At 49.8% G+C, this 72,089-nt stretch overlaps 3 protein-coding genes across 5 annotated transcripts in view; 2 read left to right on the top strand and 1 right to left on the bottom strand.

Annotated features, from left to right (window-relative positions):
- SLC9A8 (solute carrier family 9 member A8) overlaps positions 1-11,537 on the bottom strand; it is a 15,501-nt gene extending 3,964 nt beyond the window's left edge. Inside the window, exons 1-13 of one of the 2 annotated variants that reach the window (XM_069952806.1) lie at positions 11,430-11,537; positions 9,443-9,618; positions 9,180-9,260; positions 8,729-8,787; positions 7,989-8,072; positions 7,277-7,378; positions 6,952-6,986; positions 5,060-5,203; positions 4,530-4,668; positions 1,035-1,140; positions 310-426; positions 129-211; positions 1-40 (exon numbers count right to left, since the gene is read on the bottom strand). The exon at positions 1-40 is cut by the window's left edge and continues 72 nt beyond it. In XM_069952806.1, coding sequence (XP_069808907.1) covers positions 1-40; positions 129-211; positions 310-426; positions 1,035-1,140; positions 4,530-4,668; positions 5,060-5,203; positions 6,952-6,986; positions 7,277-7,378; positions 7,989-8,072; positions 8,729-8,787; positions 9,180-9,260; positions 9,443-9,618; positions 11,430-11,443 — 1,180 coding nt within the window. In that variant the 5' untranslated portion in view covers positions 11,444-11,537. Of the gene's footprint in view, positions 41-128; positions 212-309; positions 427-1,034; positions 1,141-4,529; positions 4,669-5,059; positions 5,204-6,951; positions 6,987-7,276; positions 7,379-7,988; positions 8,073-8,728; positions 8,788-9,179; positions 9,261-9,442; positions 9,619-11,389; positions 11,408-11,429 lie in introns of those variants that run through there. The other variant, XM_069952807.1, reaches the window with a different exon arrangement.
- An 18,709-nt stretch (positions 11,538-30,246) lies between these two features.
- On the top strand, positions 30,247-69,367 carry PTGIS (prostaglandin I2 synthase). Of its 2 annotated transcripts, XM_069953961.1 has the most exons (11): positions 35,032-35,088; positions 38,360-38,401; positions 40,114-40,237; positions 45,740-45,918; positions 47,974-48,108; positions 48,192-48,331; positions 50,933-51,114; positions 55,341-55,497; positions 56,867-57,048; positions 58,617-58,768; positions 69,146-69,367. In XM_069953961.1, exons 3-11 carry the CDS (start codon positions 40,208-40,210, stop codon positions 69,306-69,308), a joined length of 1,320 nt encoding a protein of 439 aa, XP_069810062.1. In that variant the 5' UTR covers positions 35,032-35,088; positions 38,360-38,401; positions 40,114-40,207; the 3' UTR covers positions 69,309-69,367. The 2 variants fall into 2 exon arrangements, with proteins under 2 accessions (XP_069810061.1, XP_069810062.1); XM_069953960.1 differs by lacking the exons at positions 35,032-35,088; positions 38,360-38,401 and adding an exon at positions 30,247-30,656.
- Positions 69,368-69,417: 50 nt separating this feature from the next.
- On the top strand, positions 69,418-70,498 carry LOC138773053 (uncharacterized). Its single transcript, XM_069953962.1, has 2 exons — positions 69,418-69,769; positions 69,801-70,498. Exons 1-2 carry the CDS (start codon positions 69,418-69,420, stop codon positions 70,496-70,498), a joined length of 1,050 nt encoding a protein of 349 aa, XP_069810063.1.
- The last annotated feature ends 1,591 nt before the right edge of the window (positions 70,499-72,089 follow it).

Below are 72,089 nucleotides of genomic sequence, written 5' to 3'. Positions count from 1 at the left end.
AGGGGAAAATGTTCACGGCCCGTCCCAGCAGCACTAGCACCTGTGGCACCATAAGGAAGCAGCATGTGATTCCACAGAACATACAGACACACACACACACACACACACATTATGGCAGATTTGCTTACTATACACCAGATCACAAAGGAGATCTCAAACTTGTGCGGGAAACTGAATATCGATAGGCCGAGAAAAGCAAAAACGCAGGTTTCTGAAAATAAAAAGAAAAGACTCAGTTATACTGTAAAACGCTGCACCAAAACACACCAGTGTAGAGAGTACACCAGACGGCCGCCATCGCTCACTTACCGCATAGGAACGCCACTGTCCTCAGTGTCTGCTGCATGAGAATCTGAGTGACCGGAGATAAGTTGTGGTGAGTGTAATGTGACATCACAATCCCCGAAAACAGGATAGCCATGATACCTGGAGAAAATAACACTGACATGTGGGGCTCTGTATCCATCTCATTATACGGATATATCATGAACATAGCTGTACCTGGGCCACTATACTGACCCATCATACAGACTATACTGCCCTCAGGCTATAATACACCCCATCATACAGACTATACTGCTCCCAGGCTATAATACACCCCATCATACAGACTATACTGCCCCCAGGCTATAATACACCCCATCATACAGACTATACTGCCCCCAGGCTATAATACACCCCATCATACAGAATATCCTGCCCCCAGGCTATCATACAGACTACACTGCCCCCAGGCTATAATACACCCCATCATACAGAATACACTGCCCCCAGGCTATAATACACCCCATCATACAGAATATCCTGCCCCCAGGCTATAATACACCCCATCATACAGAATATACTGCCCCCAGGCTATAATACACCCCATCATACAGAATATCCTGCCCCCAGGCTATAATACACCCCATCATACAGAATACACTGCCCCCAGGCTATAATACACCCCATCATACAGAATATACTACCCCCAGACAATAATACACCCCATCATACAGAATATACTGCCCCCAGGCTATAATACTAGTACAAACCTGATAGAGAAATGCCCTCAGACAATCCATAGGGAAGATAAGCAAAAATTATCATCATCCCAAACTCCAGGGACGGCGTCTTCCGTAGATCAAGATGCTTCAATACCTAATGGGAAGTCAAGGAGATCTAACTCCAAAAATGGACAGCAAAGCACTGATTCACCATTCTTTACCTGCCAAGACAGGAGGGGGACACCTGGGGCATCTGTCTGATCATGTCTACAGGGGTAAATAAAAAAACCTGCTCTGCCTGAGGCTATACCTGCTGCTATAACTCCTGACCTCTAAGGGGTCTGGGTTTATAGAACTACCAGGAAGGGTTGACGGAGATGTCTGCAGGGGGAATATGGCAAGGGAGGGGGCAACAAACCAATAAGCATCCCCCAAATATTATATTATAACAAATATTATGAAAAGCCAAAGGAGTGACCACATCTGGAATACTCTGGTTGCCTCCTGCAGGTCATGCCACCTGTGACCTCCATCCACACGTGCAGCTATAACACTGAACACCTTACTGGAGAGGACCATCTGCATTACCACCACACCATCCTGGACCAAACCATGTGCATCTCCATAACACCTTCCCCGGGCCAATCATGTGCACCACACCCTCCTGGACAGGATTATCACCAAAACACTTTTACGCGGCCAACCATGTGAACAACACCTTCCTGGAGAGGACCATCTGCATCACCACCACACCATCCTGGAGAGGACCATCTGCATCACCACCACACCTTCCTGGAGAGAACCATCTGCATCACCACCACACCTTCCTGGAGAGGACCATCTGCATCACGACCAAGCCATCCTGGAGAGAATCATCTGCATCACGACCAAGCCATCCTGGAGAGGACCATCTGCATCACCACCACACCATCCTGGAGAGAACCATCTGCATCACCACCACACCATCCTGGAGAGAACCATCTGCATCTGCACCACACCATCCCGGAGAGAACCATCTGCATTACAACCACACTATCCCGGAGAGAACCATCTGCATCACCACTACACCATCCCGGAGAGAACCATCTGCATCACCACCACACCATCCTGGAGAGAACCATCTGCATCTGCACCACACCATCCCGGAGAGAACCATCTGCATCACCACCACACCATCCCGGAGAGAACCATCTGCATCACCACCACACCATCCCGGAGAGAACCATCTGCATCACCACCACACCATCCTGGAGAGAACCATCTGCATCACCACCACACCATCCTGGAGAGGACCATCTGCATCACCACCACACCATCCTAGAGAGGACCATCTGCACCACCACCACACCTTCCTGGAGAGGACCATCTGCATCACCACCACACCTTCCTGGAGAGAACCATCTGCATCACCACCACACCATCCTGGAGAGGACCATCTGCATCACCACCACACCATCCTGGAGAGAACCATCTGCATCACCACCACACCATCCTGGAGAGGACCATCTGCATTACAACCACACTATCCAGGAGAGAACCATCTGCATCACAACCACACTATCCGGGAGAGAACCATCTGCATCACCACCACACTATCCGGGAGAGAACCATCTGCATCACCACCACACCTTCCTGGAGAGGACCATCTGCATCTGCACCACACCATCCTGGAGAGGACCATCTGCATCACCACCCCACCATCCTGGAGAGAATCATCTGCATCTGCACCACATTCCAGGAGCAGACCATCTGCATCACAACCACACTATCCGGGAGAGAACCATCTGCATCACCACCACACTATCCGGGAGAGAACCATCTGCATCACCACCACACCTTCCTGGAGAGGACCATCTGCATCTGCACCACACCATCCTGGAGAGGACCATCTGCATCACCACCACACTATCCAGGAGAGAACCATCTGCATCACCACCACACCTTCCTGGAGAGGACAATCTGCATCACCACCACACCTTCCTGGAGAGGACCATCTGCATCACCACCACACTATCCAGGAGAGAACCATCTGCATCACCACCACACCTTCCTGGAGAGGACCATCTGCATCACCACACCTTCCTGGAGAGGATTATCTGCATCACCACCACACCATCCTGGAGAGAACCATCTGCATCACCACCACACCATCCTGGAGAGAACCATCTGCATCACCACCACACCTTCCTGGAGAGGATTATCTGCATCATAACCACACCATCCTGGAGAGGACCATCTGCATCACAACCACACTATCCAGGAGAGAACCATCTGCATCACCACCACACCATCCTGGAGAGAACCATCTGCATCACCACCACACCTTCCTGGAGAGGACCATCTGCATCACCACCACACCATCCTGGAGAGGATTATCTGCATCACCACCACACCTTCCTGGAGAGAATTATCTGCATCACCACCACACCTTCCTGGAGAGGATTATCTGCATCACCACCACACCATCCTGGACCCCTGAGCCTCATCCTGGGCCACTGAAGTTCCCCCCCGAGCCTCATCCTCTGCACATGGATTTCAAGAATGCAGCCTCCAGATTGTAACACTGGTCACCAGATTTATCACTGATCCAGCATTTATGGTGAGCAGCGTCACATCCTACAGTGTGCAGGATCTACAGGATCAGCTATAACATCTGGGGCAACTGTACTGCAGGACATTATATGGGAAGGTCTAATTTTCTCTAATACAGTGATCCCCCAACTTACAATGGCCTCAAGATACAATATTTTCAACATACAATGTTCCTTTTTGGACCATCGAAGCTTGAGACCAAACTCACATACAATGCTACAGACAGGATCTGCGGCACACGTGAACTACTAGATAAAAGACCAATGAAAGTGGCCATTTTACTGGTAAATCCCCAGTATTACTGAAATGTATGCACTGGTTGGCTGTCTAGTAGTGATTCTGTACAGTACAGTGTGATACTACATGTCCTGTACTGCTGTGTGTATCTGGTATCTCCTCTACAGTAAAGTGTGATACTACATGTCCTGTGCTGCTCTTTACCTAGGCCTGGATAAGCTGCTGCTTTGGGCACCAGATGAGGGCGACTTCATGTTATTTTTCTTGGAGCCTGTGTGATCTGTACAGGACCCTGAAAATGTTCCAGTCCTCTACATAGAAAGTAATATACAGTCTCCAGTCGCTCTCACTGTTATATGTAAGGACTGTCTTTATCCATATTGGTTATCTGCTTATTTTCCTTTAAATATTCATGTATTTCTCATTTTGGGGATTCAGAACCAATTACTAGTTTTCCATAGAGTTTTGGTTTCAACATACAATGGTCGTCCTGGAACCAATTAATATCGTATGTTGATGCATCACTGTACTGTAATCACTTCCATATGTGATGGTTACAGCACACACGGAGCACCATTAGGGCACACACCTTCCTGTTACATCATTGAGTATACTCTGTATACAGGTGGATACTATGTATCTGAGCAGGAGGTAACACCATGGACTGAGATATGTGCTAGAAGATGCATTGTGCTGGGGGTAGTGGAAGGATACTAATGCAGAAATAAGGCCGGTCAGTGTCCCGAGAGCTGCAGAACCAAAGAACATCTTCAGAAAGTATGCCAAGGCCTGGAGGAAGGTCTGCCACCCATTCACATCCGAAACATGGCCTCTGTTCAGACCTTCTGCTGTGCTGCAATGAAACAGGGCATGAAAAAATTGCAGAAAACAAGGAGGGCAGAACAGACGGGAGAAGACTCAATGCCGGGGAGGGGGCGGGACAGGCAGGAGCAGACTGGGTGCTGAGGCGGGAAGGGCGGGGACAGACTGAGCGCCCGGGGAGGGGGCGCGACGGGCAAGGACAGACTGAGCGCCCGGGGAGGGGGCGGGACGGGCGGGGACAGACTGAGCGCCCGGGGAGGGGCGGGAGCAGACTGGGCGCTGCAGAAGGGAGGGGGCGGAAGCAGACTGGGCGCTGCAGAGGGGAGGGGGCAGAAGCAGACTGGGCGCTGCAGAGGGGAGGACGGGAGCAGACTGGGTGCCAGGGAGGGGGCACAGACTGGGTAAGAAGGAAGGTAGCCTACTTGGTCAGGACGATGGAAACTGCGTCATTCAGGATGCTCTCCCCAAACACCAGCATGTTAAGCACCGGATCCACATTCAGGGCATTAAAAATGGCAATGGTGGCAACAGGATCCACAGCAGAGATCAGCGACCCAAAGGCAAAGCTAGAAGAGAAATAAATAGTGTACACACCTCATATCCGCCCTGACAGCACCACAATCACAGCTGCCCCAGACAGCATCGCCCTCAATCACAGTACCAAGCAGAGCTGTGGAGTCAGTAAGCCGCAGCTCCAACTCCGACTCCGACTCCTTCATAAGTGGCCAGTCATATACCAGGAGAGTTATCTATCACACTGGCTCAGCAGCTTCTCCCTAATGTCCTACATGATCCTGGGCGACTTCTGAGGGAATAAAGGAATACTGTATATACAGCAGCTTCTCCTGTGTGTGCAGTGGATGCAGCCAGTCTCCAGCCTCCATGTCCTGAACTACTCACAGCTTGCTGCAGCCATAGCGCACACCACACACACACACACACACACAGCCTGCAGCAGCCATAGTGCACACACACACACACACGGCTTGCTGCAGCCATAGCACACATACACACAGCCTGCTGAAGCCATAGCACACACACAACCTACTGCAGCTATAGCACGCACACACACACACACACACACACACACACACAAACACACACACACACAGCTGCAGCCATAGAACACTGAAGAAAAACACACAATCTTCTCCCAGAGAGAAAACACCACACTGAGGATAGAGGTTACTGCTACACTACTTATGTCTCCTCCTCCTCTATATTACACAGGATATCTTTATATTACACTGCTGCTCATATACAATCATCCAGCATGAGAACAGCACAGATCTCCCCCCACACAATGGACTCTTCCAGCTCAAAAACAAACTGCGAAATAGTGACCGACAACTTTTCTATGACCACCCTTATGTATAGGACCAGTGTCCTATTAGAATGTTGCTTATAATATATATTCATGAGTAAATTTCATATTAAAATTCAATTCTACATTTTTTAAAAAAATTTTTTAAAGCTGGAGTTGGAGTCGGTACATTTTTTTCGACTCAGACTCCAAACAAAACTAGCTCTGACTCAGACTCCACAGCCCTGGTGCCAAGGACCCTGGGGCTGCACCCATTGGTACATGGGGCCATAGGCTGCAACCATCAGCATGGCTTCCCTTGTCCATGCTCCAAAACAGGAGCTAGGAACACTGGGGCCCTTTGCTTGGTCCTGTGCACACCAGGAGACAAGTAGAAGTAGAAGCCCTGGAGTCCAGGCATGAGGATCTCAAACGTTTAGTGTACACATGAAAAGGTCAGTGCCCACTGCCACCAGGTCTATGATACAGGTGAAGGCGCCCTCCTCCTGCCACATCCTGTAGCCAGTGTGTTTCCAGCTTTGTCTCTATGAACATTCTGAACATTTCTTATCTTTCCTTGATTGTGGAACACAAAGATCTCTTAAGCGGCACATACACCTTCAATAACTGATGGCGAACCATCATCCAACCATCGGTTATCTCTTTCATCCTCCCCATACACAGCAGGGCATTCAGGTCTTCTCTATGGGGAGGGGAGCCAGAGAGCTCGGACTGCGGCTTATCTCTTCCAGAGCAAAGGGGTGATTTTCTGTGACATCCTCTGTTGATGGACAGTTGGTAGAGCCCCATAACCTTATACCAACTGCTAAACCCATCGTGAGTGGCGGGTACTGACGAAAAACATGAGCTATGGTGACCTTTAGCCTTGTGGACCTCTTTCCTGTCATAGCTCTAACAGGTCACCAAATGGCAGCAGTGGCACCACCGGCATACGTATTTTGCATGCACGCACAGTATATATTATGTCCCATACTCGGCACACACCATTACCTGTCCGTCATCGTCAGCTTGTAAATCACATCGGCCTGCAGAGGAGACAAGAGCACAAAACATTCATGGCCTCTGGCCTATTACATTACCTACAGGGGTCCTGGGCCCCAGGAGGACTCCTAGGAGCGATACGCCCGTATCCGAGCATATAGGGCCAAGGAGGATTCCTAGGAGTGATACACCCATATCTGAGCATATAGGGCCCAGGTGGTCAGGGTGGCCCCTGGCTAAGGGGTCTAAAGGAGACATATACGACATAGCCCCTTGATCCGTACACAGGAGGAGACTCCTGGTGTCCATCCTACAGGCCAGGTACCAAACTCACCTGTCCCAGGAAGAAGATGCCTCCGCCCACAATGAAGGCCGATATCACTGTCCCAAATACAGCAAAGAGGGTGATGGAGCCAATATTCTGGAAAAAATTCCCCTGAGATGGAGAGACACGGGACATATCAACTATCAGGAGCCAGATACGTTGCGTCAGAAGGGGGGAGGATCCGCCGCAACAGAAGAGGGTGGGGGATGAGGATACACAGCACCAGAGAAGCAAGGGGGGGGGGGATGATGATACACAGTGCTGGGGGGAGGGGAGAAAACAGCGCCAGAGGAGGGGTTACGAGGAGGAACTGGAGAGAGGAGGATGATCAGCAGCGCCAGAGGAGGGGGAGGGATACACAGCACAGAGAAGGAAGGGGGAGATATTGATACACAGCGCTGGAGGGAGGGGGGAAAACAGCGCCAGAGGAAGGGTGAGGGATAGGAGTAGGAACTGGAGAGAGGAGGAGGAGGATCAGCAGCGTCAGAGGAGGGGGGGGGGGGATACAAAGCACAGAGAAGGAAGGGGGGGGGGGGATGATGATACACAGCGGTGGAGGGAGGGGGGAAAACAGCGCCAAAGGAGGGGTGAGGGTTAGTAGTAGGAACTGCGGAGAGGAGGAGGATCAACAGCAGATCCGAGAGCAGAGAAAGGAAGGGATATAAGCTGGTGTTGTTATGGGGACACAGAGCGGCAACCAGATGTTGTACACAGCGTTTACCTTATGTAAGGAATATCCAGACTCAAAGATGATTGGCGGCAGCAACAGCAAGAAGAACATGTTGGGCCGAAACATCTCCTCCTCCTGTGTGACACCAAGACAAGGCAGTGTCAGGAAGTAGGCTGCCACATGACTCTCCACATCATGAGACAGGACTAATCTAATGGAATCCTGGGTGCAGAGTACTTATTCATCTAGAGAATACTAGAAAATTGTTCCCCCATAACACAAGCCCACACATCTCAGCATAGGGAAAACACTGGTTATGACTTCAGGGAATATGAAAGTAAAGGTTGTGTAAGGAGAAGGTACTAAGTAGATTGGCCTTTTCCTCGTCCTCCTCCTGCACCAATACTCCTGGATTACTCCGACAAGCGGTTCTTGTTATTGCTGCAGGTGAAGAATATTTGGTTTTCCATTTGAATATATATATATATATATATATATATATATATATATATCTCGAGATATAGTGCCCGAGTTACGATAGAGAGATTATATATATATATATATCTCTATCTCGTAACTCGGGCACTTGTGGCACTAGCTCTCGGCTGCTGAGACTCTTACACCACCAGGCAGCTTATTATAATCCTTCTGACAGTGCTGTATGCTGTAATACTCCAGTCACCTGTGACCCCAAGCACTGCACACGATGGCGGTAAATGAGGAAAATCTGCACAACTAGTCGCTTGCTCTGGAGGGGACTGAAGTAACTTGCTGGTGTCGCTTGCTCTTACCTTCCAGTTTGCTAGTTTCTGAGACTCAATGATTTTAATCACGGCTCCCATCAAGATTCCTGCAAACATACATAATGATGGGGGTTATACCACACCTTAAACTGCAGACATGCCGATGGGGGTTGCACCCCCCCCCCCACACACACACCACAATGGGGGTTATACCCCCCCCCCCAACTGCAGACACCATGATGGGGGGGGGTTACATCTCCCTCCCCCACTACGGACACCACGATGGGGGTTATACCGCCAAACTGCAGACACCACGATGGGGGTTATACCGCCAAACTGCAGACACCACGATGGGGGTTATACCGCCAAACTGCAGACACCACGATGGGGGTTATACCTCCACCCCTCACACTACAGACACCACAATGGGGGTTATACCGCCAAACTGCAGACACCACTATGGGGATTATTTCACTATGTCCAGTGGGTCGTCACTCACCCAGAGACACCACAGCAACGCTCTCGGGCATGAAGTGCAGTCTGTACCTGATGAGGAGATGAACCAACACAATGCAAATGGCTAAGAGAGAAAAGAGAAGGGATTAATGGAGGAAGCATCATGTGACCCCTGGCGCCCTGTCCCAGCATGGAAGGACCCGACCCTGGAGGACAAGTACAGGACTGACCAGTCCCAACATAGAAGGACCCGACCCTGAAAGATATGTACAAAACGGACCTGCACCTGTACATGGAAGGACTCACCGAGGACGAGGAGACTGAAGAAGATGGACATGCCGCTAGACTGCTCCTCCTGCTGCGCCTGCACGCCGGTCTGCACCGGAATGATGGGTTTGGCAGGGGTGGGAAGTACCATCTTTGTGATTGCCAGCGTGGTGATGAGCGTGGTATTAAAGTCTCCATGACTGTCATTCCTTATGCTGCAGAAAAGAGCAAGATGCCTCAGGCCTCTCCCTGTTTATGTCCCCTATCACAGGTCCCCTTCACGCTCTACATCTCTTCCCCTATCCTGACACTATCCTTCCCCTATTCCCTATCCTTACGCCTGACACTCCCTGCTTGGTGTCCCCCTTATGCCTGCCCCTCCCACCTCCGCATCCCCTTACGACTGCCCCTCCCGCCTCCGCGTCCCCTTATGCCTGCTCCTCCCCGCCCCGCCTCCCCCTGCCCTTCCCCGCTCCGCATTCCCTTGCGCCTGCCCCTCCTTGCACCGCCTGCCCCCCTCCCCGCTCCGCCTCCCCTTGCGCTAGCCCTTACACCTGCCCCCCTCCCCTTGCGCGAGCCCTTACACCTGCCCCTTCCCCGCCTCCCCTTGCACCTGCCCCTCTCTGCTCCGACTTCCCTTGCACCTGTCCCTCCCCGCTCCTCCCCTTACACCTGTCCCTTCCCTTCCCCTCCCCGCCTCCCTTGTGCGTGCCCTTACACCTGTCCACTCCCCGCTCCACCTCCCCTTGCGCCTGCCCCTCCTCGCTCCGCCTCCCCTTGCGCCTGCCCCTCCCCGCTCCGCCTCCCCTTGTGCGAGCCCTTACACCTGTCCCTTCCCCGCTCCGCCTCCCCTTGCGCCTGTCCCTTCCCTGGTCCGCCTCCCCTTGCGCCTGTCCCTTCCCCGCTCCGCCTCCCCTCGCGCCTGTCCCTTCCCCGCTCGCCTCACCTCGCGCCTGTCCCTTCCCCGCTCCGCCTCCCCTCGCGCCTGTCCCTTCCCCGCTCCGCCTCCCCTCGCGCCTGTCCCTTCCCGCCTCCCCTCGCGCCTGTCCCTTCCCCGCTCCGCCTCCCCTCGCGCCTGTCCCTTCCCCGCTCCGCCTCCCCTCGCGCCTGTCCCTTCCCCGCTCCGCCTCCCCTCGCGCCTGTCCCTTCCCCGCTCCGCCTCCCCTCGCGCCTGTCCCTTCCCCGCTCCGCCTCCCCTCGCGCCTGTCCCTTCCCCGCTCGCCTCACCTCGCGCCTGTCCCTTCCCGCCTCCCCTCGCGCCTGTCCCTTCCCCGCTCCGCCTCCCCTCGCGCCTGTCCCTTCCCCGCTCCGCCTCCCCTCGCGCCTGTCCCTTCCCCGCTCCGCCTCCCCTCGCGCCTGTCCCTTCCCCGCTCCGCCTCCCCTTACGCCTGGCCCTTCCCCGCTCCGCCTCCCTTTACGCCTGGCCCTTCCCCGCTCCGCCTCCCTTTACGCCTGGCCCTTCCCCGCTCCGCCTCCCCTTACGCCTGTCCCTTCCTCGCTCCGCCTTCCCTTACGCCTGTCCCTTCCCCACAAGGCTGTCCCTTCCCAGCTCCGCCTCCCCTTGCGCCTCTCTCTTCCCCGCTCCGCCTCCCCTTGCACCTGTCCCGTCCCAGCTCCGCCTCCCCTTGCGCCTCTCTCTTCCCCGCTCTGCCTCCCCTTGCACCTGTCCCTTCCCCGCTCCACCTCCCCTTGCACCTGTCCCTTCCCCGCTCCGCCTCCCCTTGCACCTGTCCCTTCCCCGCTCCGCCTCCCCTTGCACCTGTCCCTTCCCCGCTCCGCCTCCCCTTACACCCACCCCTCCCTGCTCTGGTGCCCCATCCCTGCTCCACCGTCCCTGCCTGCCCTCCACGTCCACTACCTCACACTGCATCTACTCAGGAGGATACAATGCACTGTGTCTCCGCTATGATGGCAGATACAGGCGGCTCCGTGTGTAGGGGACACACAGACATAACAGTCTCCTCCTCTTCTTCCCCACTACTACACCTGCTGTCGAATCACCCGACACCTCAGGATAAACACTCACTCCGTCTCCACCATATTGGCACACCTTTATGAGGGTGTAAGGAACCATAGAGCAGAGGATAGAGCGCCTCCTCCCTGTGACGTCACACGGCGGACTGCACTGCCTCCCGCTATCAGCTCCCGCTTACACCATAGAGACGTGAAGATGACGTCAGTGATGGTGTCGGAAGTGGGGAGGTCTGCCTGTTACCATAGAGACTGGGCGCGTTGTCAAATCCGTGTTCGTGCGATTTGTGTCCTGGTGGGAGGGGTTGGAGTGTGTGTGTGTGTGTGTGTGTGTGTGTCACTGCTCCGTGTGTGTGTGTGTGTCACTGCCGGGTCCCTGTGTGTGTGTGTGTGTGTGTGTATGTGTGTGTCACTGTGCTGAGTCCCTGTGTGTGTATATGTGTGTGTCACTGTGCCGGTCCCTGTGTGTGTTACTGCTCCCTGGTCCCTGTGTGTGTGTGCCACTGTGCTGAGTCCCTGTGTGTGTGTGTGTGTGTGTGTGTGTGTGTATATGTGTGTGTCACTGTGTCGGTCCCTGTGTGTGTGTATGTGTGTGTCACTGTGCCGGGTCCCTGTGTGTGTGTGTGTGTGTGTGTGTGTATATGTGTGTGTCACTGTGCCGGTCCCTGTGTGTGTGTCACTGGTCCCTGTGTGTGTGTGTGTGTCACTGATCCCTGGTCCCTGTGTGTGTGTGTCACTGTGCCGAGTCCCTGTGTGTGTGTATGTGTGTGTCACTGTGCCGGGTCCCTGTGTGTGTGTGTATATGTGTGTGTCACTGTGTCGGTCCCTGTGTGTGTGTATGTGTGTGTCACTGTGCCGGGTCCCTGTGTGTGTGTATATGTGTGTGTCACTGTGCCGGTCCCTGTGTGTGTGTATATGTGTGTGTCACTGTGCCGGTCCCTGTGTGTGTGTCACTGGTCCCTGTGTGTGTGTATATGTGTGTGTCACTGTGCCGGTCCCTGTGTGTGTGTCACTGGTCCCTGTGTGTGTGTGTGTGTCACTGATCCCTGGTCCCTGTGTGTGTCACTGATCCCTGGTCCCTGTGTGTGTTACTGCTCCCTGGTCCCTGTGTGTGTGTGTCACAGTGCTGAGTCCCTGTGTGTGTGTATGTGTGTGTCACCGTGCCGGGTCCCTGTGTGTGTGTGTGTGTGTGTGTGTGTGTCACCGTGCCGGGTCCCTGTGTGTGTGTGTGTGTGTCACTGTGCCGGTCCCTGTGTGTGTGTCACTGCTTTGGCTCTGTGTGTGTGTGTGTGTGTGTCACTGCTCTGGGCCCTGTGTGTGTCACTGCTTTGGCTCTGTGTGTGTGTGTGTGTGTCACTACTTCGGCTCCCTGTGTGTGTCACTGCTTAGGCGCCCTGTGTGTGTGTGTCACTGCTTCGGCTCCCTGTGTGTGTCACTGCACTGGGTCCCTGTGTGTGTTTCTCTGCGTTGGCTCCGTGTGTGTGTGTGTGTGTCACTGCTCTGGGTTCCTGTGTGTGTGTGTGTCACTGTGCCGGGTTCCTGTGTGTGTCACTGCTCTGGGTTCCTGTGTGTGTCACTGCTCCGGGTTCCTGTGTGTGTGTGTGTGTGTGTGTGTGTGTGTGTGTGTGTGTGTGTCACTGCTCCGGGTTCCTGTGTGTGTGTGTGTGTGTGTCACTGCTCCGGGTTCCTGTGTGTGTCACTGTTCTGGGTTCCTGTGTGTGTGTCACTGCTCCGGGTTCCTGTGTGTGTGTGTGTCACTGCTCCGGGTTCCTGTGTGTGTGTGTGTCACTGCTCTGGGTTCCTGTGTGTGTGTGTGTCACTGCTCCGGGTTCCTGTGTGTGTGTCACTGCTCTGGGTTCCTGTGTGTGTCACTGTTCTGGGTTCCTGTGTGTGTGTGTGTGTGTGTGTGTGTGTGTGTGTGTGTGTCACTGCTCCGGGTTCCTGTGTGTGTGTCACTGCTCCGGGTTCCTGTGTGTGTGTCACTGCTCCGGGTTCCTGTGTGTGTCACTGTTCTGGGTTCCTGTGTGTGTATGTGTGTGTGTCTGTCACTGCTCTGGGTTCCTGTGTGTGTATGTGTGTGTGTGTGTCACTGCTCTGGGTTCCTGTGTGTGTGTCACTGCTCTGGGTTCCTGTGTGTGTATGTGTGTGTGTGTGTCACTGCTCTGGGTTCCTGTGTGTGTATGTGTGTGTGTGTGTCACTGCTCTGGGTTCCTGTGTGTGTGTCACTGCTTTGGGGCCCTGTGTGTGTGCGTGTGTGTTTGTCACTGCTCTGGGTTTCTGTGTGTGTCACTGTTCTGGGTTCCTGTGTATGTGTGTGTGTGTGTCACTGCTCCGGGTTCCTGTGTGTGTGTCACTGCTTTGGGGCCCTGTGTGTGTGCGTGTGTGTTTGTCACTGCTCTGGGTTTCTGTGTGTGTCACTGCTCCGGGTTCCTGTGTGTGTATGTGTGTCTGTCTGTCTGTCACTGCTCTGGGTTCCTGTGTATGTGTGTGTGTGTGTCACTGCTGTGGGTTCCTGTGTGTGTGTCACTGCTTTGGGGCCCTGTGTGTGTGTGTGTGTGTTTGTCACTGCTACAGGGCTGATTGCCTTACTAGCAGTGTAGTGGATTCCACATCCTCTAACTCAGGGATAGGGAAACCTTTGTCCCTCCAGCTGTTGCAAAACTACAATTCCCATTATGCCCGGAGAGCCAAAGTGAAAGCTCCTGATACCTCTGTGCAGGGAGCATAGAACATAGGGTTAAACAAATCAGGACATGCAGGAGTTTGTGGTGTATACTGTTTTCTGCCCTTGCTGCATGTTCTATTTTGATAAAACTATAAGATGTCCAGGCAAGCGATGTGCATCAGCAAAGCGCCCGGAGTTTCGGCACACCCATAGACTTCTATAGGGGGGCGTCTGTGCTGGGTTTATGGACAAAGTAGGACAGGATCTAAAAAAAAATAAATCCTGACCTATTTTCCGGAACGGGCACCCTGAAAATCCTGAAGGGTGTCCGTCACTAATGCACCCCTATGGGTGCGGAAATCCATCCGGACAGGCACGGGTGTCCGTGACTAATGTAACTCAAGAAATTCATCCGGATTTCCTGATAAATTCTTATGGAGGTATTGACACGTTTGTGACATGGAGCAATGACAGTAACCCACTAAAGGACATGCTCAAAGTGCTGCACATTGTGTTGAATTGTCAACATGATTCTCTTCTCCCACTCTTGACACCGAGAGCAATACTGCAGAAGAAATGCTAAAAGCAGCTGTCTGAAGGTACAAGTGGTTTGGTGGGGTCAGATTGTGGGTACAGAGTCACTTTAATGTGGTGGTGCACCATCTCGCTGGAAGAACTGAGGGAATGTGCCAGCTTCAGTGCAAACAGAGGGAAACACATCATCAAGGAGCAATTGCAGATACCCAGTAGAATTTAGGTTTCCATTGATGAAGAATGGCCCCACTATCTTCATACCCCATATACCACACCATCAGTTTTTGTGTTCCAACACTTTTGCAGGGATCTGTCCAGTGTGGGTTACTGTTGGACCGGTTGCGATGGTTTTGTTTTGTTAACTTCACCGTTTACGTAAAAGTTTGCCTCATCACTAAACAGAACCTTATGTGTAAACTGTGGGTCCTGCTCCAGTTGTTGTGTCGCCCACTCTCCGAATGCAACGCGTCGGTCCGTATCATCCTCAGTGAGATGTAGCAGTTGGATCTTGTAAGGGTGTCATCTGTGTGTAGCCAGTATCCATCGCATGGACGTTCGGCTGATCCTTCATGACAGCACCACGTGAGTTCCCGCCCTAGGGTAGGTAATTTGGTTTAATTTGGGTGCACCTTTTACTTATAATTTGGAATCACTGGGGGGGGTGCCCGGGGAGGGGCCTTTTAAACTTGCCTGTGTCCTGTCTCTATAAAGGTGAAGGGAGCATCCTCCAATCATGGTGCTGTCATGAAGGATTCGTGGAAAGTGAATTACCAGTAAGAGTAATTATGTATATAATGGTGTGCCGGGCTGTATATATAATAATATGCCACTATATATATATATGTGTATGTTATAGGAGGAAGAAGGGAAAGGGGGGACAAGATGGAAACTTTTATATATGTTAAAGGAGGAAGAAGGGAAAGAAGGACATGATGGAAACCTTTATATATGTTACAGGAGGAAGAAGGGAAAGGGAGGACATGATGGAAACCTTCATATATATTACAGGAGGAAGAAGGGAAAGGGGGGACAAGATGGAAACTTTTATATATGTTAAAGGAGGAAGAAGGGAAAGAAGGACATGATGGAAACCTTTTATATGTTACAGGAGGAAGAAGGGAAAGGGAGGACATGATGGAAACCTTTATATATATATATGTTACAGGAGGAAGAAGGGAAAGGGAGGACATGATGGAAACCTTTATATATGTTACAGGAGGAAGAAGGGAAAGGGAGGACATGATGCAAACCTTTATATATGTTACAGGAGGAAGAAGGGAAAGGGAGGACATGATGCAAACCTTTATATATGTTACAGGAGGAAGAAGGGAAAGGGAGGACATGATGCAAACCTTCATATATGTTACAGGAGGGAAGAAGGGAAAGGGAGGACATGATGGAAACCGTTATATATGTTACAGGAGGGAAGAAGGGAAAGGGAGGACATGATGGAAACCGTTATATATGTTACAGGAGTGAGGAGGACATGATGGAAACCTTTTATATGTTACAGGAGGAAGAAGGGAAAGAAGGACATGATGGAAACCTTTTATATGTTACAGGAGGAAGAAGGGAAAGGGAGGACATGATGGAAACCTTTATATATATGTTACAGGAGGAAGAAGGGAAAGGGAGGACATGATGGAAACCTTTATAAATGTTACAGGAGGAAGAAGGAAAAGGAGGACATGATGGAAACATTTTATATGTTAAAGGTATACATGGCTTCTTTCTTCCAGAAACAGCACCATCCATGTCCTCAGTTTGGTTGTGGTGAAGTGAATGGAGCTGAACTGCATTACCACTAACAACCTGAGGACAGAGGGTGGCCAAGAATATAGCAGTTTTTTTTTCTAATTATGGATAATGACTAAATAAAGAGTTTTTAATACGAAACTGAATTCAGGACCAAAGGGGACAATCTGAGTGTAGTTAGGAGGAAGGGGCAGAAATAAGAAAGAGTAGTAGATGCTTACAAAAAACTTACAGGAGATGTGGTAGGTAAATCTGCAATAACTGAATTTAAAGAGTACCTGTCACTACAAATAACTGTTGACTTGTCAAAATGTAATAATCACGGTGGGTCTCACTGCAGAGACCCACCCTGATGAAGACATATAGCCATAGATAGATGGTGGCAGTACTATGCACTCCCCAGCCAGCCACTCATTCCGTCAATGTAAGTCTATGGGAAAACACTGACTGAATTAGTAGTTGGCCAGGGAATGGATCACGATCTCTCCAAAGCTATATCTCTTGATCACAGTGGATGAGACCCGCTGTGATCAATAACTTTTGTCTAATGACATCAAAAGTTATTTGTAGTGGCAATGCCCCTTTAAACTTCTATGTCTCTATTCTATGCGCAAAGTCACAATCACAGTTCACCAGTAGAGGGCAGTATATACAGAGATGTTATGTAACATTGCACATTCATATAGATAATGATGGATGTAATGGACACTAAATGAGGACCTCTTATCTGTAGTATTATGTTGTATTGAGAGCACTGAGTTTATCGATATAATACGTCATAACGTAACGCTGGAGAAATCACAGTCATGTTTAAAGTGTACCTGTCGTTATAACTTTCAAAATCTAAACCAACAGTGGATGTGATAAAAAGCAAGTTTGTAATTTACATTCATTTTTTTTTTTTTTTTTTATAGTTATCATGGAAAACATGGCACTTCCTGTTTCTCTCAAAAAACAGAAGACTGGAAGTCCTGCGTATCCTAGGCCATCAGAGCGCTTACAGAGAGAAGGCAGTCATGTGATTGATACATTGAGCCGTGACTCTCTGTACTGGCCGGAATTCCCGTGTTTAGTCTGTTTTTTTTTCCAACCAGCACAAGTCAGAAAATCTGCATTCCGGAGACTGGACCTGGATACAGTAAGCATAGCTGTTATATAGCTTCCTTCAGGAGACTGGACCTGGATACAGTAAGTAAAGCTGTTATATAGCTGCCTTCAGGAGACTGGACCTGGATACAGTAAGTATAGCTGTTATATAGCAGCCTTCAGGAGACTGGACCTGGATACAGTAAGTATAGCTGTTATATAGCTGCCTTCAGGAGACTGGACCTGGATACAGTAAGTAAAGCTGTTATATAGCTGCATTCTGGAGACTGGACCTGGATACAGTAAGCATAGCTGTTATATAGCTTCCTTCAGGAGACTGGACCTGGATACAGTAAGTAAAGCTGTTATATAGCTGCCTTCAGGAGACTGTACCTGGATACAGTAAGCATAGCTGTTATATAGCTGCCTTCAGGAGACTAGACCTGGATACAATAAATATAGCTGCTTTCAGGAGTCTGGACCCAGATACAGTAGGTATAGCTGTTATATAACTGCCTTCAGGAGACTGGACCTGCATACTGTAAGTACAGCTGTTATATAGCTGCCTTAAGGAGACTGGACCTGAAAACAGTAAGTATAGCTGTTATATAGCTGCCTTCAGGAGACTGGACCTGGATACAATAAGTATTGTATTGAGAGCACTGAGTTTATCGATATAATACGTCATAACGTAATGCTGGAGAAATCACAGTCATGTTTAAAGTGTACCTGTCGTTATAACTTTCAAAATCTAAACCAACAGTGGATGTGATAAAAAGCAAGTTTGTAATTTACATTCATTTTTTTTTTTTTTTTTATAGTTATCATGGAAAACATGGCACTTCCTGTTTCTCTCAAAAAACAGAAGACTGGAAGTCCTGCGTATCCTAGGCCATCAGAGCGCTTACAGAGAGAAGGCAGTCATGTGATTGATACATTGAGCCGTGACTCTCTGTACTGGCCGGAATTCCCGTGTTTAGTCTGTTTTTTTTTCCAACCAGCACAAGTCAGAAAATCTGCATTCCGGAGACTGGACCTGGATACAGTAAGCATAGCTGTTATATAGCTTCCTTCAGGAGACTGGACCTGGATACAGTAAGTAAAGCTGTTATATAGCTGCCTTCAGGAGACTGGACCTGGATACAGTAAGTATAGCTGTTATATAGCAGCCTTCAGGAGACTGGACCTGGATACAGTAAGTATAGCTGTTATATAGCTGCCTTCAGGAGACTGGACCTGGATACAGTAAGTATAGCTGTTATATAGCAGCCTTCAGGAGACTGGACCTGGATACAGTAAGTAAAGCTGTTATATAGCTGCATTCTGGAGACTGGACCTGGATACAGTAAGCATAGCTGTTATATAGCTTCCTTCAGGAGACTGGACCTGGATACAGTAAGTAAAGCTGTTATATAGCTGCCTTCAGGAGACTGTACCTGGATACAGTAAGCATAGCTGTTATATAGCTGCCTTCAGGAGACTAGACCTGGATACAATAAATATAGCTGCTTTCAGGAGTCTGGACCCAGATACAGTAGGTATAGCTGTTATATAACTGCCTTCAGGAGACTGGACCTGCATACTGTAAGTACAGCTGTTATATAGCTGCCTTAAGGAGACTGGACCTGAAAACAGTAAGTATAGCTGTTATATAGCTGCCTTCAGGAGACTGGACCTGGATACAATAAGTATAGCTGTTATATAGCTGCCTTCAGGAGACTGGACCTGGATACAGTAAGTTTAGCTGTTATATAGCAGCCTTCAGGAGATTGTACCTGGATACAGTAAGTATAGCTGTTATATAGCTGCCTTCAGGAGATTGGACCTGGATACAGTAAGTTTAGCTGTTATATAGCTGCCTTCAGGAGACTGGACCTGGATACAGTAAGTATAGCTGTTATATAGCTGCCTTCAGGAGATTGGACCTGGATACAGTAAGTTTAGCTGTTATATAGCTGCCTTCAGGAGACTGGACCTGGATACAGTAAGTATAGCTGCCCCTTCAGGAGACTGGACCTGGATACAGTAAGTACAGCTGTTATATAGCTGCCTTCAGGAGATTGGACCTGGATACAGAACGTATACCTGTTATATATCAGCCTTTAAGAGACTGGACCTGGATACAATAAATATAGCTGCTTTCAGGAGACTGGACTTGGATACAGTAAGTACATCTGTTATATAGCAGCCTTCAGTAGATTGGACCTGGATACAGTAAGTACATCTGTTATATAGCAGCCTTCAGTAGATTGGACCTGGATACAGTAAGTGTAGTTGTTATATAGCAGCCTTCTGGAGACTGGACCTGGATACAGTAAGTATAGCTGTTATATACGGAAACTGGAGAGAAAGGAACGGCTGCACATCCCATCTATGGCTGATACTAATGCCGCTTGGCCTATATTAAAAATCAACACCACAGTGTCTGTATATGATTTGATCAAGCCATAATAGCCCCCTGTACCAACGTGCAGGTCCTCTGGTTCACACGGATCCCTACGCTAACTCCACACCGCGTCGGTCAGTGACCGCCGTCCCCGCAAAGCGTGCACGTGCAGGGAAGGGGGGCCATGGAACGGCCCTTCAACCCCCATGTCATAGGACCAGACCCAAAAAGCCCCACCCGGCCAGCACCACCTGGATACAGTAAGTACAGCTGTTATATAGCTGCTTTTTGGAGACTGGACCTGGATAAAGTAATTACAACTGTTATAAAGCAGCCTTCAGGAGACTGGACCTGGATACAGTAAGTATAGCTGTTATATAGCTCCCTTCAGGAGACTGGACCTGGATACAGTAAGTAAAGCTGTTATATAGCGGCATGCAGGAGACTGGAGCGGGATACAGTAAGTATAGCTGTTATATAGCAGCCTTTAGGAGACTGGACCTGGATACAGTAAGTAAAGCTGTTATATAGCGGCATGCAGGAGACTGGACCTGGATACAGTAAGTATAGCTGTTATATAGCCACCTTCAGGAGACTGGAGCTGGCTACAGTAAGTATAGCTGTTACATAGTCTCCTTCAGGAGACTGGACCTGGATTTCTGGTATGTTCTGCTTTGTTTTATAACATAAGAAAACAAAAATAATTAATTTATATGGCAAACTTTCTTTTTTACATCTACTGTTGATTTAGACTTTGAAAGTTATAATGACAGGAACACTATAAGGGTAATGTGTTAGGATACACTCTGTGTCACGTCAGGGAGGTCCGTGGAGGGGGAAAGAGCAACAGACAGACCAGTGGTTTTTGCCTCTGAACCTGAGGGGGACACTCTTATCTGTGCAGACACTGGAGGGCAGGAGGACACTCTCATCCGTGTAGACTCTGTAGGTCTGGGGGCGCTCTCATCCTTGCAGACACTGGAGGGCAGGGGGCGCTCTCATCCGTGTAGACTCTGTAGGCCTGGGGGCGCTCTCATCCGTGTAGACTCTGTAGGTCTGGGGGCGCTCTCATCCTTGCAGACACTGGAGGGCAGGGGGCGCTCTCATTGGTGACATCCAATGTAATTTATGAATCAGCAGAGTAATGGGATCCTGGTACGGGCACAGATCCTGGTAATGCAGAACACATGTGATGTCTGTGGTGTCTGCCCCCTCCCCCATATACGGGAATGCTGCTGGGGTGATGGGCAGGTGACCCCCTCACATACCTGAGCTGCTGATAAGGAATAATGAGGCCACACACCGGGTGCTGTCTCCTCTGCTCCCTCCTCACTGCGTACATAGACTCTGTGTACAGAACCCCCATAAACACTGGGGGGGGGGGGGGGCTTCTCACACTCTTTATTCTCATGACGGACCCCCATCATTGACCTATAGTTGACAGAATTACGTCCACCATGCATCTCCTTGATCTGTAGCCAAGAGCGTGAAAAGCATCACAAGGAATGTGGCGCAGTCCTCCACAAAACCCTGGGGTACTATGTGCGCAGTGACATCACAGTACAGGGACTATGTGCGCAGTGACATCACAGTACAGGGACTATGTGCGCAGTGACATCACAGTACGGGGACTATGTGCGCAGTGACATCACAGTACGGGGACTATGTGCGCGGTGACATCACAGTACAGAGACAATGTGCACAGTGACATCACAGTACAGAGATAATGCGCGCGGTGACATCACAGTACAGAGACAATGTGCGCGGTGACATCACAGTACAGAGACAATGTGCACAGTGACATCACAGTACAGAGATAATGCGTGCGGTGACATCACAGTACAGAGATAATGCGTGCGGTGACATCACAGTACAGAGACAATGCGCGCGGTGACATCACAGTACAGAGACAATGCGCGGTGACATCACAGTACAGAGACAATGTACACTGACATCACAGTACAGGAACAATGCACGGTGACATCACAGTACAGAGACAATGCACTCTGACATCACAGTACAGGGACAATGTGCACTGTGACATTACAGTACAGGGACAATGTGCGCGGTGACATCACAGTACAGAGACAATGTGCACAGTGACATCACAGTACAGAGACAATGTACACTGTGACATCACAGTACAGGGAAAATGTACACTGTGACATCACAGTACAGGGACAATGTACACGGTGACATCACAGTACAGGGACAATGCGCACAGTGACATCACAGTACAGGGACAATGTGCACGGTGACATCACAGTACAGGGACAATGCGCACAGTGACATCACAGTACAGACAATGTACACTGTGACATCACAGTACAGGGACAATGCGCATAGTGACGTCACTGTGCGCATTGTCCCTGTACTGTGATGTCACTGTGCGCATTGTCCCTGTACTGTGATATCACAGTACAGGGACAATGCGCACGGTGACATCATAGTACAGAGACAATGTGCACAGTGACGTCACAGTACAGAGACAATGTGCACAGTGACATCACAGTACAGAGACCATGTGCACAGTGACATCACAGTACAGAGACCATGTGCACAGTGACATCACAGTACAGAGACCATGTGCACAGTGACATCACAGTACAGAGACCATGTGCACAGTGACATCACAGTACAAGGAAAGCACCAGAAACTAAACACGGGCATCATGGTCCTGATGAAGGAGTGACGACAAGGTCATCCAGGGTTATCACCTGAAAGCTGCCCCAGAAACATGAGCCCCAGCCCCGCCCCCTGGATGACATCACTAATGTAATTACATGTGATTAGACATGAGATCCACACACCTTAAACAACCAGCCTGTATATCATGTCTGTATAGAGAGGTAGTCACAGCCCCACCTCCTGTATATCATGTGATAGAGGTGTGTGGTGGAAGGCAGATGGGGTCGGCTGCTGTGATGTCACTGCGCACGGTGGGAGGCAGGTGGGGTGGGCTGCGGTGGGAGGCAGATGGGGAGCAGTGGTGTACGGCTGCGGTCGGAGGCAGGTAGGGTGGGAGGCAGATGGTGCAGCTGCGGTGGGAGGCAGGTGGGGGGGGCTGCGGTGGGAGGCAGGTGGGGGGGGCTGCGGTGGGAGGCAGATGGTGCGGCTGCGGTGGGAGGCAGGTGGGGGGGGGGGGCTGCGGTGGGAGGCAGATGGTGCGGCTGTGGTGGGAGGCAGATGGGGTCGACTGTGGTGGGAGGCAGATGGGGTCGGCTGCAGTAGTGGATTATAATAGGGGCATTCGGGGCGCAGCCCGGGGCCCTGAGATCCTGGGGGGCCCATGACCACCCAAAAAGACTTATACTTTCAGTGGTGTACTGTCTCCTGGCTACACTTCCGCCATGATTTGCAAAAAATCACAGTTTTTTTAATGGCAATTTTGCACAAATCAGGACATCATGACATTATCTGTCCTGTACTATGAACGCCAGGCTAGTGCCGCCATAGTTACAGTGGGGAGGGGGGGCCCAGGCTTGGTGAACAGCCCGGGGCCTATGGTAAAGTTAATCCGCCCCTGGTCGGCTGTGGTGGGAGGCAGATGGGGAGCTGTGGTGTATGGCTGCGGTGGGAGGCAGATGGAGTTGGCTGCAGTGGGAGGCAGATGGGGTCGGCTGCGGTGGGAGGCAGATGGGGGGGCTCATTTGGGAGGCAGATGGGGTCGGCTGCGGTGGGAGGCAGATGGGGGGCTGCGGTGGGAGGCAGATGGAGTTGGCTGCAGTGGGAGGCAGATGGGGGGGCTCATTTGGGAGGCAGATGGGGTCGGCTGCGGTGGGAGGCAGATGGGGGGGCTCATTTGGGAGGCAGATGGGGTCGGCTGCGGTGGGAGGCAGATGGGGGGCTGTGGTGGGAGGCAGATGGGGGGGCTGCGGTGGGAGGCAGATGGGGGCTGTGGTGGGAGGTAGATGGTGCGGCTGTGGTGGGAGGCAGATGGGGGGGCTGTGGTGGGAGGCAGATGGGGGGGCTGTGGTGGGAGGCAGATGGGGGGGCTGTGGTGGGAGGCAGTTGGGGGGGCTGTGGTGAGAGGTAGATGGGGGGGCTGTGGTGGGAGGCAGATCATCGCCTTGTTGTATTTTTAGATCTGAACTTTAGGTTAATCCTTCCCCTTTGGTGACATCAGGAGATCAGACGCTTTTTCAGTCCACAGTTTATTCCCTCTGTAAACTGTTACTAGAAAAGAAGCTGCGACATTCTGATGAAATCCCATGAGTGTGGGCAGACCCCCAGATAACATGTGCCGGAATCTTATACCAGACACATGGAACGTGAGTGCGGGCAGACCCCCGGATAACCAGTGCCAGAATGTTATACCAGACACATGGAACCTGAGTGCGGGCAGACCCCCGGATAACATGTGCCGGAATCTTATACCAGACACATGGAACGTGAGTGCGGGCAGACCCCCGGATAACATGTGCCGGAATCTTATACCAGACACATGGAACGTGAGTGCAGGCAGACCCCCAGATAACGTGTGCCGGAATCTTATACCAGACACATGGAACGTGAGTGCGGGCAGACCCCCGGATAACGTGTGCCGGAATCTTATACCATACACATGGAACGTGTGTGCGGGCAGACCCCCGGATTACGTGTGCCGGAATGTTATACAGGACACATGGATAGTGAGTGCGGCCAGACCCCCGGATAACGTGTGCCGGAATGTTATACCGGACACATGGAACGTGAGTGGGGGCAGACCCTCGGATAACGTGTGTTGGAATGTTATACCGGACACATGGAACATGAGTGCGGGCAGACCCCCGGATAACGTGTGCCGGAATGTTATACCGGACACATGGAACGTGAGTGCGGGCAGACGCCCAGATAACGTGTGCCAGAATGTTATACCGGACACATGGAACGTGATGGCGGGCAGACCCCCGGAAAACTTGTGCCGGAATGTTATACCGGACACATGGAATGTGAGTGCGGGCAGACCCCTGGATAACTTGCGCCGGAATGTTATACCGGACACATGGAGCGTGAGTGTGGGCAGACCCCTGGATAACGTGTGCTGGAATGTTATATCGGACACATGGAACGTGAGTGCGGGCAGACCCCTGGATAACTTGCGCCGGAATGTTATACCGGACACATGGAGCGTGAGTGTGGGCAGACCCCTGGATAACGTGTGCTGGAATGTTATATCGGACACATGGAACGTGAGTGCGGGCAGACCCCTGGATAACATGCCGGAATGTTATACCTGACACATGGAACGTGAGTGCGGGCAGACCCCCGGATAACGTGTTCCGGAATGTTATACCGGACACATGGAACGTGAGTGTGGGCAGACCCCCGGATAACGTGTGCCGGAATGTTATACCAGACACATGGAACGTGAGTGTGGGCAGACCCCAGGATATTGTGTGCCGAATGTTATACCGGACACATGGAACGTGTGTGCGGGCAGACCCCCGGAAAACTTGTGCCGGAATGTTATTACGGACACATGGATAGTGAGTTCGGCCAGACCCCCGGATAACGTGTGCCGGAATGTTATACCGGACACATGGAACGTGAGTGCGGGCAGACCCCCAGATAACGTGTGCCGGAATGTTATTACGGACACATGGATAGTGAGTTCGGCCAGACCCCCGGATAACGTGTGCCGGAATGTTATACCGGACACATGGAACGTGAGTGCGGGCAGACCCCCGGATAATGTGTGCCGGAATGTTATACCGGACACATGGAACGTGAGTGCGGGCAGACCCCCGGATAACTTGTGCCGGAATGTTATACCGGACACATGGAACGTGAGTGCGGGCAGACCCCCGGATAACGTGTGCCGGAATGTTATTACGGACACATGGATAGTGAGTGCGGGCAGACCCCTGGATAACGTGTGCCGGAATGTTATACCGGACACATGGAACGTAAGTGCGGGCAGACCCCCGGATAACGTGTTCCGGAATGTTATACCGGACACATGGAACGTGAGTGCGGGCAGACCCCCGGATAACTTGTGCCGGAATGTTATACCAGACACATGGAACGTGAGTGCGGGCAGACCCCCGGATAACATGTGCCGGAATGTTATTACGGACACATGGATAGTGAGTGCGGGCAGACCCCCGGATAACGTGTGCCGGAATGTTATACCGGACACATGGAACGTAAGTGCGGGCAGACCCCCGGATAACGTGTTCCGGAATGTTATACCGGACACATGGAACGTGAGTGCGGGCAGACCCCCGGATAACTTGTGCCGGAATGTTATACCGGACACATGGAACGTGAGTGCGGGCAGACCCCTGGATAACGTGTGCCGGAATGTTATATCGGACACATGGAACGCGAGTGCGGGCAGACCCCCGGATAACGTGTTCCGGAATGTTATACCGGACACATGGAACGTGAGTGTGGGCAGACCCCCGGATAACTTGTGCCGGAATCTTCTACTGGACAGATTAGTGCGGGCAGAACCCTGGATAACGTGTCTCATGTGTCAGCAGTTTCTGTACATACTGCCATTTTTCTGGTGAGTGTGCTGCCATTTCTACGGTGACTCCGCTGCCATTTTTCCGGACTGTGCTGCCATTTTTCCGGTGACCCCGCTGCCATTTCTCCGGTGACCCTGCTGCCATTTCTCTGGTGACTGCGCTGCCATTTCTCCGGTCACCCTGCTGCCATTTCTCTGGTGACTGCGCTGCCATTTCTCCGGTGACCACGCTGCCATTTCTCCGGTGACCGCGCTGCCATTTCTCCGGTGACCGCGCTGCCATTTCTCCGGTGACCGCGCTGCCATTTCTCTGGTGACCGCGCTGCCATTTCTCCGGTGACCGCGCTGCCATTTCTCTGGTGACTGCGCTGCCATTTCTCCAGTGACCGCGCTGCCATTTCTCCGGTGACTGCGCTGCCATTTCTCCGGTGACCCTGCTGCCATTTCTCTGGTGACTGCGCTGCCATTTCTCCGGTGACCCTGCTGCCAATTCTCTGGTGACTGCGCTGCCATTTCTCTGGTGACTGCGCTGCCATTTCTCCGGTGACCGCGCTGCCATTTCTCCGGTGACCTCGCTGCCATTTCTCCGGTGACCCCGCTGTCATTTCTCCAGTGACTCTGCTGCCATATCTCTGGTGATTGTGCTAAACTTAGAAAGATAGGACATGCACAGCTCCCAGTATGTAGGGTGGGTGCACTATGCCAGCACACAGAGAGAACCTGAATGAAATCAAAAGCAAAGATATGTGCTATAATGGCAAAATCGGCACACCAAATAATAGAGATATAAAAGTACTTTATTGATCATGTACACAATGCAAAAATTACAAAGTCAGAGGAAGACCGAGTGTACGGACGGAACGCGTGGGGCTCTTCAGACGGCACCCCCACTTACCCCTATCATCTTGATTTGGTGATATACAGCTTTGGTCATCTTCTCTCACAGTTTCTTTCCTCCTTTTATCTTGCTTTACTGTCTTATTATTTACTTATTTCCACCATATGTTTGGTTTCTTATATATGTGTGCAATATTTTGATTTGGTGACCTGTTGGGCGCATAGATATATATATATCCATGTGTATATATTGTTTTACATGATAGGGGTAGTACATACCAGTTATGGGGCTGCTTGTCTCGGATCGCATTAGACCATGTGCTTTCCCTGGAGTTTGGGATTTTTAAATGGTTTTAAGTGGTGATTGTGCTGCCATTTCTCTGGTGACTGCGCTGCCATTTCTCCAGGGACTGCGCTGCCATTTCTCTGGTGACCGCGCTGCCATTTCTCCGGTGACCGCGCTGCCATTTCTCTGGTGATTGTGCTGCCATTTCTCCGGTGACCACGTTGCCATTTCTCCGGTGACCGCGCTGCCATTTCTCCGGTGACCGCGCTGCCATTTCTCTGGTGATTGTGCTGCCATTTCTCCGGTGACCACGTTGCCATTTCTCCGGTGACCACGCTGCCATTTCTCCGGTGACCGCGCTGTCATTTCTCCGGTGACCACGCTGCCATTTCTCCGGTGACCGCGTTGCCATTTCTTCGGTGACCACGCTGCCATTTCTTCGGTGACTGCGCTTCCAATTCTCCGGTGACCGCGCTGCCATTTCTCCGGTGACCCTGCTGCCATTTCTCTGGTGACTGCGCTGCCATTTCTCTGGTGACCGCGCTGCCATTTCTCCGGTGACCCTGCTGCCATTTCTCTGGTGACTGCGCTGCCATTTCTCCGGTGACCCTGCTGCCATTTCTCTGGTGACTGCGCTGCCATTTCTCCGGTGACCCTGCTGCCATTTCTCCGGTGACCCTGCTGCCATTTCTCCGGTGACCCTGCTGCCATTTCTCTGGTGACTGCGCTGCCATTTCCCCGGTGACCGCGCTGCCATTTCTCTGGTGACTGCGCTGCCATTTCTCCGGTGACTGCGCTGCCATTTCTCCGGTGACTGCGCTGCCATTTCTCTGGTGACTGCGCTGCCATTTCTCTGGTGACTGCGCTGCCATTTCTCTGGTGACTGCGCTGCCATTTCTCCGGTGACTGCGCTGCCATTTCTCCGGTGACCCCGCTGCCATTTCTCCAGTGACCCTGCTAGACTCACAGATATCTTCACATCAGATTAGTTAAGGAAATCACAAGCATATCATAGATCCTTATATCTGTGTAATGTACAGGAGTATACAGCTCCTCCTGATGAGTAGTGGTCATCCATCTGCAACATGTGAGGAATGCAAGGGAGGACACCACCGGCTCCCCAAAGCTGAAATACTCTGCGTCTCCAGAGATAAATCATCCAGGTCAAAATACTCAGTAATCACTAAGTCAGCTCTGTAAGCACTCATCTAAGATTCTATATTATAGCCACCAAGTCATCCACTATAACCACTGATCCAGCATCCTGTATTATAGCCACCAAACCATCCACTATAACCACTGATCCAGAATCCTGTATTATAGCCACCAAACCATCCACTATAACCACTGATCTAGCATCCTGTATTATAGCCACCAAGTCATCCACTATAACCACTGATCCAGCATCCTGTATTATAGCCACCAAACCATCCACTATAACCACTGATCCAGCATCCTGTATTATAGCCACCAAACCATCCACTATAACCACTGATCCAGCATCTTGTATTATAGCCACCAAACCAACCACTGTAACCATTGATCCAGAATCCTGGATTATAGCCACCAAGTCATCCACTATAACCACTGATCCAGAATCCTGTATTATAGCCACCAAACCAACACCTGTAACCACTGATCTAGGATTCTATATTATAGCCACCAAACCATCCAGTAAAACCACTTATCCAGCATCCTGTGTTATAGCCACCAAACCAACACCTGTAACCACTGATCCAGAATCCTGTATTATAGCCACCAAACCATCCACTATAACCCTTAATCCAGCATCTTGTATTATAGTCACCAAACCATCCACTATAACCACGGATCCAGAATCCTGTATTATAGCCACCAAACCATCCACTATAACCACTGATCCAGCATCCTGTATTATAGCCACCAAGTCATCCACTATAACCACTGATCCAGAATCCTGTATTATAGCCACCAAACCATCCACTATAACCACTGATCCAGCATCTTGTATTATAGCCACCAAACCATCCACTATAACCACGGATCCAGAATCCTGTATTATAGCCACCAAACCATCCACTATAACCACTGATCCATCGTCCTGTTTTATAGCCACCAAGTCATCCATTATAACCACTGATTCAGCATCCTGTATTATAGCCACCAACTCTACATCTGTAACCACTGATCCAGCATCCTGTATTATAGCAACCAAACCAACACCTGTAACCACTGATCCAGCATCCTGTATTATAGCCACCAAACCATCCACTATAACCACTGATCCAGAATCCTGTATTATAGCCACTGAACCATCCATTATAACCACTGATCCAGAATCCTGTATTATAGCCCCAAAACCATAGCTGCATTCCCATCCACCCTCCTGCCACTAATCTGCACTCCTGTCCGCCCTCCTACCACTTTGCTGCACTCCCATCCACCCTCCAGCCTCTATGCTACACTCCTGTCCACCCTCCTACCACTTTGCTGCACTCCTGTCCACCCTCCTGCCACTTTGCTGCACTCCCGTCCACCCTCCTGCCACTTTGCTGCACTCCCGTCCACCCTCCTGCCACTTTGCTGCACTCCCGTCCACCCTCCTGCCACTTTGCTGCACTCCCGTCCACCCTTCAGCCACTTTGCTGCAATCCTGTCCACCCCCCTTCCACTTTGCTGCACTCCTGTCCACCCTCCAGCCACTTTGCTGCACTCCTGTCCACCCCCCCTTCCACTTTGCTGCACTCCCGTCCACCCTCCAGCCACTTTGCTGCACTCCTGTCCACCCCCCTTCCACTTTGCTGCACTCCGGTCCACCCCCCTTCCACTTTGCTGCACTCCTGCCCACCCCCCATCCACTTTGCTGCACTCCCGTCCACCCTCCTGCCACTTTGCTGCACTCCCGTCCACCCTCTTGCCACTTTGCTGCAATCCTGTCCACCCCCTTCAACTTTGCTGCACTCATCTACATTCTCCAGATTTTATTTTGCACATTATAGGATCCCACAGAAAATAGATCACTTCCTCAGCAGGAACCACCGCCTCTGGGACCCCCGCCTCAGTCCTCTGCCTGGTGGCCACTGGGGGGCAGACTGCACACATCTGTAAAGGATTTGCCCCTGGTGAATGAGACAGATGTAGCAGAGGCAGCTGCTGTGTATCCAGCCCCTCGCCTCCTCCTTCTCCCCACACAGGATATAAGGGCAGGCTGCCTCCAACCTGGAGCACAATGATCGCTGCTCTGCTCCTCGCTGTCACCCTCACAGCCCTCATCTGGGCCACCTTCCTCCGGAGACATAGGTGAGTCCCCTCTAACCCCACCCCGGGGCATTATAATCTCTGTCTGTATGAAAATCTATATATCTGTGTGGGTATACGTGACTGTTTGTATATATATATATATATATATATATATATATATATATATATATGTGTGTGTGTGTGTGTGTGTAATCATGTATATATGTGTGCAAGAAAGTGGGTATATGTGTGTGTGTGTGTGTGTGTGTGTGTATAATCATGAATGAATGTAGGTGTATATATATCCCTGTATGAATGTGGCAGTATATATACCTGTATGAATGATATATATATGTGTGTGTGTGTGTGTGTGTGTGTGTATAATCATGAATGAATGTAGGTGTATATATATCCCTGTATGAATGTGGCAGTATATATACCTGTATGAATGATATATATATATATGTGTGTGTGTGTGTGTGTGTGTGTGTGTGTGTGTGTGTGTGTATAATCATAAATGAATGTAGGTGTATATATATCCCTGTATGAATGTGGTAGTATATATACCTGTATGAATGATATATGTGTGTGTGTGTGTGTATAATCATGAATGAATGTAGGTGTATATATATCCCTGTATGAATGTGGCAGTATATATACCTGTATGAATGATATATATATATATATATGTGTATGTGTGTGTGTGTGTGTGTGTGTGTGTGTGTGTGTGTGTGTATAATCATGAATGAATGTAGGTGTATATATATCCCTGTATGAATGTGGTAGTATATATACCAGTATGAATGATATATATATATATGTATGTGTGTGTGTGTGTGTGTATAATCATGAATGAATGTAGGTGTATATATATCCCTGTATGAATGTGGTAGTATATATACCAGTATGAATGATATATATATATGTGTGTGTGTGAGTCACATTTATTATTTGTCGATAAAAGTTTCTCCAAACTGAACCTGGGATGAAGTGAGGAAATACAGGTAGTTGTTGCATCCTGGATTCTTGGGGTAGTCCATATGGTGGTAGATCCTTGTGATCACAGTATTTTAGGAGTGACACCTTTATTGGCCAACAAAAAAATGTTAAATTGTCAGCGTTCAGGATTCAAAAGATCCTTCATCAGACGACCCAGAAACAGGTGTCTAGAAGAGAGCGGACCCAGGGCAGCCAGGCCTTATTCACACTCATGTACGCCTCTAAGGGCCTGCTTACACACACAGATTGTCCCGTTAAGGGCCCGCTTACACACACACAGATTATCCCTCTAAGGGCCCGCTTAACACACAGATCATCCCTCTAAGGGCCCGCTTACACACACAGATCATCCATCTAAGGGCCCGCTTACACACACAGATTATCCCTCTAAGGGCCCGCTTACACACACACAGATTATCCCTCTAAGGGCCCGCTTACACACACACAGATTATCCCTCTAAGGGCCCGCTTACACACACAGATCATCCCTCTAAGGGCCCGCTTACACACACACAGATTATCCCTCTAAGGGCCCGCTTACACACACAGATTATCCCGCTAAGGGCCCGCTTACACACACAGATCATCCCTCTAAGGGCCCGCTTACACACAGAGATCATCCCTCTAAAGGCCCGCTTACACACACAGATCATCCCTCTAAGGGCCCGCTTACACACACAGATCATCCCTCTAAGGGCCCGCTTACACACAGAGATCATCCCTCTATGGGCCCGCTTACACACACAGATTATCCCTCTAAGGGCCCGCTTACACACACACATTATCCCTCTAAGGGCCCGCTTACACACACAGATCATCCCTCTAAGGGCCCGCTTACACACACAGATCATCCCTCTAAGGGCCCACTTACACACACACAGATTATCCCTCTAAGGGCCCGCTTACACACACAGATTATCGCTCTAAGGACCCGCTTACACACACACATTATCCGACAGATTGTTCCAGCAAAGCCAGGAATGGATTATCAGAATCTATCAGATAAATCTGTCTGTGTAAAAGGACCCTTACAGTCTAATCTAAACATTTTTAAAGGGGTATTCCGCTCTATCTATTCAGTCTCCTTCACCCAGTTCTCAGCTGTTGCTTTCTGCTGAAGACACAAAAATCTGTGTGTGAGCTTTTCTCTCTGTCTCCCCCTCCTCCCCCCTCCCTTCTGAGACGGCTGATGTAAACAAGTTCCTGGCAGGCTTTATCTGCAACATTGTAGCTTCTTTGTAATGCTGGGATGGTTATTATGAGGTTAAATTGCTGATGAACTCACTGTGAATAACCCCCCTAGCATTACAAAGAAGCTACAATGTTGCAGATAAAGCCTGCCAGGGACTTGTTTTTTACAGCTGTCTCAGAAGCGAAGGGGAGACAGAGAGAAAAGCTTACACACAGATTTTTGTGTTTTCAGCAGAAAGCAGCAGCTGAGAACTGGGGGAAGGAGACTGAATAGATAATAACACGTATGGAAGAAATTGTTAGTCTCACCATGGGCAGCAACATATCAAAGGTCATGTTTGAGTGCAGTACCCCTTTAATGAAAAGGGACTGTAGCTAATTGTGGTTAAGCTGTTGCACAAGCTATACAATTTTCCCTTTCAGGACTTCTTGCCGTATACCTGAGCCATTCCCGCCATTCCTTCTTTTCCTCATATGCTGTGTTCAGTGCCAGTTTATACTCATAGGTTGGTGAATCCTAAGGTAGTTTCTAGAGTGGCGCCCCCTGCTGTCTCTACTTTGGATTCTGTTTCCATGTTGCTATCTGGGTCTTGTATAATATATAGGATCTGTTCCTGAGATATCGGCCCCTATGGCATATCATCCCTCATCTGACTGGGGACTTCTTACTGTGATCAGTAACTCGTTGCAGTTCGCAGGTGTTGTTCAAGGGACTTTCTTCTTTTTCTTTATAATCGGTTACACAAGTCTGGTTGCCAATTGTAGCAGTTCCTATAAGGTCTGTCTGCGATGTTCCATAGGACTGGCTCCCACCCCTCACACCATACACCAGTATACTAAGTAGGGTCATTATAACATGTGCCGTAATTGGTTGGATCCTAGAATCTGAAGCATACATAGGATTGTCCCTAGTAAGTACTTCCTTAAAGGGGTACTCTGGTGAAAATATTTTTATTTTAAATCAACTGGTTTCAGAAAGTTATATAGATTTTCATTAAAAAATCTCTAGTCTTCCAGTACTTATCAGCTGCTGTATGTCCTGCAGGAAGTGGTGTATTCTCTCCAGTCTGACACAGTGCTCTCTGCTGCCACCTCTGTCCATGTCAGAAACTGTCCAGAGCAGGAGAGGTTTTCTATGGGGATTTGCTGCTGCTCTGGACAGTTCCTGACATGGACAGAGGTGGCAGCAGAGAGCACTGTGTCAGACTGGAGAGAATACACCACTTCCTGCAGGACATACAGCAGCTGATAAGTACTGGAAGACTGGAGGATTTTTAATAGACGTAAATTACAAACCTATATTACTTTTTGACAACAGTTGATTTGTAAGAAAAAGATTTTTGCAGGAGTTCCCCTTTAAGACCGTGTTCTCTTTCAGGTGACAGCTGTCTGTGCAATACTATGGCTGTTACACAATATGGACGTGTCATCTGCAGAATTCTTTGGTAATCAACTTTCAGAGGAACGATTTCAGCAATTACCGTTAACGTGCGTCACGGAGTTATATATTATCTCTTCTCCATGAGCCACAGAGCTCGCAGTCTAATAACACACGGCCCCTTCTCCAGACGACCCAGGACACCTCAAAATAACCCAAAGATCAGCCCTCCGTAATTTAGTGCTGATCTTCTAGGCGGAAACGTGGATGATGGTCCGTAATGGTACTTTTACAGGGAGCGATAATTTGCCCGATCGCACGATTAACGATTTTGAATGAACAATGTTTTTTTTATAACGATCAGCGTTTAGACGGAACGATAAATCGTACGGAAAAGTCGCTATGCGATCGTTTAAGCCTATCTCACACATAGGTGAAATCGCTGAAAGAATGTTTACACTGAACGATCTGCGAATTTTTTGCGAACGACCAACAATAATTTGAGAACATGTTGAAAGATCAAAATGAACGATTTCTCGCTCGTCGTTTGATCGTTCGCTGCGTTTACACGTACGATTATCGTTCGAATTCAATCGTTATCGTGCAAATTCGAACGATAAATCGTTCCGTGTAAAAAGACCATTAGTCAGCGTTAGTCAGCCATGATTGATAGTTTCCCTTTTCTCTCGCACGTTTCTCTTTTAGCCAAATTCAATGGAGAATATAGCGAACTTTTCTTACCAGAATCCAGAAGATCTCGCTCCAAATTCTCTAACTATCGTCAGATCCGTCCCTCCCGCCTCAGTCCCGGCTGGACAGGACTCTGTTTGCTGCCAGGTTCAGGATCTGGATGTAAGATAAGATTTATTATTTGTCCACAAAGTCCCTCCAAACCGAACCCAGGATGAAGCGCAAGAAATACAGGTTGTGTTTGCATTAAAGGGGAAACAGCTGGTTACCCATCACACACCATCACACACCATCCCCTCCCATCACACATCATCCCCTCCCATCACACACCATCACACACCATCCCCTCCCATCACACACCATCCCCTCCCATCACACATCATACCCTCCCATCACACATCATCCCCTCCCATCACACATCATCCCCTCCCATCACACATCATCCCCTCACCATCACACACCATCCCCTCCCATCACACATCATCCCCTCACCATCACACTTTATCCTCTCCCATCACACTTTATCCCCTCACAATCACACACCATCCCCTCACAATCACACACCATCCCCTCACAATCACACACCATCCCCTCCCATCACACATCATCCCCTCACCATCACACTTTATCCCCTCCCATTACATACCATCCCCTCCCATCCCCCTCCCAATCACACATCATCCCCTCCCATCACACATCATCCCCTCCCATCACACACCATCCCCTCCCATCACATCACACACCATCCCCTCCCATCACACACCATCCCCTCCCATCACACATCATCCCCTCCCATGACACACCATCCCCTCCCATGACACACCATCCCCTCCCATCACACACCATCCCCTCCCATCACACATCATCCCCTCCCATCACACACCATCCCCTCCCATCACACACCATCCCCTCCCATCACACACCATCCCCTCCCATCACATTACACACCATCCCTTCACAATCACACACCATCACACACCATCCACTCCCATCACATCACACACCATCCCCTCACATCACATCACACATCATCCCAGGGGCGTAACTAGAAATGGCTGGGCCTCATAGCAAACTTGATTGGGGCCCCCCATTCTTGAATGACCACTAAGCCGTCACGTTTATTCAAAACTGCAAGGGCTTGTCAGGAGTGGTTGCAGGTAAACAGACATTTGAAGAACCTAAGAGGCCCACTTGGCCACCTAATGCTTCAAATGATGACAGCTCAGGGGGCCCAGTGTACTGCAGGAGCAGGCAACAGGGCCCCCTGATGTGTTGGGCCCCATAGCAACTGCTATGGCTGCTACAGTGGTAGTTACACCCCTGCATCATCCCCTCACATCACATCACACACCATCCCCTCACATCACATCACACACCATCCCCTCACATCACATCACACACCATCCCCTCACAATCACATTACACATCATCCCCTCTCATCACATCACACACCATCCCCTCCCATCACACATCATCCCCTCTCATCACACACCATCCCCTCCCATCACACATCATCCCCTCACATCACCCACCATCCCCTCCCATTACATCACACATCATCCCCTCACATCACACACCATCCCCTCACAATCACATCACACACCATCCCCTCCCATCACACATCATCCCCTCACATCACCCACCATCCCCTCCCATTACATCACACATCATCCCCTCACATCACACACCATCCCCTCACAATCACATCACACACCATCCCCTCTCATCGCATCACACACCATCCCCTCCCATCACATCACACATCATCCCCTCACATCACACATCATCCCCTAACATTACACACCATCCTCTCCCCTAACATCACACATCATCCCCTAACATTACACACCATCCTCTCCCCTAACATCACACATCATCCCCTCCCATCACATCACACTCCATCCCCTCCCATCACATCACACATCATCCCCTCCCATCACATCACACACCATCCCCTCCCATCACATCACACACCATCCCCTCCCATCACACATCATCCCCTCCCAACACATCACACACCATCCCCTCCCATCACATCACACACCATCCCCTCCCATCACACATCATCCCCTCCCATCACATCACACACCATCCCCTCACATCACACATCATCCCCTCCCAACACATCACACACCATCCCCTCCCATCACACCACACACCATCCCCTCCCATCACACATCATCCCCTCCCATCACATCACACATCATCCCCTCCCATCACATCACACATCATCCCCTCCCATCACATCACACATCATCCCCTCCCATCACATCACACATCATCCCCTCCCATCACATCACACATCATCCCCTCACATCACATCACACATCATCCCCTCCCATCACATCACACATCATCCCCTCACATCACACACCATCCCCTCACCAAAGATATTGATGGAAAAGATGTTTGATGTGCGGCTTCCTGAGCATGACCCGACCGCCGAGAGGTGAAGACTACAATGTCATTTTTCAAAACACCGACACTTTTTGGTTTTTGAGTACTCCACAAAAGAAAAAGTCTATTGGGGTCAAGTCTGGTGAGCGGCCAATCCATATAATAGCCAAAAACAAAAAAGGAGGGCAAGGCACTACTAAAATCTATAAAGCAGGGTGCTCAACCCAATATGACATGAAAAAGCTCATACAAATCGACAAATAAAGAAAAGCCATGTCACACACGAAAGGGTGGCACTCCCCAGAAAAAATTAGAGAAAGCTGTATGTAAATGTGAAAAATATAGCAAATTTTATTTTATTTAGTACACAAAAGTCAAGAAAGTGCACAATATACAAATTAAAAACACTTAAAACCACAACATACACAGGTCCATGTTAAATAAACATGGAACCAGGACGAACTGACATGTGTCAATGTGATAAACCCCCCTATGGTAAATGATACTGACTCACAACATGAAATGATATAAATGTGTCAAAAATGTGAGCAATAATGTCTCTGTAAGTAATTCAGCTCGATGGACACAAAACAACCCAAACAGGTAAAGGGTAGAAAATGAAAACAATGTATGGGAGTCAATAGATGGAATCAGATATCACCAGAGGGGGAGTCCATGTCAGGGTCCAAGAAACCCCACGCGTTCCGTCTCCGTCACGAGACTTTCTCAAGGGTCCCTTGTTGTCCCTGTTGTGCACTTTCTTGACTTTTGTGTACTAAATAAAATAAAATTTGCTATATTTTTCACATTTACATACAGCTTTCTCTAATTTTTTCTGGGGAGTGCCACCCTTGCGTGTGTGACATGGCTTTTCTTTATTTGTCAATCCAAATAATAGGAAATGCTTCATCCAGACCCTTGTGGACTAGTCCTGAATAATGTGGAAGGCCCCATCCTGTCATGTGAATGAGGCCATTGCTGTAACTGGGGAACATTCGTTAGAATTTTTAGATACTCATCTCCTGTGACTGCTCTGTCTGTTACTATGACCGGATGATCACGCCACATAACGCTGTCTAAAATGACTGGATTTTCCTCCGTTTCTCAGCACACTGCAGCCGCCTGTCTGGGCCATCCTCCAATAATCCAGGTATCAGCCATGGACGAAGAGCTTCCACCCAACAGAAGCTTCTGGTGACTTCTCTGGGCTCAGCAACAAGTCGTCTTTTATTCTCTGTACAGACTTGGGTTTTGGGGCGAGCAGTTTTTGGAGCAGTAAGGACGAAGCCAGTGGCAGCGAATCTGTCACCATTGCAGTAAATGGTGGCTCTCTTTGCGGCTCGAGCACCAAATGTTTAAACCCAATGGGGGAGATTTATCAAACATGGTGTAAAGTGAAATTGGCTCAGTCGCCCCTAGCAACCAATCAGATTCCACCTTTCATTTTCCAAAGAGTCTGTGAGTCTGAAAGGTGAAATCTGATTGGTTGCTAGGGGCGACTGAGCCAATTTCACTTTACACCATGTTTGATAAATCTCCCCCACTTTGTTCTGACGGTTTTAGCTTTTTGAGATTTCCAATACTGTAATAACTTCCATTTTCTTTGATCTGTATTTAAATTATTTGCCATTATGGGTTTTTTGAATGATCTGAAAAGAAAACAGATTTGGGGGAAGATTTATCTGTGAAACTGGCTCAGTCGCCCCCGGCAACCAATCAGCTTTCAGCTTTCATTTTCCAAAGAGTCTGTGAGGAATGAAAGGTGGACTCTGATTGGTTGCCGGGGGTCACTGAGCCAGTTTCACTTTACACCATGTTTAATAAATCTCACTTCATAACCCTATTACACATACTGTCCACTGACTTGTAGACCACCCTGCATATATAGTAGCATATGTGTGTATGAGTATATACGTAATGCAGCAAATGTGAGTATATATATATATATATATATATATATATATATATATTACGCAGCATATGTGTGTATTAGTATATATAATGCAGCATATGTGTGTAGGAGTATATACGTAATGCAGCAAATGTGTGTATGAGTATGTGTGTATATATATATATATATATATATATATATTATGCAGCAAATGAGTGTATGAGTATATACGTAATGCAGCAAATGTGAGTATATATATATATATATATATATATATATTATGCAGCATATGTGTGTATGAGTATATTTAATGCAGCATATGTGTGTAGGAGTATATACCGTATATATATATATATATTGGCATATGTGTGTAGGAATATATATATATATATATATATATATATATATATATATTGGCATATGTGTGTAGGAATATATATATATATATATATATATATATATATATATTAGCATATGTGTGTAGGAGTATATATAATGCAGCATACGTGTGTATAAATATATATAATGCAGCATATGTGTGTATGAGTGTATATAATGCAGCATATGTGTGTAGGAGTATATATAATGCAGCATATGTGTGTAGGAGTATATATATATATATAGTAGCATACATGTGTATGAGTAATATAATACAGCATATGTGTGTAGGAGTATCTATAGTAGCATGCGTGTGTATGAATATATATATTAGCATATGTGTGTAGGAGTATATATATATATAGTAGCATACATGTGTATGAGTAATATAATACAGCATATGTGTGTAGGAGTATATATAGTAGCATACGTGTGTATGAATATATATATTAGCATATGTGTGTATGAGTACATATATTTGGCCTCCATGAGAAGGAAATGCAGATGGGGTCATTGTACTCACCATGTTCCCCCTACAGAGCTTACAACTGATTTGTCACCATCACACATATCATCTTGTGTTCCTGTTGCAGACATCTTGGGGAGCCCCCCCTGGACTGTGGGGTGATTCCATGGTTGGGTCATGCGTTCGAGTTTGGGAGAGACGCAGTTTCATTCTTCACACGTATGAAGGCAAAACATGGAGACATATTCACAGTTAGTATCAATCACCAGATACCTCACCCCATTCACCTCCTTACCCGTCCTACTCCTCGTCACACTAATTATCAGTACACACCTCCCACCTCATTACACCACATGACCACCAGTGCTAGGTATACTAATGAGGTGCTCTCCCCACCAACACCCTCAAACATCATACTCGCACCCTCACCCACTATACTCCTCACCCATCCTACTCCCACTATACTCCTCACCCATCCTACTCCCACCCTCACCCACCATACTCCTCACCCATCATACTGCCACCCTCATCCATCATATTCCTCACCTGTCATACTCCTTGCCCATCAGTCTCCTCACCCATCCTACTTGTGGTATCCCACCACAGGTGTTGCTAGTTTGAACACCCCTCGCAAAAGCCTGCCACTAGATGTCAGTAGTATGTATATTCATGTATAGATGTTGCACAGCTGTAGTCATGTAAGGGTTATTGTTTTGTCTGTGATCTGTACACCAATGAGAGCTACTCTTCCCTTTCTTCTTGTACTCTCTTCTCCACCACTCGCAGGAGCTGTTGCATACACCCTGTAGGAAGTTGTCATATGGGGAGAGGAAGTGTAGACCCACACTTAGTTCTCTTCTGGCTCTGCCAGGTTCCCCGTTCGGGACAGACCAGCTGTAGTGCACAGACAGACATGGAGAACACAGGGACTTCTTTGTTTGAGGCTGGGTTCACACAAAGTATATTTCAGGCAGTATTTGGCCCTCATGTCAGGTCCTCATTGCAACCAAAACCAGGAGTGGATTGAAAGCACAGAAAGGCTATGCTCACACAATGTTGAAATTCAGTGGATGGCCGTTATTTAATGGCAAATATTTGCTGTTATCTTAAAACAACGGCTGTTGTATTGAAATAATGGCAGTTATTTACCGTTATATATCGGCCATCCACTCAATTTCAACACTGTGTGAACAGAGCCTTTCTGTGCTTTCAATCCACTCTTTTTTGGTTTTGGTTGCTATGAGGACCTGACATGAGGACCAAATACTGCCTGAAATATACTGTGTGTGAACCCAGCCTAAAGCAACACTTATCAAGATGCAGTGCTAAACACAAAAGAGAGGACAAGTCAGGGATCCCCCCAACCCATGTCATGAACATCTCTAAAAGTGCAGGACAGTATCCTAAAGAAAAGGAACTGATCCGGATGGAGCAAAGCAGCTAAGAGCCTATGTACTCTATCTCGCAACACAGGTAACTAGGACTGGGGCTTGTGTCACCTTGATAGGACTGGTAACTCAACACTGCAGGGCAAAAGGTGGTATGGCAACAAAGGTTGAAACACGGACACAAGTTTTCTTCTTCTTTCAAGTATTCTCTTCAAGTATTCTACTTCTTCTAAAGTTCCGGCAGAGAACAGCACTAAATTGGGTTGGGACTCTCATGACCTATTCCTCTCCACTACTCTGAACTCTCTCTGCTTTTCTCAGCACATAACCAAGTCAACACTACTACACTACTCTACGCTCTGCCTCAACAGCTCTCAGTACAGGTGCAGTCAAGTCAAGTCTGTATCAGTCAAGTATTATTTACCTGTATCACAGAAGATTTCTAAGTAAAAAGTAAGTTTATTTATTCTATTGGGACTCATTGATTATTGCACCAGCACCTACACACAAGCTACACTGTCCTTAGGTCATCTCCCCTTTCTGTGGGTGGCGGTACCGACAGTCCGGGTGGGTGATAACTCCACTCCAGACCACCATGATATGTACCCAAGGGACTAATCACAACCCGGCAGGTCACCGACCATTGGGGAAAAGTATAGCCAGCCACACAAAAAAACAGGTGTGCCTCCATTTCTGTGTGCTGAGTCAGCACTGGCGTCACAACAACCTACCACCTGGCTGAGCTATACTCCACGGCCAACCACCACAGTAGTGGCATCACACAGTACCATCTAGCAGGTGACTGGATGCAGCTGCAACACCACACGGCAGCCCACCACACTACCTCTCCCACTACCCTCACCCAACATCACACATCATGCCTTCACATCACACACCATCCCCTCCCATCACACATCATCCCCTCCCATCACACATCATCCCTTCACATCACACATCATCCCCTCCCATCACACACATCCCCTCCCCATCACACATCATCCCCTCCCATCACACATCATCCCCTCCCATCACACATCATCCCCTCCCATCACACATCATCCCCTCCCATCACACATCATCCCTTCACATCACACATCATCCCCTCCCATCACACACCATCCCCTCCCCATCACACACCATCCCCTCCCCATCACACACCATCCCCTCCCCATCACACATCATCCCCTCCCCATCACACACAACCCCTCCCCATCACACACCATCCCCTCCCCATCACACACCATCCCCTCCCATCACACACCATCCCCTCCCCATCACACATCATGCCTTCACATCACACACCATCCCCTCCCATCACACATCATCCCCTCCCATCACACATCATCCCTTCACATCACACATCATCCCCTCCCCATCACACACCATCCCCTCCCCATCACACACCATCCCCTCCCCATCACACACCATCCCCTCCCATCACACATCATCCCTTCACATCACACATCATCCCCTCCCCATCACACACAACCCCTCCCCATCACACACCATCCCCTCCCATCACACACCATCCCCTCCCATCACACATCATCCCTTCACATCACACATCATCCCTTCCCCATCACACACATCCCCTCCCCATCACACACCATCCCCTCCCCATCACACACCATCCCCTCCCCATAACACACCATCCCTTCACATCACATATCATCCCCTCCCCATCACACACATCCCCTCCCCATCACACACCAGCCCCTCCCCATCACACACCATCCCCTCCCCATAACACACCATCCCTTCACATCACACATCATCCCCTCCCCATCACACACATCCCCTCCCCATCACACACCATCCCCTCCCCATCACACACCATCCCCTCCCCATAACACACCATCCCTTCACATCACATATCATCCCCTCCCCATCACACACATCCCCTCCCCATCACACACCAGCCCCTCCCCATCACACACCATCCCCTCCCCATAACACACCATCCCTTCACATCACACATCATCCCCTCCCCATCACACACATCCCCTCCCCATCACACACATCCCCTCCCCATCACACACATCCCCTCCCCATCACACACCATCCCCTCCCCATCACACACCATCCCCTCCCCATCACACACATCCCCTCCCCATCACACACATCCCCTCCCCATCACACACCATCCCCTCCCATCACACATCATCTCACCCAAAATTAAGGTTGGTGGAGGCCCCAGGCGACAATTTTGTTGGGGGCCCCTCATCCCCCCCCAAAAATAAAAAAACTATTTAGTGATCTATACAGATGGCTGCTTACTTTTGGGGACTTAGCATGTACCCCTCCTCGCTCCTAGCTGTATGGCTCAGCATCCTCCTCTGTTGTGCATGTGAAGATGCCAGGCCTAGAGACAGGAGTGGGGAGGGGTGAGTGTCAAGGCGTGTTCTCACATTGTTATTGTGTTAATAACGCGATGTGAGAATCTGCATTAGAGCAGGTTTCTTCTGGAGGGGGAAGGGTTCAGCCACATCCAGTAGCAGCAGGTGAGGGAGCTCTGATCTCCGGGGCCTCCTGTGTGGCAGAGCGGTGCACATCTTCTACTGCAGGCCATGCAATGACGTCATTTCATTGCACGCAGCCTGCAGGAGAAGATCTGCACGCTCCGCCAGGGACATGGATGCGGGGCACTAATCGTCCCACTTGACCCCTACCAGCCCCATGGCCCCTATGCACCCCCCACCGGTTGGGCTCCGCTGGGGGTTGCTGTAGATCACTACAGATCCACCAGCCTGAACTCGGAACCCTGCTTCCGGGTTCAGGCTGGTGGGGGCCCCCAAGTGGTGGAGGCCCCGAGGCACGTGCCCTGGGTGCCCTCCCTTTAATCCAGCCATCATCTCACCCATCATACTCCTCACCCATCCTAATCCTCCCTCCACCATCACACATCATACTCCTCACACATCACCTCCTCACCTATCATACTTCTCACCGACCCTACTCCCCCCATCCATCATACTCCTCACCATGAAAATCCTTACCCATCATACTCCTCCCCCCCACCCCCATACTCCTCGCTATCAAAATCCTTACCAATCATACTCCTCCCCCACCCTCACCCACCATTCTCCTCATCCATCATACTCCTCACCATCACATCACCTCCTCACCCACCATACTCCTCACCCACCATACTCCTCACCCACCATACTCCTCACCCACCATACTCCTCACCCACCATACTCCTCACCCACCCTCACCCACCATACTCCTCACCCACCACATCACCTTCTCACCCACCATACTCCTCACCCACCATACTCCTCACCCATCATTCTCCTCATCCATCATTCTCCTCACCCATCATTCTCCTCACCCATCATACTCCTCACCCATCATACTCCTCACCCATCATACTCCTCACACTCTTGTCTATGGGGACGGCCACGACTTCATGTGATGGAAAAAGCCATAGCTGCAGGAAGTGAGACCAGTCACTTATGAGGAATGTGCGGAGCTTAAGATGAGATTAGTGAGGACGAAAGCACGGAAATCCTCTGAGCGAGTGCGGGGTTACAGAGATTATAGACGATAGTGATGTCACAAGCCAAGGGAGAGGAAGGCGAGCGGAGAGCTCACGACCCAAACCTGACCCTGCAGTATCCTGCCAAACACTATGTCCTGTATGTATAACCTAACATAATCATCACACAGCTCACCATCATCATCATCATCACCACCACATCAAACTCTTAGCCTTTCACACCCATCACACACCATCCCCTTCACCATAGGGCCCTGGGCTGTTGACCAAGCTTGGGCCCCCCCAACTCTACTGTCCCTATGGTATTACTAGTGTGGTGCTCATAGTACAGGATAGATAATCATATGATGCCCTGATTTGTGCAAAACTGGGGTAAAAAAAAAACAGCGATTTTTGCAAATCATGGCGGAAATGTAGCCAGGAGACAATACACCACTGAAAGTATAAATCTTTTTGGGTGGCCATGGGCCCCCCAGGAGCTCAGGGCCTCGGGCTACCGCCCGTATAGGACCTATTATAATCCACTACTGCCTCACACCCATCACACATCATCCCCTCACCATCCCACACCATCCCCTCACATTACATGGCATCTTCTCACCATCACACATCATCCCCGCACCATAACACAGCATCCCCACACCATCACGCATCATCCGCTCACCGTAACACACCATCCCGTTACATCACACATGATCCCCTCCCCATCACACACCATCCCCTCACATCATTCCCTCAAATTATACATCTTCCGCTCACATGACACACCACCCTCTCACCATCACACACCATCCCCTTCAATCACACATCATCCCCTTTCATCACACACCATCCCCTCCCATCACACATGGCTTTATTCCCCTCAGGTGCAGGTTGCGGGGCGGTACCTGACGGTGCTGCTGGACCCACTCTCCTATGACATCATCCTCCTAGACTCCTCCCACAAGTTGGATTTTGGGAAATATGCAAAGATATTAATGGAAAAGATGTTTGATGTGCGGTTTCCTGAGCATGATCCGGCCGCCGAGAGGAGAAGACTACAACCGTAAGAGACTGCTATAGGGCGGAGTGATGTCAGTGTACACCATGGCGGTCTATGTATCCTGCAGGTGAGGGGAGGTGTACACCATGGCGGTTTATGTATCCTGCAGGTGAGGGGGTGGTGTACAACAATGCCGTCTATGTATCCTACAGGTGAGGGGCAGTGTACACCATAGCCGTCTATGTCTCCTGCAGGTGAGGGGTGGTGTACAACATTGCCGTCCATGTATTCCGCAGGTGAGGGGCGGTGTACAACATTGCCGTCTATGTATCCTGCAGGTCAGGGACAGTGTACACCATAGCCGTCTATGTATCCTCTAGGTGGGGGGCTGAGGATAGGCTAGGCCGGGATGATGTCACTAAGGATGGGGTAGGCAGGGATGATGTCACTGAGGATAGGGTAGGCAGGGATGATGTCACTGAGGATGGGGTAGGCAGGGATGATGTCACTGAGGATGGGGTAGGCAGGGATGATGTCACTGAGGATGAGGTAGGCCGGGATGATGTCACTGAGAATAAGGTAGGCAGGGAAGATGTCACTGAGGATGAAGTAGGCAGGGATGATATCACTGAGTATGGGGTAGGCAGGGATGATGTCACTGAGTATGGGGTAGGCAGGGATGATGTCACTGAGGATGGGGTAGGCAGGGATCATGTCACTGAGGATGGGGTAGGCAGGGATGATGACACTGAGGATGGGGTAGGTCGGGATGATGTCACTGAGGATAGGGTAGGCAGGGAAGATGTCACTGAGGATGGGGTAGGCACTGATGATGTCACTGAGGATGAGGTAGGCAGGGATGATGTCACTGAGCATGGAGTAGGCAGGGATGATGTCACTGTGGATAGGGTAGGCAGGGAAGATGACGATGAGGATGGGGTAGGCACTGATGATGTCACTGAGGATGGGGTCAGCAGGGAAGATGTCACTGAGGATGGGGTAGGTCGGGATGATGTCACTGAGGATGGGGTAGGCAGGGATGATGTCACTGTGGATAGGGTAGGCTGGGATGATGTCCCTGAGGATCGGGTAGGCAGGGAAGATGTCACTAAGGATGGGGTAGGCAGGGATGATGTCACTGTGGATAGGGTAGGCTGGGATGATGTCCCTGAGGATGGGGTAGGCAGGGAAGATGTCACTAAGGATGGGGTAGGCAGGGATGATGTCCCTGAGGATGGGCTAGGCTGGGATGATGTCCCTGAGGATGGGGTAGGCAGGAATGATGTCCTTGAGGATGGGGTAGGCAGGGATGATGTCCTTGAGGATGGGGTAGGCAGGGATGATGTCACTGAGGATGGGGTAGGCCGGGATGATGTCACTGAGGATGGGGTAGGCACTGATGATGTCACTGAGGATGAGGTAGGCAGGGATGATGTCACTGAGGATGGGGTAGGCACTGATGATGTCACTGAGGATGGGGTAGGCAGGGATGATGTCACTGAGGATGGGGTAGGCAGGGATGATGTCACTGAGGATGGGGTAGGCACTGATGATGTCACTGAGGATGAGGTAGGCAGGGATGATGTCACTGAGGATGGGGTAGGCACTGATGATGTCACTGAGGATGGGGTAGGCAGGGATGATGTCACTGAGGATGGGGTAGGCAGGGATGATGTCACTGAGGATGGGGTAGACAGGGATGATGTCACTGAGGATGGGGGTAGGCCAGGATGATGTCACTGAGGATAGGGTAGGCAGGGATGATGTCACTGAGGATGGGGGTAGGCCAGGATGATGTCACTGAGGATAGGGTAGGCAGGGATGATGTCACTGAGGATAGGGTAGGCAGGGATGATGTCACTGAGGATGGGGTAGGCAGGGATGATGTCACTGAGGATGGGGGTAGGCAGGGATGATGTCACTGAGGATAGGGTAGGGCAGGATGATGTCTGTTCTGAGGTTTATCATTATGTATATAAGCCATACATACAGCTCCTCTCTTTAGCCAGCACGGAGTCCACCGTAGACATAGCGACAGTCCCTGCATGCTCCACCGTACGCATGGTGACCGCTACTCTTGCGGCTTCTGACCTGTGATTGTCTATTGCTTTTTTCTAGGCATTTACAGCACCATAGTTTGCAGCAGCTGACTGGCACCATGTTCCACCATCTTTCTTCTATTCTAAGCAGCGTACCTGGAACAACATGGCGGGAGGAGGGGTTGTTACACTTCAGCTATGATGTGATGTTACGGTACAGTCAAAGCTTTTTCTTGTCTCCCGTTAACAGTTCAGTAAGGGGGACGCTGATTACATTGGGGTCTCCTTGTCTCTCAGATCTGGGTATTTAACCCTCTTTGGCTCAGAGTCCCTTCAGTGCAGTGAAGAAGACATCAGACATTCACTAGACGTCTACAATGAATTCAGAAAGCTGGATCGGCTGCTGATGAAGAGCGCTCGGGACCAGCTGTCCGCCCGTAAGTAAGGAGAGCAACACATACCACACTGGTGACACGGATACTGAATACTGACCCAAACACAGCCCTCAGGTGAAAAGGGATACTAAATACTCCCCCAAACATAGCCTGCAGTGACACTGATGACTCCTCCCCCTGAACATACCCTGCAGTGACACTGATAACTCCTTCCCCTGAACATACCCTGCAGGTGACACTGAACACTGAATACTCCCCCCAACATACCTCTCAGGTGACATGGGACACTGAATACTCCCCCAAACATACCCTGCATACCCCCCCCCCCCCCCGACATGGGACAAAAAACTCTTCTGAACATACCCCACAGGAGAATAAAAGAAAGAAGCGTGGACCTCAAAGCTAGTATGGCTATGCAGATGGATAAAAATTGGTATGTGAAATGAAAATGGATAAGTGAAAATCAAAATGTATTGTATTGTATGTTACTACGTACAATGTTTGTCTTTATATTCATTCTATACACAGTCTATCTATGACACATCTATTTACATGACGATATCCATTGTTTATCTGAGGTTGTAAACACTTTAGTATGCTATTATTACCTATTTATACATCAGAGTCTATAAAAATGCTAGACTTTGAGCTCAATGTGACCTAGATCATGTCATTCGATTTTACATTTATGAGAGTGCATGCATGTGTGTGTGTCTATATATATATAAAACCAAGTGTAGAGTGGACGCAACACTCCTAGGGGGGCATTTATTAAGTCCGGCGTTTTTTACGCCGGACTTAAAAATGCCCCCGCAGCTCCGGCGCTACGGAGATTTATGTAGAGGCGGACTGCCTCTACATAAATCCCGTGCGCGTCGGTGCGCACCGCCGAAAACCTACGCCAGCTGAGGACTGGAGTAGGTTTTCAGCGTATATTTGGGCGGAACGGATGGTAAATCGCGCGGACTCTGAGTCCGCGCCCTCCGTTCCGCCCACTACACACCCCCTTTCCGCCCCCCTGGCGTACTCGGCGGAAAGTGCCGATTTGCGAATACTTTATTCGCAAATCGGCCATTTGCGTATAAAATAATACGCAAATCGGCACTTTCCGCCGAAAATCATCCGTTCGCCGGATGATACATGTGGCCCCTAGTGTCCAATGTAGTTGGTGCCAGTGGTCTATACCCGTAAGGACCTTGGGTAAAGATATCCACAAAATGAAAGAAGTGACCGCAGCACTCCAGGAAAAAGTATTCAAACGGTGAACTTTATTCCTCCCACAAAGTGCATTCGCAACGTTTCAGCTCATTCAATATGAGCTATTTTCAAGCTGTGCAATATACTGTACATGTGAGCTGCACCCACCGCCTTTACATACCCCACAGGAGACACAGGACACTCCTCCCACTGTCCCACAGCATACCCTGCAGGTGACACTGATCCCTACCCCCGAATATACCCCGCAGGTGGCACAGGACACTCCTCCACTGAACATACGCCACGGGAGATAAGGAACACTTCTCCTCTGAACATAGCCCGCACGTGACCTGGGGCACTCCTCCCCCAAACATACTCCACAGGAGACACAGGACACTGAATACTCCCCCAAACATACTCTGCAGGAGACACAGGACACTGAATACTCGCCTGAATATACTCCACAGGAGACACAGGACACTGAATACTCCCCTGAATATACTCCACAGGAGACACAGGACACTGAATACTCCCCTGAATATACTCCACAGGAGACACAGGACACTGAATACTCCCCTGAATATACTCCACAGGAGACACAGGACACTGAATACTCCCCTGAATATACTCCACAGGAGACACAGGACACTGAATACTCCCCTGAATATACTCCACAGGAGACACAGGACACTGAATACTCCCCTGAATATACTCTGCAGGTGACACAGGACACTGAATACTCCCCTGAATATACTCTGCAGGAGACACAGGACACTGAATACTCCCCTGAATTTACTCCACAGGAGACACAGGACACTGAATACTCCCCTGAATATACTCTGCAGGAGACACAGGACACTGAATACTCCCCTGAATATACTCTGCAGGTGACACAGGACACTGAATACTCCCCTGAATATACTCTGCAGGTGACACAGGACACTGAATACTCCCCTGAATATACTCTGCAGGTGACACAGGACACTGAATACTCCCCTGAATTTACTCCACAGGAGACACAGGACACTGAATACTCCCCTGAATATACTCTGCAGGAGACACAGGACACTGAATACTCCCCTGAATATACTCTGCAGGTGACACAGGACACTGAATACTCCCCTGAATATACTCTGCAGGTGACGCAGGAGCAGGAAATGTTGAGTCCTCCCTCATAATACCCCACAGGTGACATGGGACACTGGTCAGTCCTCATACATACAGGGTTAGAGTGAAATGATACAGAGCATGAGAGCCCCTGGAGGCAAAGTAAAACATTTAACTCAATAATGAAGAGAAGTCAAGCCGTTACGGAAAGCCATGTCCGCCTAGTGATGGTGATAATGGAGGCTGATCTTCCATGAAGTCCCTCACAGCCTCCACCATTATCTGACTCGGGCAGGACAGAGACCCCACACATGGGCTGACTCCGAGCTTGTCTTACAGGAGAGAAGAAGGAGCTCAGTCCAGTGAAGGAGAAACTCTGGCAGCTGCTGGACGCAGAGAAACTGGCCAGGAAAGCCGGCAGAAGTAAATGGCTGGAGAGCTATCAGCGCCACCTGCAGGAACTGGGTGTAACAACAAGCATGCAGAGCAGGGCCATGGTGCTCCAACTGTGGGCCACACAGGTAAGATACAGGGCCATGGTGCTCCAACTGTGGGCCCCACAGGTAAGATACAGGGCCATGGTGCTCCAACTGTGGGCCACACAGGTAAGATACAGGGCCATGGTGCTCCAACTGTGGGCCACACAGGTAAGATACAGGGCCATGGTGCTCCAACTGTGGGCCCCACAGGTAAGATACAGGGCCATGGTGCTCCAACTGTGGGCCCCACAGGTAAGATACAGGGCTATGGTGCTCCAACTGTGGGCCCCACAGGTAAGATACAGGGCCATGGTGCTCCAACTGTGGGCCCCACAGGTAAGATACAGGGCCATGGTGCTCCAACTGTGGGCCACACAGGTAAGATGCAGGGCCGTGCTGCTCCAACTATGGGCCACACATGTAAGATACAGGGCCATACTGCTCCAACTGTGGGCCACAGAGGTAAGATACAGGGCCATACTGCTCCAACTGGTGACCATACAGGTAAGATGCAGGGCCATACTGCTCCAACTGGTGACCATACAGGTAAGATACAGGGCCATACTGCTCCAACTGGTGACCATACAGGTAAGATACAGGGCCATACTGCTCCAACTGGTGACCATACAGGTAAGATACAGGGCCATACCGCTCCAACTGGTGGCCATACAGGTAAGATACAGGGCCATACTGCTCCAACCGGTGGCCATACAGGTAAGATACAGGGCCATACTGCTCCAACTGTGGACCACACGGGTAAGATGTAGGGCTGTGCTGCTCCAACTGCGGACCACAGAGGTAAGATACAAAGCCATACTGCTTCAACTGTGAGTCACAGAGGTAAGATACAGGGCTATACTGCTTCAACTGTGGGCCACACAGGTAAGATGTAGGGCTGTGCTGCTCCAACTGCGGACCACAGAGGTAAGATACAAAGCCATACTGCTTCAACTGTGGGCCACAGAGGTGACATACAAAGCCATACTGCTTCAACTGTGGGCCACAGAGGTAAGATACAGGGCCATACTGCTCCAACTGTGGGCCACACAGGTAAGATGCAGAGCCGTGCTGCTCCAACTGTGGGCCACACATGTAAGATACAGGGCCATACTGCTCCAACTGGTGGCCATACAGGTAAGATGCAGGGCCATACTGCTCCAACTGGTGGCCATACAGGTAAGATACAGGGCCATACTGCTCCAACTGGTGGCCATACAGGTAAGATACAGGGCCATACTGCTCCAACTGGTGGCCATACAGGTAAGATACAGGGCCATACTGCTCCAACTGTGGGCCACACAGGTAAGAAAAACAAAGCAGGACAGTATCCACAAAAGCTAGGAACTGATCCAGATAGAGCAAAGTGTTACCAAATGTATTATGCAGTGCTTTATGAAGAGAAACACCATAATAGTGTATCCTGCTCCAGCAAGACCTCTTTAGTAAAACCCAACTTATTTATGATAAAGAGACTCTGTGATTCTTCGCCTTACACCGACACAGCGCACACCGCAACCTTGGGACACTTCCCCTTTCTTTGGGTGGCAAATCCGATAGTCTGGGAGGGTCACTACACCACTCTGGCCATCCGTGGTAACACTAACCCAAGGGACCTGGTAGTAACCCGGCTGGACACTGACCACAGGGGAAAAAGGAACAACCGGCCTTGTAAAATAAAAGCAGAGGTGCAATCATACCTGTGTGCCCAACCAGCACTGACGTCACAAAGTAACACCCCAAGGTCCGTCTGTATCTCAGCCAACCACTACCGGAGTGGAGTCACACTTCACCATCTAGCAAGTGACCGGCCAATCCTCCGAAACAACGCCATCACCGGGGGCTCACACCACATATATATCTTGTGGATGCAGAAGAGCTGTGTGTGTATATATCATGTGGATTCAGCAGAGCTGTGTGTGTATGTATCATGTGGATTCAGCAGAGCTGTGTGTGTATGTATCATGTGGATTCAGCAGAGCTGTGTGTGTATGTATCATGTGGATTTAGCAGAGGTGTGTGTATATCATGTGGATTCAGCAGAGCTGTGTGTGTATGTATCATGTGGATTCAGCAGAGCTGTGTGTGTATGTATCATGTGGATTCAGCAGAGCTGTGTGTGTATGTATCATGTGGATTTAGCAGAGGTGTGTGTATATCATGTGGATGCAGCAGAGCTTTGTGTGTATATCATGTGGATGCAGCATAGCTGTGTATATATATATATATATATATATATATATATATATATATATATATACTGTGTATATATATATATATATATATATATATATATATATATATATAGTGACTGCCCTGCCGGTGAGCAGGGACAGATGGTCTGTCACAGGTTAGCTTTTGGCTTGCACTTCTCCCATGTCCCAAGGGTGCTATATAAAAAGAGATCATTTGTCTCCTATCTGCCCAGTTGTAGGCTTATTCAGCCCAGGAGAGGCCATTGCTAGTGTGAAAATGCTAGAGTAGGGACCATGTCTCGAGGACGCCTGAACGTGGCAACATGGTGCACTCTGTTTGATCAAATAGTTTGCTAAGATACTCACTTTTTAATATCTACAGAGCAGGTGTTTACCGTGTGTACGTGGGGAGGAGTATATACCGTAAGCCCTTGCACCTGTGGGTTGCTGTTGCCCCTTCTGTTTTTTAAGTTAGCTGGAACAGCTGATGTAGTGGTTGGACGAGGTATAGCTTTGCCCGGTGGTAATCTGTCGTGACGCCAATGCCGGTTGGGCGCACAGGTATGGTGGCACACCTGCTTTTATTTTTTGTGAGGCTGGATATACCTTGTTCCCCTGTGGACAGTAACCTGCTGGGTTGTTTCGGAGTCCCTTGGGCAATTATCATGGTGGTCCGGAGTGGAGTAGTGACCTACCTGAACTATTGGCACTGCCACCCACAGAAAGGGAAGATGACCCAAGGAAGTGATTACTGTGTAGGTGCTTAGTAAAGAACCACAGAGTCCCGTTAAAATAAATATAATTTTGTTTACTGTGAAGATACCTGATACAGGAAAATACAGTATAATTTTGTCTTGATAAGTTATTTTATACTTTAGACAGGAACTTTATACTTTAGACAGGAACAGATCTGTACTGAGAGTTGAAGAGGTGACAGCGGTGCTGACTGAGCTGCGTTCTGAGAGGTAGAAAAGGATCAGAAGAGTAGAGAGGAAGATGTCGAGAGAGTCCCAACCCAAGTAATACTGTTCTCTGCGGAACTTCAGAGGTAGAATAAGTAGAATACTTGAGAGTAGAGAGAATACTTGTTTTGACTCTTTTGGTCTTTGCACCACCTATTGCCCACCAGTGTCGGATGACCTGTCCTAGGGGGTGACACAAGCCCCAGACCTTGTTACCTGGGATGAGTAGAGTGGTCAGAGTCCTCTGATTACACCCGTGCTGTGAGATAGAGTGCATAGGCTTCTAGCAACTTTGCTCTATCCAGATCAGTTCCTTTACTTTTTGTGTGGATACTGTCATGCACTGTGTTCCTCTTTGTCCGCGGCGTGGGTTAGGATGATCTCTGACTTGTCCTCTCTAGTAGTGACTTAACACTGCATAGTGTGGAATACAGTTGCTTGAAGAGAAACTGTGTCTAGATAGATGTGCTCTGCTCTATGTCTAGACCACAACTTGAACTCGGGACCTGGCAGGAGCCAGGGCCCAACTTGACAGCTGTAGGGAGCATCCTAACTTGCGTTGTTCCTCTACAGAATCCAAGGCAAAAGACCTCACACTTCCTCTACCCATGTGACTTCCTTCCTACAGCATGTGTAAACTGTCCTTTGAGTGGGTGAGGAGTGTTTGTGAATAAGTAAAGAGAGAGATGATAGGCTAAGAGAAGAAAGAACTCTCATTGGTGTACAGATCCATGTGGTACATAAGCAAAACAATAACCCTTTAGTTCCTACAGCTGTGCAATATCTGGGTGTACATACTTATAACAACGACACCTAGTGGCAGAACTCTGGTACATTACCACTTATACTTAAAAGTACATGCTTTTGCGAAGGGTGTAACCAATAGCAACACCCGTGGTGGGACACCATATATATATATGTATACCATGTGGATTCAGCAGAGCTCCCCCTTGTAAAGCAAAGCCCTCTAATGCTCTGCACTGTAACTCTCCGCCCTGTAACCTTCAGCAGCTGGAAGTAGATCATTGTCACTATCAGCGACGTTCTCTGAAAGGGCGGAGAGCAGGGCACTAGGGAGAGTGGGAGTATTACACTCTACTATAATGTCTTCCAGGGTAACACGGGTCCTGCTGCCTTTTGGCTCCTCCTCTTTCTCCTGAAGAACCATGAGGCCATGGGAGCTGTCCAGGCTGAACTGGAAGGTCTACTAAAAGGCCACGGGATGAGACACATGACCCGCCAAGAGACACTGGACTCTGCCACCGTACTCGGTGAGTGGCCCCGCCCCTCCAATGTCAGACCCGCCCCCTGACTAAGGGAAAACTCATTGCCCAAAGGGCCGACATTTCATCTCTGACTCTGAAGCCAACCAATATATGGTAACTAGAGATGAGCGAACCGGGTTCGGGTTGGAGTCGATTCGAACCCGATCTTTCGGTATTTGATTAGCGGGGGCTGCTGAACTTTGATAAAGCTCTAAGGTTGTCTGGAAAACATGGATCCAGCCAATGACTATATCCAGGATTTCCACATAGCCTTAGGGCTTTATCCAACTTCAGCAGCCACCGCTAATCAAATGCCGAAAGTTCGGGTTCGGATGGACTCCAGCATGCTCCAGGTTCGCTCATCTCTAATGGTAACCCCAATACCAGAAGCTGCACTACTGAGAGAATCGGCCATGTTGTATGGAAACACCATCTCCTTTACTATCTACATCCTGCAAAGTGACAAGTATAAAAGGTTCCTTACCACAGTCTAGTCTACACACCCCATACTGTGGTCCATGTCCGGTGATGTGGATGGAGAAGCAGTAGTGCAGCCTCAGGTTCTGGTCACACAGTCTTGTGTTTATACTCTGTACTGTTGTCCATGTCCAGTAATGTGGATGGAGAAGCAGTAGTGCAGCCTCAGGTTTTGGTCACACAGTCTTGTGTATATACTCTGTACTGTTGTCCATGTCCAGTAATGTGGATGGAGAAGCAGTAGTGCAGCCTCAGGTTTTGGTCACACAGTCTTGTGTATATACTCAGTACTGTGGTCCATGTCCAGTAATGTGGATGGAGAAGCAGTAGTGCAGCCTCAGGTTTTGGTCACACAGTCTTGTGTATATACTCTGTACTGTTGCCCATGTCCAGTAATGTGGATGGAGAAGCAGTAGTGCAGCCTCAGGTTCTGGTCACACAGTCTTGTGTATATATACTCAGTACTGTGGTCCATGTCCAGTAATGTGGATGGAGAAGCAGTAGTGCAGCCTCAGGTTCTGGTCACACAGTCTTGTGTACACACTCTGTACTGTGGCCCATGTCCAGTAATGCGGATGGAGAAGCACATGAGAAACCTCACTGGCCCCTGGGGCCACAATGAGGGGGGGCCCTCCAACTTGGGGGAGAGTGTCTATTGCTGTGTGACCACTCCTCCGCTGCAGGGACCGGACCACAGGGGGTGCACAGTGCGACACGCCTGCAGATTGGAGGCCACATCTTCCTCTATGATATAGGCTATGAGCTGGTAGCGGGGTCACATGGGGCAGTTACACCTTGTATCCATGTGCATTCATACACCTATACAACTATACACCCATCAGATTGGGGGGGCACCCTGTGAACCCTTCAAACACAGAGCACCTGTGTACTTTTCCAGGCAGCGCCTTGGACGAGTGCCTGCGCCTGACCGCCGCGCCCTTCATCACACGGGAAGTGCTGTCTGGACTGCCCCTGAAGCTGGCAGATGGCAGAGAATACACCCTAAGGAAGGGCGACCGTCTCTGCCTCTTCCCCTATGTCAGTCCTCAGATGGACCCGGAGATTCACATGGAGCCACAGGTACCTGCTGCGCCACCTACTGACTACACACAGAGGGGCAGAATGCAGCATCCTACCCATAGGCCACCCAGCTGCCCAATCCCTGACAATAGAACCAGAAGAGTGCCCCCCATAGAGGACCTCAATGCAGCCACAATGACGGGACCGCAATGCAGCCACAACAATGGGACTTCAGTGCAGCCACAATGACGGGACCTCAGTGCAGCCACAATGACGGGACCTCATTGCAGCCACAATGACAGGACCTCAGTGCAGCCACAATGACTGGAACTCAGTGCAGCCACAATGACGGGACCTCAGTGCAGCCACAATGACAGGACCTCAGTGCAGCCACAATGACGGGACCTCAGTGCAGCCACAATGACTGGACCTCAGTGCAGCCACAATGACTGGACCTCAGTGCAGCCACAATCATGGGACCTCAGTGCAGCCACAATGACTGGACCTCGGTGCAGCCACAATGACTGGACCTCGGTGCAGCCACAATGACAGGAACCTCGTTGCAGCCACAATGATGGGACCTCGGTGCAGCCACAATGACGGGACCTCGGTGCAGCCACAATGATGGGACCTCGGTGCAGCCACAATGACGGGACCGCAGTCAGCCACAATGACGGGACCTCAGTGTAGCCACAATGACGGGACCTCAGTGCAGCCACAATGACGGGACCTCAGTGCAGCCACAATGACGGGACCTCAGTGCAGCCACAATGACGGGACCTCAGTGCAGCCACAATGACGGGACCTCAGTGTAGCCACAATGATGGGACCTCAGTGCAGCCACAATGACTGGACCTCAGTGCAGCCACAATGATGGGACCTCAGTGCAGCCACAATGATGGGACCTCAGTGCAGCCACAACAATGAGACTTCAGTGCAGCCACAATGATGGGACCTCAGTGTAGCCACAATGACGGGACCTCAGTGCAGACACAATGACGGGACCTCAGTGCAGCCACAATGATGGGACCTCAGTGCAGTCACAATGACGGGACCTCAGTGCAGCCACAATGACGGGACCTCAGTGCAGTCACAATGACGGGACCTCAGTGCAGTCACAATGACGGAACCTCAGTACAGCCACAATGACAGGACCCTTAGTGGAGCCACAGTCACAGGACCACAGTGCAGCCACAACAACAGGATTGCAGTGCAGCCATGATGAAAGGACCGCAGTGCAGCAACAATGACATGATGCAGGACCGTAGTGCATCCACAGTGACAGGACTGCGGTGAAGCCACAATGACAGGACACACAACTGCAGAGCAGCAACAAGGACAGGATGCAGTACCCCTGAGAACATGGAGATCCGTGTGTATAATGCATGACACTAGATTGGTTCTTCCTCTGATCAGTTTAGCAGTGCTGTTCATTACAGCATATGCCATTCTAGTTTTCTTACATGTGAACAGTCCTGCCCTTACTAAGAATTATAGACCAGTGGCACACGTGTTCCCAGTCTCCCTGCGTCTATCAGATATATACAAGATCCACCGCAGCGGCAGTGGGGGCATGGGGCGACTAGTGGTCGGTCAGATACCTAGGTAATTGCTGCTTCCTCTTGCAGACGTTTCGGTATGACCGCTTCCTCAGTGTACACACTTCTCAAAAAACTGGCTTCTACAAGGCGGGCAGGAGACTGAGGCACGCCAGCATGCCCTGGGGCCTGGGCAGCAACATGTGTGATGGGAGGTTCCACGCTATCAACAGCATCAAACTGTAAGGAGGAATTCACACTGCTGAAAATGTTGCGTTTTATGTGCACCACCCTCACTAAGGACTCCCACTGGTCTGCCGTCCTAACTAGGGACACCACACTGGTGCACCGCCCTCACTAAGACAACCCCACTGACTAGATGCACCACCACCACTAAGAAAACCCCACTGACTAGATGCACCACCCTCACTAAGGACAACACACTGACTAGATGCACCACCCTCACTAAGGACACCACACTGGTGCACCATCCCCACTAAGAAAACCCCACTGACTAGATGCACCACCCTCACTAAGAAAACCCCACTGACTAGATGCACCATCCCCACTAAGGACACCACACTGGTGCACCATCCCCACTAAGAAAACCCCACTGACTAGATGCACCACCCCCACTAAGAAAACCCCACTGACTAGATGCACCATCCCCACTAAGGACACCACACTGGTGCACCATCCCCACTAAGAAAACCACACTGACTAGATGCACCACCTCTACTAAGAAAACCCCACTGACTAGATGCACCACCCTCACTAAGGACACCATACTAAGTGCACCGCCCTCACTAAGGACACCACACTGGTGCACCACCCTCACTAAGGACACCACACTGATGCACCACCTTCCCTAAGGACACCACACTGATGCACCACCCTCACTAAGGACACCACACTGGTGCACCACCTTCCCTAAGGACACCACACTGATGCACCACCCTCACTAAGGACACCACACTGATGCACCACCCTCACTAAGGACACCACACTGGTGCACCACCTTCCCTAAGGACACCACACTGATGCACCACCCTCACTAAAGACACCACACTGGTGCACCACCTTCCCTAAGGACACCACACTGACTAGGTGCACTGTCCTAACTAAGGACACCACACTCACTGGGTGCACCACCTTCACTAAGGACACCACACTGACTAGGTGCACTGTCCTAACTAAGGACACCACACATGTGCACTCTCCTCACTAAGGGCACCTCACATATGCACCACCCCACTAAGGACACCACACTGGGACACCACACGTGTGCACCCTCCTCACTAAGGGCACCACACTTGTACATCACCCCCACTAAGGGCACCATCCTTACTAAGGACACCACACTGACTAGATGCACTATCCTAACTAAGGACACCACACGTGTGCACCCCCCTTACTAAGGATACCTCACGTGTGCACCCTCTTACTAAGGACACCTCACTTGTGCACCACCCCATTAAGGAAACCACACTGACTAGGTGCGCCATCCTAACTAAGGACACCACACTGACTACGTGCAACCCCTGAATAAGCAAAAAACATTAGTGCATCACCCTCACCAAGTACACCATACCTTCTGCGCTGCTGTGTGATACAGCATCCTACTTTCTGACTCTCCTGTCCTGCTTCAGCTCTCACCTGCTCCAGCTGTCAATCATTTTGGAGGAGGCAGTGGCCTGAAGATACAGTTGCAGTGTCCCAGAACAGCCCTTCTCATGCTCATACTTTTATTATAACCAGTTCTGTTTTGGAAAGCTATGGTCCACTGCAAACTGCGTGTATTGTGTCACCCCTACAGTATTCAGGTCTGCTATTTCATTCATTTATTGCATGTATATTCAGGTATCAGTGCCTAATGGTATTATGTCGCCTCCCAGTGGTCAAGTATGGTACTTCTCATGTATATTTCTCTGTGTATGCCTAATGGTGTGATGATGCAGTGGCTGGATGTCACGTGACTGTGCCCTGCTTCCATGGTAACACCAATGGTCATCGAGCTTTTGGCTGGGGTTACCATGTGACTTCCTGTGCTACCTCAGTCTTGCCCTCCACCTTCAGGAGACAAGTTCTGTGTTTGTCCTCTCTCCCTGCTAAGAGAGAGGCCTGCATGTGCTCTGCTGCTCCAGTCCACTGGCTGTGTTCCTGTCTCAAGTCTCAAGATTCTCATCTGGGTGTCGATTCTTCAGTCATTCTTCAGCTCCTCTCATCATCATCTTCTCTAATCATCAACAGCAAGTATTTCATTCAAGTCTCATTCCACCCAGCATCTCACTTTAGTTTCACTACTACTCCCATCATTCAGCACGCTACTCTCACAGCCTATTGCAGCATCACCCATTACTCTGCTTTATTCAAGATTGCCTTATTCCCGGTTGCATCCGGAGAGACTGTTGCTACTAGTTACCACCGTTACAATAAATATACAACTACTGTTGTTTCTGAACCTTGGCATTGGTGTAATAATTGGTGCCCTGACTAAGGACAACGAAGAATCGCATGCCCAGTATTCCCGCATGGTCAGGAGCCCGGTTTCCAGCTGTATCACTCTCGTGCCTACACCGTGACAACCCTATATCCTACAGCTGCCCCGATTCCTGCCTGTTAGCACCATCTATACTGCGGAGTGGCCCCTAGGGGCCAGGGCATCGCATTTGGCGTCACGAACAGGATTACGATCGCAGTGTGTGCCCCCCAAGAGTGTGCCGCAACCCCAAAGAGACTTTGCAACTGTCCCGCTGTGGCCCAGGAAGGGGTTAAGGCCGCATTCCCCAGGTTCCCGCGCGCGCCGCTCACGCTCCACCCCCGGCCCTTCAGCTATTACCTCCGTTGCCGGGGGAAGAAGACTCCTGCTGCACCTGCCGGAAGTTGCCGGGCCCAGCTTCCGCCCGCTCCACCGCTGTCTTCTGCAAGCCTGCTGCTCCTGTCTCGGTCATCTCAGCTCACCGCCAATCATCCGGACCACTCGGTGCAGCTCATCCGGGGATCCCGTCTGCTGCGCTGGGACAGTCAGATAAGTGAAAGTTCCCCATCATGTCAATCCCGGATGATGATGCCGTCGGCGGGTCAAACAGTCCACCGTCCTCACCCGCTGGCGCACCCGCTCCTCCAGCTGCCCCCCTTGCATCTGCTAGTGCTGCTGGAGTGCCGTTTTTCATTGGGCCCAATCACCTACCCAGCTATAAGGGGGAGCCCCACACCTTGGCTGCTTTTAAGGAGAAGATCTCTCGTACTCTTGAACTGGTTTCTCTCTCTCCTACCCAGCAGGTACAACTCCTATTCGGACAATTAGAAGGTCCTGCTGCTGAGGAGGTCCGGTCATGGCCCGCTACGGAGAAAGCGGGGGTACAGCAGATTCTTGATCGCATCAGGAGAGAATTTGAGGTACAGTCCCCCACAGAAATTCACCTCCAGTTCTATGATCGGCGCCAGAGATCAGGTGAGACCCTGAGAGACTATGCCCTTGCCCTCCAGTCTGCCTATCGGGCCCTACAACAGGTGGATGTCATTGACCCCTCTGCAGCAGAAAACATAATCACAGATCATTTCATAGAGGGCATAGACTCTAGGCTCATTCAAAGCCAGTTGCGCATGTTGGCTGCGCAGAACCCTAATATGTCCTTCCTGGATTTCAAAACCCTGGCTCTGAGGGTAGTAGGAACTGACTACCCCTGCCATAACTGTCCCCCCACCTCGAGTCAGCCAGTACTGACAGGTGTGACCCCTGGGCATGTCACCACGCCTTCTATTTAATCTGTTCCATCTGTCTAGGCCGTGCAAGCTTCTCTCACCAGCCCCCTAGCTACTCCTGACCTCCTTACTCAAGTAGTCAACTCTCTTTGTCAAGCCATCAAAGAGCTAAAGGGGACTTCATCCACCTCCTCCTCTTGCTCTACCTCCAGCCAGGCCCTGTCTCCAGAGTCACCTCCCGGGCGTCCACGCTCTGCCCTATCCATAACCCACAGGGCCACACCTCCAGAGCGGCCCTACTGTGACTACTGTCGGCGACATAGACACTACCAATCCCAGTGCTTTCAGTTAAACGGGCCACCCCCGGGTCCGAGGGCCAACACCCGGGAGGTAGAATCTCAGGCCCGCAGGAGTCACAATGGCTCTCAAAATTCTTATCGCAATGCCCGCATGTGACTCTATGGTGTTACAGTCTTGGGCATGAATGTCATTCGCCATGTATTCTCTGAATTAGTAGCTGCCTTGCATAACTCTCTGTCTCAAGCTTCTTCCCCCTACAGGCAAGCCATCCAGAAGACTATCAAGGCGCTCACCGCTCAGCAGAGGTTTGTCAATCACCGTGGGGAGATTTGTCGTGTCCGTACTAGAGATGCTCGCCCAATCACTATCCCAGCTAACAGTGAGACCCTTATCTGGTGCAGGGCTCGACCGGGCCTAGACAACGCTGACTACGAGGCTGTATTAGATTCCATCGAGATTGAGGGTCAACCCCTTGTCATGGCTGCCCGAAGTCTAGTGACCGTCTCCAATGGTCAGGTTCCAGTACGGCTGGTCAACCTCAGTGCATCTCCAGTCGACCTACCTAAGTTTACTACGGTTGCCATGCTCCACCAACTCGACCCTGAGGATCTCATATGTGAAGAGACTATTGCCCACCAGAGGTCGATTAGGGCATCATCAGGAGAATCCAAACAGTCCCGCGCTCCTTGGTGGGATGTCCTCAACATCGGGGATGCCAACACCCCAATCGAGCATATTTAGGGGGTACTCAAAGTTGCCAAGCGCCATCACAAGGCCTTCAGCAAGCACTCACTTGACTTTGGTAAAACTGGTCTGGTCCAACATCGAATTAATACCAAAGATCATCCTCCTATCAAGGAGAAGCACTGGCGTATTCCGACTGCCAGCTATCAGCAGGTGAAGAAACTGCTCCAGGAAATGAAGGACACCAACGTCATCCAGGAGAGCCAAAGTCCGTGGGCTGCCCCTATCGTCCTCGTTAAAAAGAAGGACGGCAACATCAGATTCTGTGTTGACTACCGGAAGCTGAACACCATTACTCACAAGGATGCCTATCCGCTGCCTCGTATAGAGGAATCTATTGCTGCTCTGGGTTCAGCCGCCTACTTCTCAACGTTGGACCTCACCAGTGGGTATTGGCAGGTGCCCATGGCCCCGGAAGACCGGGAGAAGACAGCGTTTACTACCCCCATGGGACTCTATGAGTTCACAAGTATGCTGTTTGGGCTCTGCAACACCCCCGCCACATTTCAGTGGTTAATGGAGAGGTGCCTCGGTCACCTCAACTTCAAAAGTGTATTGCTCTACCTGGATGACGTCATTGTCTATTCAAGCACTTATGAGGACCATATTCATCACTTAGCCGAAGTGTTTCAAGTCCTTATTGACCATGGCCTCAAGATCAAACCGTCGAAGTGCCACCTCCTCAAACCGCAGGTGAACTATTTGGGGCATGTTGTGAGTGCCGAGGGGATACAACCTGATCCCGAGAAGATCTCGGCTGTGGGAAATTGGGGCAGTCCCAAGAGGGTGAAAGAGGTGAGAAGCTTCCTTGGATTTGCGGGCTATTACCGCCGCTTCATACCCCACTTCGCCCAGGTGGCTGAACCACTCAAAGAGCTACTCTGCGGCTGTCCTCGAGAGAACTACAGTCGACGGCTACCCATAGAGTGGTCTGAACGCCAGGAGACGGCGTTTCAAACCCTGAAGGCCCTGTTGATCTCGCCTCCCTTCCTGGCTTACCCTGACTATAGTCAGCCTTTCCATCTCTACACAGACGCCAGCTTCCAAGGCCTAGGGGCTGTCCTGTCTCAAGTCCAGGGTAATCAGGAAAGAGTTATTGCCCATGCCAGCCGAAGTTTAAGAGGCCCGAAGTTTAAGAGGCGCTGAAAAGAACGATAGTAACTACAGCTCGTTCAAATTGGAGTTGCTTGTCTGGTGTGGGCCGTTACTGAAAAATTCAAAGATTACCTCGCGGCTACCCCATTCACTGTCTATACGGATAACAACCCGCTAGCTCACCTCAATACCGCGCGACTGGGCGCTCTGGAACAGCGTTGGGCCTCTAGGCTGGCCAACTTCAACTTCGAAAACAAGTATCAAAGCGGCAAGGCCAATGTGAATGCTGACCTGCTGTCTCGACTGCCTAGAGGTGAGGAAGCCCCAGAGGATGACAACTGGGAAGATGTAGAGATGCCCCCATTTTATCGGAGATTCGCTACTCAGAGTACTACCACAGCGGTCAAAGAGAGCGGGACATCCCCTGACCCCGGGCCCTATCAAGATTTGTCCAGATGGCAGACCATCCAGAATGAGTCTAGAGTCTTGGGGGAAATCTATGACTACTTGTCTACTGGGAGAGTCCCCATGAGAATCAAGAGGCCCTATCCAGACGTTGAACTGAGACGTCTTTGGAGACAGAGGAATCGGCTCTTCCTTCATAGGGGCCTACTTCTAAGGAATTCGTTGGACCCCGTCTCTGGAGAAGGATGCCATCAGATCTTGATTCCCCGGCGAGACGCCAAAGTGGTGTTAGATGCCTACCATGACCGTTTCGGCCATTTCGGGGTTCATAAGACTGAGGCGACCATCCGTCAACGGTTGTATTGGATCGGGATGCGGGCTGACATTGAGAACTGGTGTGCTGAATGCCCCGCCTGTAACATCTCCAAGGCGGGAGGAAGAGAGGCCTGAGCTCCCTTGCATTCCATTGTGTCCCACCGGCAAATCAGCTTGTTGCCTTGGACCATGTGAAGTTGGCCCCGACGAGATGTGGATACACCTATGCCCTGACCATGGTCGATCACTACTCCAAGTGGGTAGTCGTGGTACCCGTTCGAGACTTGACTGCAAGGAGCACAGCCATCACTTTCTACAAAGAATATGTGAAACACTACGGCTGTCCTGAGTCCCTGCTCACAGACCGAGGCCCGGCTTTCGAATCTCAACTCTTCCATGAGCTATGCACTTACCACGAGTGCAAAAAGCTTCGTACCACGGCTTATCACCCACAAGGCAATGGTCTCTGTGAGAAAGTCAACCAGGTCTTCATCAATATGCTAAGAACAGCTTCGGTGGCAAAACGGGTGGAATGGCCTCACCTGTTAAATGAGCTGGTGGAAATCTATAACAACACCACTCATTGCTCTATAGGCTACTCTCCTTTCTATCTGATGTTCGGGCGCCAAGGTCAGCTTACTCAAGACCGTGCGCTTGGAGTTCAAGTAACTGACACTTTCAACCCTCTGCCTGATACCGACTAGGTCCAAGAGGATCAGAGGAGGATTCAAGATGCCCAAGAGATTGTCGACCAGAAGATGGGAGAGGCCCACCAGTGTCAGGAATATGCTTATAATCAAGGGGCGCATGCCACACCACTAAGAGTGGGGGACAGAGTCTGGCTCAAAAAGTATCACCGCACCCACAAGTTGGAAAGTCTATGGAAGCCTGAACCCTATATCATTTCTGCTATTCCCTATCCAGAGACTGACGTCAAGAAGCCAGATCTGGCCCCTCAAACTGTACATCGGAAAAGGATAAAGCGCTGTGTGAGGGAGGATCCTCAGCATCCTGTCCAGCATCCTGTCCAGCACCTGTACAGGCACTTCCACCAGTCTCAGAGGCTCCATCTAAACCGGCCTCTCTTGAAGATATGTTCCAAACTGAACCATTCCTCATGGCCATTGGCTATCAGGGGATTCCGATGAACACCCCAGTTATCCTGCCTCCTGCGGCTCCGCCTCCTGCGGTTCCTCCTCCTCAACCAGCTGCTGTCAATGACCCCCAATCTGTTCCAGAGCAAGCTACTCATGAAGCCAACCTCATGCTGAGACGGTCTGAGCGCTCAACTCGGGGAACACTACCAATCCGCTACAGAGACCAAAGTCCTTAAACTGTTCCTGTTTTGTTGTTGTTCCTCTGTGATTAAAAAGTTCTATGCAACGTTCAAGGTTCGTGCCTGGTTCTCCTGACCAAGTTTCCTTATTATCATCCAGCTATGTGCTGATGGACACTCATTGACTCAAACTGTTCTTCAGTGCCTGTCCCAGAGCCTTTACATGGACGATGGTGTATATTGCCTAAAGAGACTCTACCACACAGAGACACTTATCCAGTTCTTCCTAAAGCCCTTGTCGTGATTATGTGATTGTCAGAGGTTTATTATTGTATTTCATGATTGCACTTCAGCTTTGCACTTCAGTAGTCAAAAGTCTATTTTCATGTCAGAGTCATATATATATATTTTCCTACCTCTGAGTAAGCAGAAAAGTCATTTAGATAGTCTCAGAGTAAAGTGTGTCTTTTGAAAAAGTATTTTCTCACAGTGTATATTTTCATGTCAGAGTCAGACAGTTTCCTCCTCCTCTGAGTAAAGAAGTCAGTCTACATATTTATATCTATAGCCTCAGAAAAAGTGTATTTTCTAAAGAGTGTATTTTTCAGAAGAATCTTCTATTTTCTCCATGCATAGTGTTATTATATCTACAGCTGGAAAGATTATTTGAGCCAGTTTTCTTCAGATGTTTTCAGAGTTATGTGAGCCAATCCTCCTCCAGACCTCGCAGTATTTGTTGTCTTTTGTATTTCCCTTCCTTTTGTGTCCAGTGTCGGTTCACCTCTGTCTTGTCCCTACACACGGTAGTTGCTACACATAGTCATACTTAACCTTTCCATTTGTTCATACATATTGCACCTTGGATATCTTTTCGTGTGTTCGGCCTATTGAGTAATTGTGTCGAGTGATTGACTGGTATGTATGGCGCGCCAAATGTATGCTTGTTTTTGTTATTTTATTCTTTCTCTTCCAGGTGTCCAAGTCACTTCACACAGACACCCAAGGCCGTACACAGGTCTTCACAGTTCTCTTTCTTACAGTAGGGTAACTCATTTTCATTGGAAACCTACTTTCAAACTGACTGGAATATTGAGGGTCCCCCGCCAGCAGTTAAGTAGTCCTGACTTCCATGTGAGATGGTCCACGCACTAATTACCTGTAACCAGAGTACGTTAGGCACCCCTAGGTGAAGTCCTGACACTAGGGTTTTCTTTCTCTTCATATTTTCTCTTGTCACCTGTGCCTTGAGCGTAAGAAACACACATCTACATATTCACTCACACTGACATTCCTTCCTCTTGTCTTGTTGTCCTGGTCCTCTATGTTCATTCGGCCACATCCACCTTAGCTTGTGGTTCGCCGAGGTCGGCTCATTTCTAGTAGGGAGGTATGCAGTGTCCCAGAACAGCCCTTCTCATGCTCATACTTTTATTATAACCAGTTCTGTTCTGGAAAGCTATGGTCCACTGCAAACTGCGTGTATTGTGTCACCCCTGCAGTATTCAGGTCTGCTATTTCATTCATTTATTGCATGTATATTCAGGTATCAGTGCCTAATGGTATTATGTCGCCTCCCAGTGGTCAAGTATGGTACTTCTCATGTATATTTCTCTGTGTATGCCTAATGGTGTGATGATGCAGTGGCTGGATGTCACGTGACTGTGCCCTGCTTCCATGGTAACACCAATGGTCATCGAGCTTTTGGTTGGGGTTACCATGTGACTTCCTGTGCTACCTCAGTCTTGTCCTCCACCTTCAGGAGACAAGTTCTGTGTTTGTCCTCTCTCCCTGCTAAGAGAGAGGCCTGCGTGTGCTCTGCTGCTCCAGTCCACTGGCTGTGTTCCTGTCTCAAGTCTCAAGATTCTCATCTGGGTGTCGATTCTTCAGTCATTCTTCAGTTCCTCTCATCATCATCATCTTCTCTAATCATCAACAGCAAGTATTTCATTCAAGTCTCATTCCACCCAGCATCTCAACTTTAGTTTCACTACTACTCCCATCATTCAGCACGCTACTCTCACAGCCTATTGCAGCATCACCCATTACTCTGCTTTATTCAAGATTGCCTTATTCCCGGTTGCATCCGGAGAGACTGTTGCTACTAGTTACCACCGTTACAATAAATATACAACTACCGTTGTTTCTGAACCTTGGCATTGGTGTGATAATTGGTGCCCTGACTAAGGACAACGAAGAATTGCATGCCCAGTATTCCTGCATGGTCAGGAGCCCGGTTTCCAGCTGTATCACCCTCGTGCCTACACCATGACAACCCTATATCCTACAGCTGCCCCGGTTCCTGCCTGTTAGCACCATCTATACTGCGGAGTGGCCCCTAGGGGCCAGAGCATTGCACAGTGGCTGCCAGAGAGCAGGACAGGAGAGACACAGAGCAGGATGCCGGATCACACAGCAGCGCCTAAGGTAAGTACAGTATGCACTGCTTCTAATTTGGAAACTAACAGCACAGATATATGGTTATCTGTGTTTCCAGTTTGAATGATTGCTGTGATTTTTAAATGGGTTATCCAGCGCTACAAAAACACTCTTGTCTCCAGTTCAGGTGCGGTTTGCAATTAAGCTCCATTTAGTTCAATGGAACTGAGTTTCAAACCCCACCCAAAAGGGAGACAAGAGGCCAAAACTCGTCATGTGTAAAAGGCCATTAAGTGAGTATTTGGTATTGAGACCTCTGTGGCTGATAATTATGTGTTCAGTATCACCCTCCCGCTCCCTCGGGCACAGCCCCCGCCACTAACCGCTCTTTTTCCGTTATCAGGTTTGTTTGGCTCATGCTTCTTAATTTTGAATTCAAATTGAAAAACCCACAAGAGACAATTCCAGATATTGACCGAAGTCGATATGGATTTGGCGTTGTCCAACCAGAAGGTGACGTTGTCTTTCAATATCGGAAGCGATATGACAAGATATCTACAGAGTGACCAGAACATGGTGGGTGACGTGCAACTGACACCAACCCACAATTCATCAGCCAGCTAACACAATCCATCACATCACGGTGAAGGACAGGAACACAGGAAACACAACCAGATGGCAAACACTCATCACCAACAAGATCCCCCTGACCTCTGCCCAATACCAACAAGATCCTCCTCAACCTCACCCATTACCAGCAAGATCCTCCCGAACCTCGCTAATAACCAACAAGATTATCTTCCCCGCTTATTACCAGCACGATCCTCATTAACAACAAGATCCTCCGCACGCCGCTCATCAATAAACAAAATCCGCCTACACCTCGCTCATCACCAAGATCCTCCCGCACCCCGGTCATCAACAACAAGATCCTCCGCACCCCGCTCATCAACAACAAGATCCTCCGCCCCCTGCTCATCACCAAGATCCTCCCGTAGCTGGCTCATCAACAAGATCTTCCCACAGCCTGCTCATCAACAACAAGATCCTCCCACAGCCTGCTCATCAACAACAAGATCCTCCCGCAGCCCGCTCATCAACAAGATCCTCCCGCAGCCCGCTCATCAACAAGATCCTCCCGCACACCGCTAATCAACAAGATCCTCCGCACCCCGCTTCTCAACAAGATCTTCCTGCACCCCGCTCATCAACAACCAGATCTCCCTGCACCTCACTCATCAACAACAAGGTCCTCTGCACCCCACTCATCAACAAGATCCTCCTGCACCCTGTTCATCAACAACCAGATCCTCCGCACCCCGCTCATCAACAAACAGAATCCCCCTGCACCCTGCTTATCAATAAACAAAATCCGCCTACACCCCACTCATCACCAAGATCCTCCCGCAGCCCGCTCATCAACAAGATCTTCCTGCACCCCGCTCATCAACAAGATCCTCCGCACCCCGCTTATCAACAAGATCTTCCTGCACCCCGCTCATTAACATCCAGATCCCCCTGCACCTCACTCATCAACAACAAGATCCTCCTGCACCCTGCTCATCAACAACCAGATCCTCCACACCCTGCTCATCAACAAACAGAATCCCCCTGCACCCTGCTTATCAATAAACAAAATCCGCCTACACCCCGCTCATCACCAAGATCCTCCCGCAGCCCGCTCATCAACAACAAGATCCTCCCGCACCCCGCAGAGAAGGTGTCACCTCGACTCCTACAGCCTTCTTCCAGGTGACCTGGAATGGTGCCTCCTGGTTCTCGGAGCTGCTATAGATGTGGTCCCCAGGGTATCTGCAAGCAGTCTGCGGTCTGTGGTTACCTTGGACAAAATAATCCCAGTAAAGACAGCAAAGGTTGTGTTTGCTGGTGGGGAGAAATATGAAGTGACTCTGGACTGGGGGAAAGGACCTGTCCAGCATGCAGTGGAGGTGATGGACAAGCTGCCTGCTGATATACTGCTGGGAAATGATGTCGGAGACATCTGGTACAGCATTACCAGAAGACAGACGGCAAAAACGCCTTACACTTACCAACCATATAAAAGATGCTTGCCCAGAAATATGGCACCTAAGAATGTTACATGCTGGAATTGTGACAATTACGGTCATTTATCGAGGAATTGTCCTCAGACTAAGAAAATACTAACTGGTTACATCTGTGGTGGACAAGGACATGTCTAACACTTAAGTTGTATTAGCATTGTACATTGTTATACTGATCAGTGACTTTTATGACCCTTTGGAATCCAGAGCTGGGACCTTCATCTCTACCTGGTAATATGGATCCACCCTGATAACTGATGTAGCACAGGAGGTGGGGGCAGGTTAGGGGTGTTGTGTGTTTGTCTGAGGCGAGTTAAGCCCCTATTACACAAGGCATTGCAGAGGAGCAAACAAGTGATATCAGCGCTCGCTTGCTCCTTGTTCCCCGCTCACTGCTGGCGCTATAACATGTCTTGGGTGCAAGCGATAAGAGCTGGGGGTGGTGCGGGGAGGACAGGCCATAGAAGTTAGCAGCGGTCTGCTGCCGCCGCTCCTGTTCTGCAGTGCGACGGCAGCAGATCATTGCTATGTTAGTTGTTCGCCTTTCAACATGCTAAAAGACGACAGACAACACTCAGCCGACATCGTTCATGTCGGCTGATCGTTGTCTTCTATTACACAGGATGATTATCGGCCGAATACGGACAATAATCATTTTGTGTAATAGGGCCTTAAGCTACGGTGCTCTTCTTACTATGTTGCCGTGTATTTCATATGTAAAGTGTCCATTGCATTGGAATAAAGAACTTTATTAGAGAAAAGACTAACCACTCAGTGCCTCTCTATTGGTCAGATGTCCCTTTTGTGACAAACCACATCACACACATCACCAACACCTCCATATACACTACAGGTGTACCACATCACACACATCACCAACACCTCCATATACACTACAGGTATACTACATCACACACATCGCTAACACCTCCATATACACTACAGGTGTACCACATCACCAATACCTCCATATACGCTACAGGTGTACCACATCACACACATCACCAACACCTCCATATACACTACAGGTGTACCACATCACACACATCGCCAACACCTCCATATACACTACAGGTGTACCACATCACACACATCACCAACACCTCCATATACACTACAGGTGTACCACATCACACACATCGCCAACACCTCCATATACACTACAGGTGTACCACATCACACACATCGCCAACACCTGTACATACACTACAGATGTACCACATCACACACATCACCAATACCTCCATATACACTACAGGTGTACCACATCACACACATCACCAA

Source organism: Dendropsophus ebraccatus, chromosome 14, assembly GCF_027789765.1.
Source record: "Dendropsophus ebraccatus isolate aDenEbr1 chromosome 14, aDenEbr1.pat, whole genome shotgun sequence".
Classification (NCBI taxonomy): domain Eukaryota; kingdom Metazoa; phylum Chordata; class Amphibia; order Anura; family Hylidae; genus Dendropsophus; species Dendropsophus ebraccatus.
Note: the sequence above shows the minus strand (reverse complement) of the source record. Positions and strands in the feature narration are given on the sequence as shown.

What these genes read in the sequence shown, in the direction of transcription:
- LOC138773053 (XM_069953962.1), top strand. Translation starts at nt 69,418, where the DNA reads ATGGCAAACACTCATCACCAACAAGATCCCCCTGACCTCTGCCCAATA. An exon ending in CAACAAGATCTTCCCACAGC is followed by an intron (nt 69,770 to 69,800) that starts CTGCTCATCAAC and finishes TCCTCCCACAGC; the next exon opens with CTGCTCATCAACAACAAGAT.
- PTGIS (XM_069953960.1), top strand. Translation starts at nt 30,586, where the DNA reads ATGATCGCTGCTCTGCTCCTCGCTGTCACCCTCACAGCCCTCATCTGG. An exon ending in GAGAGGAGAAGACTACAACC is followed by an intron (nt 45,919 to 47,973) that starts GTAAGAGACTGC and finishes GCTTTTTTCTAG; the next exon opens with GCATTTACAGCACCATAGTT. An exon ending in TCGGGACCAGCTGTCCGCCC is followed by an intron (nt 48,332 to 50,932) that starts GTAAGTAAGGAG and finishes CTTGTCTTACAG; the next exon opens with GAGAGAAGAAGGAGCTCAGT.